General features: G+C 42.9%; 1 protein-coding gene across 1 annotated transcript; it reads right to left on the bottom strand.

The window, feature by feature from the left end:
- Nucleotides 1-26,927: 26,927 nt before the first annotated feature.
- Nucleotides 26,928-71,543, bottom strand: LOC121550615 (GPI inositol-deacylase-like). The gene is made up of 26 exons (XM_041862947.2): nucleotides 71,327-71,543; nucleotides 67,889-68,042; nucleotides 55,007-55,182; nucleotides 51,744-51,915; nucleotides 51,415-51,575; nucleotides 50,859-50,911; nucleotides 50,701-50,767; nucleotides 50,186-50,291; nucleotides 49,905-49,963; nucleotides 48,229-48,312; nucleotides 47,924-47,973; nucleotides 47,677-47,728; nucleotides 47,294-47,371; nucleotides 43,762-43,837; nucleotides 43,444-43,517; nucleotides 43,137-43,191; nucleotides 42,831-42,897; nucleotides 42,568-42,673; nucleotides 42,338-42,376; nucleotides 41,905-42,089; nucleotides 41,562-41,789; nucleotides 30,022-30,157; nucleotides 29,883-29,933; nucleotides 29,581-29,816; nucleotides 29,324-29,431; nucleotides 26,928-29,212 (listed from the first exon to the last, which is right to left on the bottom strand). The coding sequence occupies exons 1-26, from the start codon at nucleotides 71,456-71,458 to the stop codon at nucleotides 29,074-29,076; spliced, it is 2,844 nt and encodes a 947-aa protein (XP_041718881.1). The 5' UTR covers nucleotides 71,459-71,543; the 3' UTR covers nucleotides 26,928-29,073.
- Between the last annotated feature and the right edge of the window lie 546 nt (nucleotides 71,544-72,089).

The following is a 72,089-nucleotide window of genomic DNA, read 5'->3' as shown; positions in this document are numbered from 1 at the left end:
TGTCATGTTGAAACAGGAAAGGGCCTTCCCCAAACTGTTGCCACAAAGTTGGAAGCACAGAATCGTCTAGAATGTCATTGTATGTTGTAACGTTAAGATTTCCCTTCACTGGAACTAAGGGGCCTAGCCCGAACCATGAAAAACGACCCCAGACATTACTCCTCCTCCACTAAACTTTACAATTGGCACTACGCATTGGGGCAGGTAGCGTTTTCCTGGCGTCCGCCAAACCCAGATTAGTCCGTTGGTGAAGCGTGATTCATCACTCTAGAAAACACGTTTCCACCGCTCCAGCCTACGCTTGGCTTTGCACATGGTGATCTTAGGCTTGTGTGCGGCTGCTCGGCCATGGAAACCCATTTCATTAAGCTCCTGAAGAACAGTTATTGTGCTGATGTTGCTTCCAGAGGCAGTTTGGAACTCGGTAGTGAGTGTTGCAACCGAGGACAGACTATTTTTACGCACTTAAGCACTCTGCAGTCTCAATCTGTGAGCTTGTGTGGCCTACCACTTCGTGGCTGAGCCGTTGTTGCTCCTAAACGTTTCCAATTCACAATAACAGCACTTACAGTTGACCGGGGCAGCTCTAGCAGGGCAGAAATTTGACGAACTGACTTGTTGGAAAGGTGGCATCCTATGACGGTCCCACGTTGAAAGTCACTGAGCTCTTCAGTAAGGCCAATCTACTGCCAATGTTTCTCTATGGAGATTGCATGGCTGTGTGTTCGATTGTATACACCTGTCAGCAACGGGTGTGGCTGAAATAGCCAAATCCACTAATTTGAAGAGGTGTCCACATACTTTTGTTAATTTAGTGTATATTTGTATGCTTCTGTAAGATGCACCATGCTGCCTTGCTGACAACATGACCGAGCGGCGCATTTTACCATTATTACCACTTTTGACGCTCACGCCACAGGCCATAGACCGGTGCACCGTGGCTCAGGTTAATATAACTCCCTCATTGTGCTGGGGCAGTGTTTCCAAACTCCGGTACTCAAGTACCACCAACTGTACACATTTTCGTTGTAGCCCCGGACAAACACACCTCATTCAACTCATCAAGGGCTTGATGATTAGTTGACAAGTTGAATCAGGTGTGCTTTTCTGGGTCTACAATAAAAATGGGTTCTGTTGGGGGTACTCGAGCACTGGAATTGGGAAACACTGTGCTAGGGCAACAAGCGGATAAGGCAGTGACGTAGGAACGCCGGATGTCCCAACTCCGCTCTTTCCTCTATGCTAAACTGACGTTCTTTACGTACAGACACATAAGCCGGAACATTGGTACATTGTGGGAGGCAACCGATCTGTCTAGAAAGACTACCATCCAGGTATGTATTATTGATTGATGACTGTTGGTACTGGCTAACAAACAAAGTGCCAGTGGTTTTAATCTTGTAAAGTAAAGATATCCTTGTAATAAAATTATATATATTTCTTTATAAAGTGTTGTCTGGTCCATTGTAATGCTCAGAACTCATGATCCAACTCAATAGGTCACAAACTGTCTTCCTATGGTTGAGGTGTTCCCCCTCAGTAAACAGTAACCTCCGTAATCTGGTAGTTATGCAATTTTAGGTAACCCTATAGGCGGCGAGTGTTACATATTCATATGGCCAGTAATGTATTCTGTAAATATAATTACAATACAGAAATGTATTGCTCTTCAGTGAAGTTTCTGTCAATCTTATGTTGGAAACCGTATTCCCCTGTTTCTTGAACACCATTGCTTTTTTAGGACAAGAATGACTTTAAGACAATGTCTTCATCACAGGTCCCCAAGGATACAGTAAGGGTATATCATTAACTTAACTTGTGAAAGTTTAAATGTTCAGATTGGGCATGACAAATTAATGAACTAATGATATCAACATTGTGTTATTTACATTATACCTCACACAACCTTTTCATTATGACAGTGGCAAGGAAAAACTTGATATGCATTGAATTTAGGATTTTCACCCTTGTGAAGTAAGATGCATCTTTAAAAGTATTGACTCAAGCAACAACTATTGTTCAAGCAAATATGGTGTGAACAGTACTAGAGGGGCAGAGCAAGTAGGTGGGCTTCCTCCATTTATACGGTGGGGTCCAGCTGAGGCCACTATGAAGGAGATGGGAGACCATGTGGCACCTAGGGTGGAGACGGGGAGATTAATGGGAGGGAAAGAGAGAGGGGGGTATCTTTGAGTAGAGTGCTGTCAATATAAGGTCAAGTCAAAAGTGAGTGCGTCTCTGCCTGCCTGACAGTTGCTACTCAAAGAATAGTCTACCTCGTCAGCAGACTACACCGAGGGGTGAAGGACAGCAGAAGGATCTGATAGGTGTGCACTTCTACTGCAATAGGTGTTGAATGCAGAATAAAGCATCTCTCATGGTGATTGGATGTCAAATAAATCCTTACCAGGGATTTTTCTGCCATTGAAATCCTTGGGCGGGCCGCCTAAGCGTTTTTTCAGGACGTCTACGTTTTTTAAAATTTGTAACAAATTTTCAAGGTGGAAAAATGCTTTCAGTGAAAACTTAAACCACTAAAACCAGATATAAAGTATGTACAAAAGATAATGGACCTATATATATATTTTTTTATTATAGAATCTTTGACAACAACAAATCGCCTAAATAAAAGATAGACAGTGAATTTAGCAGCATTGTTTTTTATGTTTGAGCAAGAGAACACAGCATTAGCCATGGAAAAATGCATAGAATTGCTGGAAATTAGCTTTCAAAATGCTAAATGTTCTTTAAGCTCCGTGTTAAAATGGGTAGAATTGCAGAAAATGAGCTTTAAAACTGAAACAATTGTTCTCAGCTCCATGGAGAAAATGTGTAGAATTGCTGGAAATTTGCTTAAATATTAAAAACATTGGGGGCCACTCAAATATTCTTTAAAATCCAGCTGGGCCAACCGCCCCTATTGCCACTCCAACCACCTAAGCTCCTATTTGATCCAGAAAAAACCTGCTTGCCAATAGATGAGAAGAGCTGCAGTTGCTAGGCTAGTCCCAGATCTGTATGCCCACTCACCCACATCTACTAATCCTAGACCAGGGGGTCAATCTGAAGTTATAGAAAGGATGAGGGAGCGAAATAATTCACCATCAGAGTAGGAGTGCTGAAATAGGATCAAGTCCACTCTGTCCATATAATGCTAGCATTCATTCTGATCTTAACTTTTGCAAATTCTTAGTCTGGATTGTTCTCCCGGATCAAAGAGGACCCTGTACATTAATGAAATAATATTGGTACTGTAAATCCATATCTACAGTGCATTCGGAAAGTATTCAGACCTCTTGACTTTTTCCACATTTCGTTATGTTACAGCCTTATTCTAATATGGATTAAGAAATATTAATTCTCAATCTACACACAATCCCCATAATGACAAAGCGAAAACTGTTTTTTTTACTAAATGTACACTGCTCAAAAAAATAAAGGGAACACTTAAACAACACATCCTAGATCTGAATGAATGAAATAATCTTATTAAATACTTTTTTCTTTACATAGTTGAATATGCTGACAACAAAATCACACTAAAATTAAAAATGGAAATCAAATGTATCAACCCATGGAGGTCTGGATTTGGAGTCACCCTCAAAATTAAAGTGGAAAACCACACTACAGGCTGATCCAACTTTGATGTAATGTCCTTAAAACAAGTCAAAATGAGGCTCAGTAGTGTGTGTGGCCTCCACATGCTTGTATGACCTCCCTACAACGCCTGGGCATGCTCCTGATGAGGTGGCGGATGGTCTCCTGAGGGATCTCCTCCCAGACCTGGACTAAAGCATCCGCCAACTCCTGGACAGTCTGTGGTGCAACGTGGCGTTGGTGGATGGAGCGAGACATGATGTCCCAGATGTGCTCAATTGGATTCAGGTCTGGGGAACGGGCGGGCCAGTCCATAGCATCAATGCCTTCCTCTTGCAGGAACTGCTGACACACTCCAGCCACATGAGGTCTAGCATTGTCTTGCATTAGGAGGAACCCAGGGCCAACCGCACCAGCTTATGGTCTCACAAGGGGTCTGAGGATCTCATCTCGGTACCTAATGGCAGTCAGGCTACCTCTGGCGAGCACATGGAGGGCTGTGCGGCCTCCCAAAGAAATGCCACCCCACACCATGACTGACCTACCGCCAAACCGGTCATGCTGGAGGATGTTGCAGGCAGCAGAACGTTCTCCACGGCGTCTCCAGACTCTGTCACGTCTGTCACATGTGCTCAGTGTGAACCTGCTTTCATCTGTGAAGAGCACAGGGCGCCAGTGGCGAATTTGCCAATCTTGGTGTTCTCTGGCAAATGCCAAACGTCCTGCACGGTGTTGGGCTGTAAGCACAACCCCCACCTGTGGACGTCGGGCCCTCATACCACCCTCATGGAGTCTGTTTCTGACCATTTGAGCAGACACATGCACATTTGTGGCCTGCTGGAGGTCATTTTGCAGGGCTCTGGCAGTGCTCCTCCTACTCCTCCTTGCACAAAGGCGGAGGTAGCGGTCCTGCTGCTGGGTTGTTGCCCTCCTACGGCCTCCTCCAAGTCTCCTGATGTACTGGCCTGTCTCCTGGTAGCGCCTCCATGCTCTGGACACTACGCTGACAGACACAGCAAACCTTCTTGCCACAGCTCGCATTGATGTGCCATCCTGGATGAGCTGCACTAACTGAGCCACTTGTGTGGGTTGTAGACTCCGTCTCATGCTACCACTAGAGTGAAAGCACCGCCAGCATTCAAAAGTGACCAAAACATCAGCCAGGAAGCATAGGAACTGAGAAGTGGTCTGTGGTCACCACCTGCATAACCACTTCTTTATTGAGGATTTCTTGCTAATTGCCTATAATTTCCACCTGTTGTCTATTCCATTTGCACGACAGCATGTGAAATGTACTGTCAATCAGTGTTGCTTCCTAAGTGGACAGTTTGATTTCACAGAAGTGTGATTGACTTGGAGTTACATTGTGTTGTTTAAGTGTTCCCTTTATTTTTTTGAGCAGTGTATTCAAAATAATAAACAGAAATACCTTTTACATAAGTATTCAGACCACTTGCTATGAGACTCGAAATTGAGCTCAGGTGCATCCTGTTTGCATTGATCATCCTTCAAATGTTTCTACAACTTGATTGGAGTCCACCTGTGGTAAATTCAATTGATTGGACATAATTTGGAAAGGCACACAACTGTCTATATAAAGGTCCCACAGTTGACAGTGCATGTCAGAGCAAAAACCAAGCCAGGTCGAAGGAATTATCCATAGAGCTCAGAGACAGGATTGTGTCGAGGCACAGATCTGGGGAAGGGTACCAAAACACTTCTGCAGCATTGAAGGTCCCCAAGAACACAGTGGCCTCCATCATTCTTAAATGGAAGAAGTTTGGAACCACCAAAACTCTCACTCTTCCTAGAGTTTCTTCAAAACTCACTCTTCCTAGAGCTGGCCGCCCGGCCAAACTGAGCAATCGGGGGAGAAGGGCCTTGGTCTGGGAGGTGACCATGAACCCGATGGTCACTCTGACAGAGCTCCAGAGTTCCTCTAAGAAGATGGGAGAACATTCCAGAAGGACAACCATCTCTGCAGCTCTCCACTAATCAGGCCTTTATGGTAGAGCGGCCAGACGGAAGCCACTCCTCAGTAAAAAGGCACATGACAGCCCGCTTGGAGTTTGCCAAAATGCACCTAAAGGACTCTGAGAAACAAGATTCTCTGGTGTGATGAAACCAAGATTGAACACTTTGGCCTGAATGCCAAGCGTCATGTCTGGAGGAAACCTTCAGCGGCAGGGACTGGGAGACTAGTCAGGATCGAGGGAAAGATGAACGGCGCAAAGTACAGATAGATCCTTGATGAAAACCTGCAACAGAGCGCTCAGAACCTCAGACTGGGGCGAAGGTTCACCTTCCAACAGGACAACGACACTAAGCACACAGCCAAGACAACGCAGGAGTGGCTTCGGGACAAGTCTCTGAATGTCCTTGAGTGGCCCAGCCAGAGCCCGGACTTGAACCCGATCTAACATCTTTGGAGGGACCTGAAAATAGCTGTGCAGCGATGCTCCCCATCCAACCTGACAGAGCTTGAGAGGATCTGCAGAGAAGAATGGGAGAAACTCCCCAAATACAGGCGTGCCAAACTTGTAGCACCATACCCAAGAAGACTCGAGGCTGTAGTCACTGCCAAAGGGGCTTCAAAGTACTGAGTAAAGGGTCTGAATACTTATGTAAATGTGATATTTACGTTTTTAATTTTTAATATGTTTGCTAAAATTTCAAAAAATGTGTCATTATGGGGTATTGTGTGTAGATTGATGCGGGGGGGAAAAAAAACAATTTCATCAATTTTAAAATAAGGCTGTAACGTAACAAAATGTGGAAAAGGTCAAGTGTGTCTGAATACTTCCTGAATGCACTGTACGTGTACTAGCTAGCTAGCACTGCAGTAGTACCTAATATAGGATACTTGTATCAGCTGTTATAGATTAACTTTATGAAGATGAGCTCCTACAAGTGCTCCGGGGGGTCATGCCTTCCAGTGGCCACCACCATTCCTCCAACCACATCTGGAACTCCAAGACACAGACACACACAGTCTGAGGGCTGGGCAAGATAGACAAATGCTAAACAAATGTTACTATTCATAGCTTGCAACTCCGTCATAGGTTGCAACTGGGTCGCGTCATGCGCTCAAGCCGCCCTCTGCCGGCGGCATCATAGTGGTGCCCAACAGTCGTGATAGATGGAGGCTAACGACAGTTTAGTCTAAATAAAGATGACATTGCTAAAGTAGGCAAATGTTTATTAGAAATCAATCTGGCGACATCAAAATGATGACAAAAGGTTTTCCTACTAATTATTTGCCTCCTTTGGAATGTCATTGTATTTCCAAGCCACTGTAACGCACTTTTGATTAAATCAGCGGTCATTGACAATGTATTGAGCACAATGCTCGATCAGTCGGACATGCTTCTCAGATAGGGGCTTGCTTGTTCTTGAGAAGTCATAGCTAACCAGTGGCGGCTGGTGAAAAATATTCTCGGTGGGGCTGTGCCATACTTTTTTTTTCCTGTAACCATCGCGATATATTTTAACACAAACTGCAGGACAGCAGTGCTCAGTGAAACATTCAGTAATTATTTAATGCCAATATTAAAAAAGTTGAGGCATTCTTACACAAAAACATATTACACAAACCCAAGCCTTTCATTTGCATTTAAAGTGAACTTTTTACCATTGGTAGTAAACAGGCAACGCAACAGGCATGCTGTCAGAACAGAGTGGAAAGTGGACAATAACATGAAATTATTATAAAGTTTATAGGAAATCTTACACTGTATAAAAGGATGTATAATATAGAAATGGATATCAAGTGGATGAACTCAAACCTTTGACTGGAAGAATAGCATACAGTATTTTATGATCATACTAAATGTGACTAATTGTTAATGTGCTCCAGAACTGCAACAATTAATTGATACAAAACAACATATATACATTAATATTAGCAAAGACACTATTAAGACTTTCTAGAGTACCATATATAACTGGATTTTTTATGCTAAGGTCAACTATATACAAAGAAACATGCGGCCAGAGCTGCTCTGTGTGTGTGTCTGTCATCTTATTTGTACAGGAATTTTGCCCGTCTGTCCTTCTGAGTGGCAAACCTCTCAATGACCCTTTGATTAAAGTCAGGAATGTCCCTGACAAGTTTCTTCTCCATGGAGAGCATGGCCAGAGCGTTCAGGCGATCCTGTGTCATGCTGTTTCTCAGGAAGGTCTTGATCCTTTTCAGTGTAGAGAAGCACCTTTCTGACTCAGCAGTTGTCATGGGTGTGGTGATGAGGATCTTGAGGAGGCTGGCAGTCTCTGTGAAAGTGCTCTGAAGGTTGTTCTCCATGAAGAACTGGTACAGGGGCACTGCACCACTACAAGCCTTGAACTCACTGTTCTCATAGATGAGGGACAGTTCGGTTTTGAGCTTGGCCTTGTTCAACATGGGGTACGCCTCCACGGTTGTTTCAAGCGCTGTATCGGGAACTTCACACTGTGTTGTGGGAACAACTCTCCGTGCAATAGTGTTGCGCTGATGAGGTGCTGGGTGAAGGAGAACCTCTCTTTGGCATGACTCAGGATGGTATCACATACCTGTAAAGATACATCATCAGCTTTAATTTGCAATTAAGCTATTTTGATGCAAGTGATCCTGACTGACACATGCCTATGTCCAACTCAAGTATATGATTACCAAGGTGCTGATTGTTCAGGGTTTTGGCTACATACTACCAGGCCTGAAAAAAGTTCTATGGGGAAACACTGACAATTACATCACAACTTACCTCTATAGCCAACCTCTGTTGTTCTCCTGGTCCCAGCATCCTCCGTCGCTTGATGGGCTGTTGCTGCTCGTCAGATGCGCTGTCCCCACACAAAGAGGGAATTGAGGCCCTGGGTCCAAAAAATAAAGTTTAATTTGATAACTTGCAATCAGACTTCTTAGCTCACTGTAATTCCCCCTCAACACACAACCAGTGACTTATATATATATATATATAGACAGACAGACAGACAGACAGACAGACAGATAGTGTGTATATACACACAAACTATGTCTAGTAACTGCTTTTAACCTGTGATGTACATAATTAACTGATGTTATTACGTTTTAAAGCCTTTTTCTATTACATTTGTGAGAGGGATGCAACATAATTTTGTTCTGCTGTGCACTTAGCAATAAAGTTAATCTTCAATAACAACTAGGCCTCTTCTAGAAATTGACCTGGTGGACACCTGAATAATTATTACAAACTGTGTAGTACTTTCCTGCATTATTATCAACGTCTGATTGTGTCTTTTTGGACAAACACTTGTTCTCGTGGTCGAGTAACAACAACTGCGCTCCTTGAGTGACGGGGTGGTACTTGGTGAGAGAGGGAGAGAGACGACCCAAATTGCGGAGTAAACTAGAAAACGGACGTTACACATGGCGGAGTGGCATTACCACATTTAACAAACCAAACATTGAAATACCGTTATAGAAGGTAAAGTAAAAACCCAAACTGGTCTGTGCATCAATACCGGTATATAGTAATATATAGGCAACATACCGTATATCTGTATCAATTATGTATCAGTTTTACATGTGACCCATATCAAATTTGCGCATTCACACTGAAGGAGCACACAAATGCAATGCTCATTTGGCGTGATTGTCGTGGTAACACAGGTGAAAAAAATCCTGAATGGTATCCTAATGGCAGCCATTTTGGTTAGGGAGAAATACAAACAACTCTACTGCCATACATTCCAATTAGACTGAAGGCATACAGTTGTGTCCAAATATATTGGCACCCTTGGGCTTTTCTTAAATAATTCCCTATTTCTTCTAAAATCAGTTGAAATTTGAGAGGAAAAAATGGGTCTCCACACCTTTAATTATATTTCTGTAAACTTAAGTTTACAATTGTAATTTAGAAAATATAGACAAATGTCATGGACTAAATTATTGGCACCCTGGAGCTAGTACTTGGTTGCACAGCTTTTGGCCAAGATAGCTGCCAACATATGCTTATTGTAGACATCAATGAGCTTGCTGCACCTTTTCTGCTGGCAATTTGGCCCATTCTTCAGCAGCAAACTGCTGTAATTCTTCAATGTTTGAGGTTGCACTCCACCAACTTCTTTTTTCAGATCTTGCCAAAACTAATGTGGTCCCGTGTAGCTCAGTTGGTAGAGCATGGCGCTTGCAACGCCAGGGTTGTGGGTTCGTTTCCCACGGGGGCCAGTATGAAAAAAATTTATGCACTCTTAACTGTAAGTCGCTCTGGATAAGAGCGTCTGCTAAATGACTAAAATGTAATGTAAATGTCTTCTCTTTCCTTTTAAAATACTAAAACAAATATAATTGTGACGGCTCTATGATAATCACTCACTTTGATGACCAGACACATTTAGGCTTTTAAACTGTTGTAAGTGAACTATTCATCTTTCTAACAGCATCTTTATCAGCCAATAGTAAATATAGTTATTTACCTGATTGTTAGCATGCTTTCTGTGAACCTCTGGACAAGTGCTTTAATGAAGACAGGGTCGATGTTCCTCTTCTGCAGCTGGCTGAAAAGCATGTCCACATTTGGCATGATCTTGTGGAACAGTGCCAGGAAAAAACAGAAAGCCTCGTCTTCGAGCATCCTCACAAAGCCCCCGCCTCTCTGACAGTCGGGGCATCAAAGTTCCCAGAGTCTCTGATGGTCTGGAAACACGTTAGGAGGTCATCCCTGTACTCGTACACAGTGTTTACAGCGCGACTGTGGAAGTTCCACCGTGTTGTAGAGGCTCTGGGAGTCTATGCGCAACCACTTCGTCAAGCACGGTGGTTCGCTTGGGAGACCTGGAGAAGAAAGCAGAAAATCCTGCAAGGTCGGAAAAGAAAGTGCCGATCCTGGGGATGCGTGAAGTAGCCTGCTGCATGATGAGGTTCAGCTGATGTGCATAGCAGTGGACGTAGTGCGCATTTTCGTACACATCCACTATTTTACGCTGCACTCCGCCGGTGGCTCCCCTCATCACACTTGCTCCGTCGTAAGCCTGGGCAATAAGTTTGGCCTTTTGTCCATGTGAGAGTATGGTGCTGAGCCTCTCCAGCAGCGCTGTAGCGATGGTGTCGGCGGTTGCGTTCTCGATCAAAATGAACTCGAAAAGCGCTCTTGGACGTTACTTTTAGCATCGATGTAGCGTATCACAAGCACCAACTGGCAGTGGGTGGAAAGCGTCAGTCGTCTCGTCAGCTTGAATGGCGATAAAATCAGCACTCTTTACTTCCTCAGGATGTAATCCTTAAGCACTGACAACATACAGTCCAACAGCTCGTTCTGTATCGTCTTTGACGTGCCCTTAAAAACGGTAGCTGTCTTCAGGTGCTCCTCCAGCACACTGTCGAGGAGGCAACAAAATCCACTAAGCCCCGGAAAATGCCGGGGTTGTCCGAGGAGTCAGTCTCCTCGTGCCCACGCAAGGCCAACTCAAAAGCCCCACAGAACTTCACACAATCGATAATTTTGGATAGAATGTGCCTGTTTTTATCCACCTCCTCATTGTGTTTCCTCACCGCAATCCTGTGGCCGTCATCCAGCTGCGTAGCAATGTTCACCCTTCCTAATACAGCTAGCTTTACAGAGTTGTCCATGTGTGCCCTGGTGTTCTCATGTTTCTTTACCTTCTCTGACAGGTGCTTCATATCCCTCACTCCGGTACCTGTCCATGCTGAATCTGACCCCGTCGTTTTAAAAAGCAAGCACGGAAAGCAAAATAAAGCATTAGCATCAGTGCACCCAGCTAGCCAAGCCTTCCTGGTGTACCAGCTACGGGAGAAGCGCGCATATACTGCTTCCCTTTCTCGCTAGCCTGCTGTCTGATTGAGAGGTCAGGTTGATCTGGGCCCAGCTCTTTCACCCGAACTTTCTCTGACAAAGTTCTCCTCTCAAACGGATCTTGGAGGAGAGATTTCACCGAGTTAGGGTTGGGTCTTGGAGGAGTAACGCTTTGCGTTCGCCATTGTCGTCTAGTAAAAATGGCGCCACTGGAGCCCGGTCCTTATTTTATCAGGGGCGAGCTTGGGCGATAAAATAATCGCCCTCCTTGGATTCGAATTAAAATCGCTGATTAGCTACATTTTATGTCATACATTCATATCTTAAATTAGCAATTGGCTTAACTGCTACGTAGACCCGCCTCCTCGGGGCACTTTCTGTCGCCCAGAGCTGACGAGGCGTTTGACAGGCAGAGGAAAGGTTGCGAATATGATTTTCTATCATATCTTACACATATTACTGTGTGCATTCCATATTTCAAACACACAAATATTGACATACTGATGTTTTTATTATTATTATTATTATTATTAATTTTTTTTATAATTTTATTTAAGGGGCGGCGCCCTAGCGCCCTCTATCGGCCAGCCGCCACTGTAGCTAACTATCATAGTGATCCCCTCGAGAGTATCTCATTTCAGTGCATCATTCATATAGCTTGCTAGCTACCTAGTTGGCTGTCCTAGAAATGATATAATCATATGCTAGCTAATTGTTTCAATGCACCTTCCAAATGTCAAATTACAAGACAAAAAGGACACTTACCGAAGCTATTCCTCTATGTCCCCTTGGTTGTGAAGGTAAGGTAGCGTTAGCTAAACGAATCTCTTTCCCAGAGACTTCCGCCCAAATGGGCATCCCATGGGGGTCCATAATATGAAGTAAACGCCTGACTGTTTTGAGTCACCACATATCGCGCTTGGATGCATTTAAGATGCATTAGTTTGTATCCATGAAGCTTCACATCGACCCAGTTGATCAAGAAGGAATAACGCTATGTCAAGGAGGTCCGATTGTTTTTTCCGTTTTATAGCACCTTAAGAGAACTCATAATTCTCCGCAATGTATGTAAACTAATGACAACACCATCGATATTGCTCAATGACACTAATATCTCCCAATGACTCAAACCGAGGAGAAAGTAAATGTTGGTCAACTCAAACAAACCTGCCATAATGTCGACCTGTGCATGAAAGGAAGCCAAGCTTGCTGAGTAGCCTATGCTAATGTTTCAGTATAATAAAGGCTATTTCTCATAAGGTGCAACCGGATTATTTCGTAATAACGACATCTTTCTCGTTATAATGTGATCTCTTGTAAAAACTAGATAATGGATTATTTTATTTGTTGATCTTCTCGTAGTAATGATATATATAAAAAAAATCTTAGTGGCAGCAATACACCACTGTAATTTTCCTATTACATATTAAAACAAACAAAATGACTATTGGATTTCAGTGGTCTTTTAAGAAACCTATGGTTGAAGGTATAGCAATGCAATATTTGTTTCTTTAGAATATGCTTATAATTCAGAATGGAAAAGTAATGCATTCATGCAGCAAATGTTAGTGTATCGAATCGCATCGTATTGGACCGATTCGTTCCTCTAATCAAACCGAATCGCATCCTTCATAGTAAGACTTCATTCCTGTATCGTAGCCCTGTACAAAAATCCCTGTACAAATATCCCTGTACAAAAATGAACGAACGGCGGGGCACAACCCAATTGTGCATTACATGACACCTTCTGAGTATGTGTGTGCCTGGTATGTTATTTGTTGTTTACTGTGTACATTTTTACAAAAAGATATGTTCGAAATGGTATGCATTATGGTTAGTACATAGTATAGATTTTTTGTAAGTAGTAGGCAAGAACGATTTCAGACACAGCCAAAGTCTCAATTAACTCACTGCGACTTTGTCAGCACCACCAACAGAACAGTCAGTATTCAAGTTCTTAAGAAACTCTCTAGTGTATCTTTCCAGACAAAGGAAGGCAGTGAGTGAAGCCCTGATATCTGTCAACCGCTCTACAAGCAGTTTACTGGAACACTCTGACGCTTCTAGATTAGTGGATGCTTTTGTGAGAGAAGTAGAGTGTATTGTTCAGTCCATGCAGGCATAGGACTATAAAATCAACAAAAAAAAAAAGTGAGTACCCTCTCTGTCACCCGATTTATCTACCATAGATTTCGAGAAATACTGAGGATGTTTCTCAGTCCGTGCCAACAATCTGTATTGGTCATAGATGGTGTTACAATAGATGATGAGACTCCCCACAGGCTCCTAATTAGAGTTTACACCAGGGTTGGGGTCAATTCAGAATTTCATTCAATTCATGAAATTTGAAATTGGACACACCACACAGGAAGCAGAGTTTGAATTTGAATGAAAGGAAGTAGAATTTAATTAAAAGAAATTCAAAGAAATTCAACTGAGATGTGAAACGAGTCATTCCTTTGACAAATCTTTTATCAAAAGCATCTGTCACTTCATACTTAAAAATACAGATACCATTTAATGTATTAACTTGATTATTACTCATAATGTCAGTCTTTTTTTGTATTTCTGTCATGAGATGTTAGGTTGTTCCCATAAGTTGTTCCCTTCCATTATGGAGTGTTTAATTTGACCTAATGTATTGTGGGAAATGTTTTCTGATATTTAATAACATGCAGGTGAAATGAATTATTTTAGACAACCTACATAATTATCTTAGAATATTTCTAATTTTAGGAAAATTAGTTAAAATTAAATGATTCAACCATATGTTATACATAGTATTAGTTACTATACATGTCAAAATACATGTATGGTAACTAATACATGTGTCTACACACAAATAATAGCCATTTGAATAGCCAGTACACATTTGAATTTCATAAAAATAAATGTCTACTTTAATTCACATTCTGCTTCCTGTGGGGTGTGGTCAATTGAAATGGGGCAATTCACAACTCAATACAAATTTGACCCCAACCCTGGTGTATGTGTTAGCAATGCTTATTGAATCAAAATATAGGCACTGGCTATCTAGCGATGTTTGTTAGCCAACAAGTTAGCATTATCAGACTCCATTGGACCTGAAATATTTGATAGACTCGAGTTTGCTAGGATTCTTAGCTAGCTAACGTTAGCTGGTTCACTTATAGGATAATGAAACATATGCTAATTCGCTAGCTAGTGTCGCTAACAATGTAATGTTAACACCTAGAACCAAATCAGCTACTCGATTAGCCTCAACATTTAAATCATCTCTGGCTCTGTGCAATTTTAGTAATGCTTCTCAAAAGGAGTCCAAACTCAATGGTGAACGTGCATAAAGATGGCAGTTTACAGATAATGTCATGGTTCAATGTGCCCATAAATCAGCATTATCTACCTTTTCTGTTGTTTTCACTGGCGGCGTCTTGGAGCTAGAATTTGGATCATGTATACTGTGCCAATGCCGATATATGTATACAGTGCCAATGCAATCTGCAATACAGCGAACTTAGCAAACAAGGCATTTGTGGTAAGTGCATGGAGGCCGCCATCTTTATGCACGTCCACAATTGTAAATCCTTTAATTGACCTCATTCTCTAAATAAGACAAACAACAGGACAACAGTAGGCGTGTCATGCCCCCACACATACAGTTCAAAAGAGGAAGACACCTGTAGCTGCCATTGCATCTCACAATTTTATCTTAACAGCAATAGTGCTAACAAATTGCACAAATCTCGGTTATAATAACATTAGATAAAAAAATAATAACAATATAAAAAAGAACACTAAAGCAATCTCTTTTTTGTTGTGACAATGCTTAAACCTGAGAATTGAGTATGCAGGTTCTAGTCACTTGACCACACCTAGAAACCCAACCGCAAAAACAGACTCCCAACATCCCCTCAGGCAAGGTCCAATTTCAGTGAAATACTGAATTATATTTCTGTTTCAGCAAAGGTCAGGAAGAGACCATTTATACACAATGTGGACCAGTTAGAGATAGGAGGTATAGGTTTAAAGTCACCTGGGACAGAAACAGCAAGAGACTGCTTCAATAAGGTGAGTATGAAGCGTTTACCAACAGTTTAGTAACACTTAGATGTTCACTTTCCTATAGGGGCCGTTACATATGATTTCAATCACTTTCTGACATAATTAATTGATATAATTAGAAAACGTACAAACAGGGTTGTCAAACTTTTATTAATTATTGGAAAAAAAGTTGAATGAAGATTGTCCTTTACGCTTTAATGTCAACTATCTAAAAAGTAAACAGATTTTTTTCACGTTCATATATGTTGTAGCTTAGACCCTATTTTACATCATGAGGTGTTTGTGTTGTGCCTGCCATCGGTTAAGACACAGCATACTGATGAATAGAGGGTGGTGTCATGTTTTGACTGATAAGTGTACTAAAATCTGAATAAAGTAAAAAGGTCTACTTTCAATTGGTAGCAAAGATGGTTGGAATTCCACACAGAGAATGTTGACTTGAGTGGGAATATTCATTGTAATAAATTAAACTGTCACTCTTCCATAGGAAACCTATTGAAATATAGATAATATAATAGATATTCCCATTTAAGTTGACATTCAATGGTGGGTGAACCGGCGGACATCTTTCTGGTAGTAATTGGAAGTTAAAGTTTTAATTCAATTTAAATGTCAATGGTGGACCAGCTAAATTGCAGGGGTCTGAAGGGTTAGGTCCATTCTATGAATTATATTTCTATCATTGAAATACCACCCAACCTGTTTTCAAGAGTATCCTGTTTCTCAACCGATGACGGGCACAACAAACACTTCAGATGATGTAAAGTAGGGTCTAAGCTACAACGTTGTGAAAATTAGAAAATCATAGAATAGTTTGACAACCCTTTTGTTAGCTTTCAAATTCCTTGACTTTTATCACATTTTGTTACTTTACAGCCTTATTCTAAAATTGATTAAATTAACTTTTTTCCTTAATCTATACACAATACCCCATAATGGTAAAGCAAAAACAGGTTTTTAGAAATGACTGCAAATGTATTTAAAAAAAGACCCTTTGCTATGAGACTCGAAATTGAGCTCAGGTGAATCCTGTTTCCATTGATCATCCTTGAGATGGTTCTACAACTTGGAGTCCACCTGTGGTAAATTCAATTGATTGCACATAATTTGGAAAGGCACACAACCGTCTATTTAAGGTCCCACAGTTGACAGTGCATGTCAGAGCAAAAACCAAACCATGTGGTCGAAGGAATTGTCCGTAGAGCGCCGAGACACGATTGTGTCGAGGCACAGATCTGGGTAAGGGTACCAAAAAATGTCTGCAGCATTGAAGGTCCCCAAGAACACAGTAGCCTCCATCATTCTTAAATGGAAGAAGTTTGGAACCACCAAGACTCTTCCTAGAGCTGGCCGCCCGGCCAAACGGAGCAGTCGGGGGAGAAGGGCCTTGGTCAGGGAGGTGACCAAGAACCAGATGGTCACTCTGACAGAGGTCCAGAGTTCCTCTGTGGAGATGGGAGAACCTTCCAGAAGGCCAACCATCTCTGCAGCACTCCACCAATCAGCCCTTTATGGTAGAGTGGCCAGACGGAAGCCACACCTCAGTAAAAGGCACATGACAGTCCGCTTGGAGTTTACCAAAAGGCACTTAAAGGACTCTCAGACCATGAAAAACAAGATTCTCTGGTCTGATGAAAGCAAGATTGAACTCTTTTGCCTGAATGCCAAGCGTCACGTCTGGAGGAAACCTGGCACCATCCCTATTGTGAAGCATGGCGGTGGCAGCATCATGCTGTGGGGATGTTTTTCAGTGGCATGGACTGGGAGACTAGTCAGGATCGAGGGAAAGATGAATGGAGCAAAGTACAGAGATATCCTTGATGAAAACCTGCTCCAAAGCGCTCAGACTGGGGCCAAGGTTCACCTTCTCACAGGACAATGACCCTAACCACACAGCCAAGACAACGCACGAGTGGCTTCGGAACAAGTCTCTGAATGTCCTTGAGTGGCCCAGCCAGAGCCCGGACTTGAACTCGATCAAACATCTTTCGAGAGACCTGACAATAGCTGTGCAGCGACGCTCCCCATCCAACCTGACAGAGCTTGAGAGGATCTGCAGAGAAGAAATGGGAGAAACTCCCCAAATACAGGTGTGCCAAGCTTGTAGCGTCATAGCATCATACCCAAGAAGACTCAAGGCTGTAATCGCTGCCAAAGGTTCTTCAACAAAGTACTGAGTAAAGGGCCTGAATACTTCTGTAAATGTGATATTTCCGTTTTTATTTTTAATACATTTCTAAAAAACAGTTTTTGCTTTGTCATTATGGGGTATTGTGTGTAGATTGATGACGGGGAAAAAACAATTAAATCCATTTTAAAGTAAGGCTGTAACGTAACCAAATGTGGAAAAAGTCAAGGGGTCTGAATACTTTACGAATGCACTGTAAATCTCAACTGTTTATCTTTTTCGGTGATGAAGACAAGGCTCATGGTAAGGTGGGCTATGCAAAATGGGTAAAGTCCAAAAAGTCACTTTCTGACCACTTCCACCATGGACAAACAACCCATATGGAACGACCCATAGTTAACAAAATACATCAAAATGCAAGTGTTGAGCATTCAGTATTGAGCATTCCTCTGGACTTTTCAGTTGCTGAGTTAAATCAGCCACTCTGGTCAGGCTGACGACCACATGTGCTTGTCTACAGACATTAATTAAAATAATTCAGATGGAAAACTCACTTTAAAATAAACAACACTTTCTGTGAAAGATCCTCTTACTTTGGAGGACAGAAGGAGGGTCTTTGCAAAGAAGAAGAGTAACAGGCATAGTAATTGGCGTAAATCAAACAATGAAGTTTGAAGTTTGTCTCATTGCAACAGGAGACGGAGAACTTACGGAATGCACCTTTAAATCTTACTTGTTACTGAATGTGTTTTCACACTCAAATTCATAATATTGAATATGTATGCTGCAGTGGAGGCTGGTGGGAGGAGCTATAGGAGGACAGGCTCATTGTAATGGCGGAATGGAATAAAACATGTGGTTTCCATATGTTTGATGTGTTTGTTACCGTTCCATGTATTCCATTCCAGCCATTACAATGTGCCTGTCCTCCTATAGCTGTTCCCACCAGCCTCCACTGGTATGTTGGGACATTTACATATTTGTAAGTATTTTGCCATTTACTGTGAATCTGAGGAAGTACTGGGGTCGCTGTGGAGTCGAGGTCTAGCTAGTATCCTAGTTGCAACAGTACAGCTACAACAGCACGACGCAACAACGATTTACTTCATTTTGACACACAATATGTTACATTTGGTGACACTTTCCTTGAATCATCAGCTATATCCTTGTATAACCATTCATCATTCTACAAGCAGATACCATCTATATTATCCTGTTAATTTGATACATTTCAGGCAATCACAACATGAATTGTTATGACTGATTACAGTTATGTCTGCTTCTAATAATAACAAACAATTGTTATGACTACTTTAGAACCTTGCAAAGGCGTGAATTTTAAGCCCGAGCCATACCTGACGTTCAGGCCCTACCCAGCCCGATTGCTGCTGCCAAATGTAAAACCCGAAAAAACTTATTCCGTTAGTAAATCCATTAGCTGCTCCTCTCCATTTGTCACTTGCTCCCTGTGCACAGCTCACTCTGCTCGGCTGCTCTGAGTCTGAGAGTATCCATAGCAACGGCTCCGCTTGGGCTGCTCTGCTCAATGAAGAAACATGAGACCAGTTAGCTGTTAGCTACTTTGTCACTCTAAACTCAGACTAAACTCAAGGAACATTATTATCTTCTGTGAAATAATCCTCTCCAGTCTTATATTTGATGAAGTTGAAGCACTTCTGACACCATGTTATGATCTTAGTCAGATAAGACTGTACTGCACAGCAGAGCACAAGCAAATGGCTCAGCTTCAAAATGTTGGTGATCAATTTAGTGACACCTGAGCCCATAACCTAGCTTTTGATGAAAAAAAACAGGGTTCGGGTCAGGTAGCAGAGCTCTAGACTGCTTACAGTTGTAATGATTGATTTGAATAATAACAGTTTTTACTGTTTAGAGTTATGAATGCAAACAGGCTTTTCAGCAAAGGGTTCAAGGATAGTATTCTATATGCTTGTAGTAAAGCGAGAGCATCACTCTAGTTGGTAGAACATGAGGAGTCGCTGAGGTGTCAATCTCACTTCAGAAATCACGGCACGGTCACAGTGAACACCAATAAAAATCACAATTATCATATTCATAGAAAACATATGCCCATTTCTACTAGTTTTACCACAAAGTTTCAGCTAAATAAATCTGGTCACAATTCACATTTGGAATGAGGCAGAGTATATGCTTTTCAAAGCACTAAAACTGCACCACATAAGATACATACTGTAGTTTAGTACACACAAAAGCGTGCACACACACACGGGTGCAGGTACATTCACAGTGCAGGTGACACAGGGGTCGGGGAGAGTGTGTAGTATGCGTGTTAGACTGTGTGTGGTCCCAGGAGATGATAAAACCGCTCTTTAAATTGAAGCTAGCTAGGATGGACAGAGGCCTTTCATTCATAGCCTGTTTTGTTTAGAGCTTGACAAGCTAACACTATACAAGAACCAAGCTGCCTTTACACTGTCATTACATTACCATAACACAGCTGTGGCTTTGTCAAATCAACCTGTTACATTCCATGTACACGGAGTATACAAAACATTAAAGACACCTGCTCTTTCCATGACATAGACTGACCAGGTGAAAGCTATGATCCCTTATTGATGTCACTTGTTAAATCCACTTCAAATCAGTGTAGATGAAGGGGAGGAGACAGGTTAAAGAAGGATTTTTAAGCCTTTAGACAATTGAGACATGGATTGTGTATACAGAGGGTGAATGGGCAAGACAAAACATTTAAGCGCCTTTGACCGGAGTATGGTAGCAGATGCCATGCGCACCGGTTTGTGTCAAGAACTGCAATGCTGCTGTGTTTTTCACACTCAATAGTTTCCTGTGTGTATCAAGAATGGTCCACCACCCGAAGGACATCCAGCCAACTTGACACAACTGTGGGAAACATTGGAGTCAACATGGGCCAGCATTCCTGTGGAACGCTTTTAACATCTTGTAGAGTCCATGCCCCGACGAATTGATGCTGTTCTGAGGGCAAATGTTTGGTATTCATAGCACTTAACTCTGGATAAGAGCGTCTGCTAAATGACTAAAATGTAAACTTTTTCCACATCTTGTTGTGTTACAGCCTGAATTGAAAATTGATTAAATAGAGATTTATTTTGATACTGGCCTACACACAATACCCCATAATGTCAAAGAGGAACTATGTTTTTAGAAATGTTTTCAAATTAATAAAAAATGAAAAGCTGAAATGTCTCGAGTCAATAAGTATTCAACCCATTTGTTATGGCAAGCCTAAATAAGTTCAGCACAAAAATGTTTGCTTAACAAGTCACATAATAAGTTGGATGGATTCACTGTGTGCAATAATAGTGTTTAACATGATTTTTGAACGACTATCTCATCATCTCTGTACCCCATACATACACTAAAGTATGTGGACACCCTTCCAAATGAGTGGATTCGGCTATTTCAGCCACACCCATTGCTGACAGGTGTATAAAATCGGGCACAACGCCATGCAATCTCCATAGACAAACATTGGCAGTAGAATGGCCTTACTGAAGAGCTCAGTGACTTTCAAAATGGCACCGTCACAGGATGCCACCATTCCAACAAGTCAGTTCGTCAAAAATGTCTACCCTGCTAGAGTTGCCCCGGTCAACTGTAAGTGCTGTTATTGTGCAGTGGAAATGTCTAGGACAGGGATGTCAATCATACGGCCCGCGGGCCAGAACCGGCCCGCCAGATGGTTCAATCCGGCCCGCGAGACGACGTCCACTTTTTTTTTTTAAAGGAACAGATATTCCAAATTTGTCCAGCAGAGTTCGCACTGAAATAACGAGAGATCCTGAAATAAACAGCACGTGACAGCAACGCGCCCAGAATGCGCCATCTGCCGATCTTGCCTTATCGTTATTAAGCTCTTGTTGTCAAAATTACCCACATTACCAAAATGTCTTTGTCAAAAAGGAGAAAAGTTGACACAGAGTGCAGAGTTTTCCAAGAAAAATGGACTGATTCATATTTATTCACAGAAGTGAATGGGAAATCTGTGTGCTTGGTGTGTAATCAGCAAGTTTCAGTGCTCAAGGAATATAATATTCGGCGCCACTATGAGACTCATCATGGTGAAAAAATACAACCATTTGCGAGGACAACTGAGAATAGAGAAGATAAATGAATTGTTAGTGGGTCTGAAGAAACAGCAGTCTGTTTTTACCCGTAGCTGAGAGGTCAGTGATGCAGCGGTGAAAGCTAGCTACCTTATTGCTAATGAGATAGCGTTAGGATCCAAGCCATTTTCTGAGGGTGAGTTCGTGAAAACATGCATGCTAAAGGCTGCAGAAATCGTGTGCCCTGAAAAGCGACAGGCCTTTGCCAACATTAGCCTAACGAGAAACACTGTCGCAGATAGAATTTCAGATCTCTCGGCAGACTTGGAGAGCCAAATGAATCACAAAGTCAAGTCATTTGTTGCATTTTCGGTTGCAATTGATGAGAGCACTGATATTACAGATGTTGCTCAACTGGCCATATTCATTTGTGGTGTTGATGCGACTTTGACAGTCACCGAGGAGTTCCTTGGGTTGGTACCTATGACGGATACTACAACAGCGGATTACATTATGAGCTCTCTCGTTGGAGCGCTGGACAGAGTCGGAGTGGACTGGTCCCGTGCCGTCAGCCTGGCTACAGATGGTGCGCCATCAATGATTGGGAGAAAAGCAGGCGTTGTGACAAAATTCAGAGATAAAGTACAGGCCGCAAATGGTGGACAAGAGTTTTGGACATTTCACTGTATTTTGCACCAGGAAGCATTGTGTTGCAAATCATTAAAAATGGATCATGTCATGGAGGTGGTTGTCCGCACTGTTAATTTCATCCGAGCAAGAGGTTTGAATCACCGTGAGTTTGACAGTCTTCTCAGTGATAAAGACATTACGCATGGCTTGCCATACCACACTGAAGTACGGTGGTTAGGCCGAGGTGCCGTGCTGAAGCGTTTTTGAGCTACGAGAGCAAATTGAACAGTTCATGGAGAAAAAAGGCAAACCAGTGAAGGAACTTAAATGCCCAGAATGGGTGCAGGATCTTGCCTTTCTGGTGGATATTACAGAGCAGCTGAATAATCTTAACAAAATGTTGCAGGGCCGCAAAAAAGTTGTCACTCAGTATTATGACAGCATACGCGCATTCAAGTTGAAACTGTCACTCTGGGAGACACAACTATCTAGCGGTGACACCGCTCATTTCCCTTGTCTAAGAGATGTGCGTGCGACCGGACTTAATGCTGACATGGCTCAATACAAAGACAAGATTACAGGATTGCTGCGGGAGTTTGAGCGACGGTTTCAGGTCTTCGGTGAACTTGAGACAGAATTTGCCGTTTTTTGCTCGCCATTCACAGTCAAGGCTTCTGATCTGCCCGCTGACATCCAACTCGAAATAATTGACTTGCAGTGTGATTCAGGTATGAAGGACAAATTTGCCTCTGTGGGCTTGGACACATTTTATCAGTATCTCTTGCCAGGGTGCCCCAAATTAACAGCCCTGGCTGCAAAGGTTTTATGCATGTTTGGGACTACCTATCTTTGTGAACAGGTTTTCTCTGTAATGAACATCAATAAAACAAAGCTGCGCTCAAGGCTAACACACAAGCACTTAAATGACATTATGAAATTGGCTGCTACTCAGGATTTGACACCTGATATTGATGCAATCGTGAAGGCTAAAAGATGCCAAGTTTCAGGAGCAGCCGGTAGGCCACAGTGAGAGAAAGAGAGGGGAGGGGGTTAAACAGCGAGTAGGTCAAGTCTAATTGTAAGACTTGTAATGCTCTTTAAGAGACGTTTTGCACTCTGAAGAATAGTTATGTGAAAAAATAACATTTACTGTGGTAATGTAATATTTAAAGACCATGAACATTGTGATAACGTTCTTCATAGCTCCCACTTTAGTTTGTGCATAGTGTGGTGAGTCAGTTCAGGTGGTCAGAATGTATACTGTACATTAAAATAAGTTAAGTTAATAAGTTAATAAAACAAGTTGTTTTAATCAAAGTGAAATGCCATTTTTTCAGTTCCATAGGCCTATCTGTGAATAAATGTTTTGTGCCTTTGTAGATCCACTGTGATCTGTGAGTTATAATGCACATATGTAGGCTAAATTATAAATTAAGGCATAATATTGAAAAACAAAGGTAAAGATTTGGAGTTGACGTTATTTATAGGTTATTTTGCTATTATTTTACTGGCCCGGCCCACTTGAGATCAGATTGCGCTGTATGTGGCCCCTGAACCAAAATGAGTTTGACACCCCTGGTCTAGGAGCAACAACGGCTCAACCACAAAGTGATAGGCCACACAAGCCCACAGAACGGGACCGCAGAGTGCTGAAGAACGTAGTGCGTAAAAGTCTTCTCTCCTCAGTTGCAACACTCACTACCGAGTTCCAAACTGCCTCTGGAAGCAACATCAGCACAATAACTGTTCCTCGGGAGCTTCATGAAATGGGTTTCCATGGCCGAGCAGCCGCACACAAGCCTAAGATCACCATGCGCAATGCCAAGCATCGGCTGGAGTGGTGTAAAGCTCACCGCCATTGAACTCTGGAGCAGTGGAAACGCGTTTTCTGGAGTGATGAATCATACTTCACCATCTGGCAGTCCGACAGACGAATCTGGGCAATGTTCCAACATCTAGTGGAAAGCCTTCCAAGAAGAGTGGAGGATGTTATAGCAGCAAAGGGGGGGACCAACTCCATTTTAATGCCCATGATTTTGGAATGAGATGTTCGACAAGCATACTTTTGGCCATGAAGTGTACAATTATCTGTTAGGTCCCGCAGTCGAGCAGTGAATTTCAAACTCAGATTCAGGACCAAACACACATCACAACAAGAGAGACCTAAGACAACATAGCATGGCAGCAACACACGACAACACAGCAAGGTAGCAACCCAACATGAAAACAACATGGTAGCAACACAACATGGCAGCAGCACAAGACATGGTACAAACATTATTGGGCACAGACAACAGCACAAAGGGCAAGAAGGTAGAGACAACAATACATCACGCGAAGCAGCCACAACTGTCAGTAAGAGTGTCCATGTTTGAGTCTTTGAATGAAGAAATGGAGATAAAACTGTCTAGTTTGAGTGTTTTTTGCAGCTCATTCCAGTCGCTAGCTGCAGCGAACTGGAAAGAGGAGCAACCCAGGTATGTGTGTGCTTTGGGGACCTTTAACAGAATGTGCCTGACAGAATGAGTGGAGGATGAGGGCTGCAGTAGTTATCTCAGATAGGAGGGAGTGAGGCCTAAGAGGGTTTTGTAAATATACAGACATGACCAGTTTACAGAGGAGTATAGAGTGCAGTGATGTGTCCTATAAGGAGCATTGGTGGCAAAAAAAACAAGCATGTAGCTCAGTTGGTAGAGCATGCCGTTTGCAACGCCAGGGTTCTGGGTTCGATTCCCATAGGGGGTATGAAAAATACAAAAAATAATGTATGCACTCACTAACTGTATGTCGCTCTGGATAAGAGCGTCTGCTAAATGACTAAAATGTAAAATGTAAATCTGATGGCCGAATGGTAAAGAACATCTAGCCGCTCGAGAGCACCCTTACCTGCCAATCTATAAATTATGTCTCTGTAATCTAGCATGGTCATCTGAATCAGGGTTAGTTTGGCAGCTGCTGGTGAAAGAGGAGCGATAACGATAGAGGAAACCAAGTCTAGATTTAACCTTAGCCTGCAGCTTTGATATGTGCTGAGAAGGGCAGTGTTCTCTCTAGCCATACTCTCAAGTACTTGTATAAGGTGACTACCTCAAGCTCTAAACCCTGAGGTAGTAACCACACCGGTGGGTAGAGGGTCATTCTTCTTACCAAACCACATGACCTTTGGTTTGGAGGTGTTAAGAACAAGTTTAAGGGCAGAGAAAGCTTGTTGGACAATAAGAAAGCTTTGTTGTACAGCGTTTAACACAAAATCCGGGGAGGGGCCAGCTGAGTATAAGACTATCATCTGTATATAAATGGATGAGAGAGCTTCCTACTGCCTGAGCTATATTGTTGATGTAAATTGAGAAGAGCGTGGGGCCTAGGATCGAGCCTTGGGGTACTCCCTTGGTGAAAGGCAGTGGCTTAGATAGCAGATGTTCTGACTTTATACACTGCACTCTTTGAGAGAGGTAGTTAGCAAACCAGGCCAAAGACCCCTCAGAGACACCAATACTCCTTAGCCGGCCGACAAGGATGGAATGGTCTACCATATCAAAAGCTTTGGCCAAGTCAATAAAAATAGCAGCACATCATTGCTTAGAATCAAGGGCAATGGTTACATCATTTAGGACCTTTAAGGTTGCAGTGACACATCCATAACCTGAGTGGAAACCAGATTGCATACCAGAGAGAAAAATAAAAAGCTGACACTGAATATCCCTTTGAGCATGGTAAAGTTATTAATTAGACTTTGGATGGTGTATCAACACACCCAGTCCCTACAAAGATACAGGTGTCCTTCCTAACTCAGTTGCCGGAGAGGAAGGAAACCGCTCAGGGATATCACAATGAGGCCAATGGTGACTTTAAAACAGTTACCGAGTTTAATGGCTGTGATAGGAGAAAACTGAGGATGGATCATCAGCATTGTAGTTACTCCACAATACTAACCTAAATGACAGTGAAAAGAAGAATACCTGTACAGAATAAAAAATATTCCAAAACATGCGTCCTGTTTGCAACAAGGCACTAAAATAATACTGCAAAAAAATGTGGCAAAGCAATCAACTTTTTGTCCTGAATACAAAGTGTTATTTTTGGGGCAAATCCAATACAACACATTACTGAGTACCACTCTCCATATTTTCAAGCATAGTGGTGGCTGCATCAGGTTATGGGTATGCTTGTAATTGTTAAGGAATTGTTCGGGATAAGAAATAAACTGACTGTAGCTAAGCACAGGCAAAATCCTCACCTTTCAGCAGGACAATAACCTAAAACACAAGGCCAAATCTACACTGGAGTTGCTTCCCAAGACAGTGAATGTTCCTGAGTGGCCGAGTTACAGCTTTGACTTAAATCTACTTGAAAATCTATGGCATGACCTGAAAATGGTTGTCTAACAATGATCACCAACTAATCTGACAGAGCTTGAAGAGTTTTGAAAAGAATAATGGGTAAATGTTGCACAATCCAGGTGTGGAAAGCTCTTAGAGACTTACCCAGAACGACCCACAGCTGTAATCGCTGCCAAAGGTGCTTCTACAAATTAGTGAATCATGGGTGTGAATACTTACGTAAATGAGATATATTTCTGTATTTCATTTTCAATAAATTTGCAAACATTTCTAAAAACATGTTTTCACTGTCATTATGGGGTATTGTGTGTAGATGGGCAAGGACATTATTATTTTATCAATTTTGAATTCAGGCTTTAACAACAAAATGTGGAATAAGTCAAGGGTTATGAATACTTTCTGAAGGCACCGTAACCTTTGTTTATGACATCTGTCTGTCTTGCTAATGAAAGTGTTAAGACAGCTACAAGCAAAGGTTATGCTCACTACGGTTGTGCTGTTGCACTCAGATGACCACCGAGGCTGAGACGAGTCACATGTCAGAGATGCTGGTCTATGTGACAATCTTATGCCCTATACTCAAAGTGTCTTGATTGACAGGCAGATAGGAGTGAATGCGTGGAGGGGAACGGTCATATCGGCTGAAAGGCACTAGCTGCTTTGACCAAGGGTTGCCAACACAGCTGGTGATGAGGGGTGCTGGTGAGCATCAAAAGTGTACACACACACACACACACACACACACACACACACACACACACACACATTAGGGAACAGTAGAGGAAATACCAAGTGCTGATGTTTTCCAAGTAAGTAAAGACTCTTCCAGTGAATAATAGTGGCCATGGCCACTTAACGACATTAATCAAATATTTTCTAGCCAAATAGCCCTCCTTTTCAAGCTAGCTCTTCAAAATGGGAGGACATTTTGTTAGTCAGTAAGAGTAACACACAGTAGCTTGCAATAGAACGCCAAAGTCACATTCGTTTGCAAGGTAATATCAGATCTAAAATACTCTAGTATGGATGATGTCGACCTTGACTCCGTCCAAAGAGATGCATACAGTAGCAAAACTGCTCAGATAGTTATGTTACGACGTAGATACAACGTCACGTTATCCCCTAGTGCTATGATGTGGAATAGCATCTAACTCTGTATAACCTTCCTACAACATTGCACAACTGAATTAAGTTAAGTGTGCAGTGTCATCCCTTCCTCATGATATGGTAGGTAGTGAGGACCCTTTCACTTTAGATTGAGACTACCCAATAACATTCATAGCCATGGCCACATACTACATAATAATGACCATACTTGGCTAAGAACTGTTTATGTAGTTAAGAGCTCCACTTTCAATAACTAATCACCTGCGTTTTGAACTGGATGATTGCAACAGAAGGTAGAAACAGTTGTGGGTGTGTTATGAGAGAGATTACCGCAACAAAAGAAGAGAAAACAATTCATACACAGACTAAGCAATGACGGTTAGTTTACGCTAATTCTCCCTTGTAAACCTTTACACTGTCATTAGCATGACGGAACATGTCCTGTGCAGTTACAATAGCTAGCCAAGCAAGCGAGTTAGCCACAGTCATCTTGCGTACAGCTGCATGACGTCATTGCAACTAGGGTTGCAAAATTGAACAAGAAAACTAAACAGATTATTGGACACTTAAGGATTTTAGGTAATTTTCATAATATGTAAAAGATAGAAGAAAAAAAATTTAACATGAAAAATGTTAAATAGTAAATTACATGTAGTTTTGCAACCCTTATTGCAAAACTTGACAGCTCAAGACTGCTTACTTATGCATATTTTATGTCTTACTAGTGACAGAGTAAAGGAAAGGAAAGGGGGATACCTAGTCTGTTGTACAACTGAATGCATTCAACTGTGCTAAGTTCATGATAGTGGGTTTGATCAAAGTTAACAACAAGACAGGCCAGAATGTTTAGGGTCAATGGGGATGGGCAAACATTTGTCCATGTCTAATAAACAGACATCCAATAAACTGAGACACATCCCATCATACTCACATTACCACAATTATACTAAAATATATTAAATTACAGTTGTAGGAAATACAAATCACCAATATGTAAAACAATGAGAGCAATACCCTGTTGAGAACCACTAGTATCAGGAGTGTCTTTCGAGTGATTGCGTCATGCTCCTTGAAGGCAGAGCCATACATATACAGAGTAAGGCAAACATGGTTTAAGACTGGGAATTCCAATGGGAGCCATGTTTGCACTAAAAGCTCCATGACAATTATATTCTCCTAAGAATGGAATGCAAATGTTATTGTAATGGAATGCTTGGAGCCATCATGGTGGACAGTTTCACAAACTATGTATTTCTATGGCTCTGCTGCATAGGACCTCCAGGACCTGAAAGGGGAGCTCAACCCCAGGCCAGACTAGCTTCGACCAGTTTGGGGGCCTGACCCGGTTCTGTGAGTCTGCTGAGTGATAGGCCCAGCGCAGGTACCAGCAGAGCTCAGAAGAGAAAGGAAACAGCCAGTGGAACCAGGGCTGCAGACAGGAAGTAGGTTACTCGGTATAGATGGAGTGGGGAGAAGGTCACCATGGCAACAGAGAGAGGCAGCAGCAGGCGGGATGTGCTAGGCAGGGTTGTACTGAAATCCAAGCGTGTAATACAAGTTAAAACACACACGTATACACCTGGTGAAAGGACAGGACTGAGGACAGAAAGGTGTGTGACAAACTGAGCAGTATAGTAGAAGCACCTGTAGCTGAGAGTGAGTGTGTTACAGTTGATGAGCAGCACAGAGGCCATGAGGAGAGGCACGGTGTGTGGCCAGCAAGGGTCAGGATCCAATCGAGCAGCAGAATATCTGCAAAGAAGAGAAAAGGCAATTAAGGGGACTACGGAGAAAAATCACACAGTCCTACACACGGACACACACACACTAGAGTTAGGGAACAGTAAAGGATGGATATATGGCCGACAGGGTAAGGGCTACACACGAACACACTCCAGTACCTGAGGTTGCGGGTCCAGTGGATCAGTGATGGCGCACAGAGCATGACTGGAAGAGTGAGGAGAGCAGACAGGCTGAGGTGCAGCTGCAGATCATCTCTCACATCCTGCAGTACTGAGTCCGACAGCAGGGGGGCGCCGTTACATTCTTTAGGTTTGCTGTTCAGGGCCTCACTGTCCCCAGTGCTTTTCTCTTTGTTGCAAGTTCTGTTGTCTTGGTCTCTCTGTTTCTCAGGCGCCTGAAAGGGTAGTGAGGATAATTAATATATGAAGATTTTAGAGAGGGAAAAAATGCAGAATCTTACCAGGTTCAGCATATGACTCAGAGACCTCTCTGTCATCTGTAGCCTCAGAACCTGGACAGAAACATAGTCATACATTAGTAAACCACAGGGAAACCAAAAAGAACAAGGACTAAGTATTTAACAGGGGCCCCAGACTCACTCGGTAGAGATGGAGCAGGAAGGTGGCTGTGATTGACAGGGCTCCACAGGAAGCCCCACCCAACACGCTCAGACACAGGATGAGGAGGAGCTGAGTCCGTCTACGCAGGGTGCCGCAGTCCAGAGACACAGAGGGCCTGAGTGCACACACACACACAATTCAACTTGCTATAGACCACCAAGTGCCTATTCTTTGTTTTTTATTTTTACCCCTTTTTCGTGATATCCAATTGGTAGTTACAGTCTTGTCCCATTGCTCCAACTCCCGTAAGGACTCGGGAGAGGAGAAGGTCGAGAGCCATGCATCCTCTGAAACACGACCCTGCCAAGCTGCACTGCTTCTTGACACACTGCTTGCTTAACCCGGATGCCATCCACACCAATGTGTCGGAGGAAACACTGTACAACCGGCGACTGAAGTCAGCTTGCAGGCACCCGGCCCGCCACAAGGAGCCGATAGAGCGCGATGGGACAAGGATATCCCGGCTGGCCAAACCCTCCCCTAACCCGGGCGACGCTGGGCCAATTGTGCGCCGCCTCATGGGTCTCCCGGTCACGGCCGGCTATGACACAGCCTGGGATCGAACCCGGGGCTGTAGTGAGGAATATTTTTATTCTGTACAGGCTTCCTTTTCACTCTGTAATTTAGGTTAGTATTGTGGAGTAACTACAATGTTGATCCATCCTCCATTTTCTCCTATCACAGCCATTAAACTCTGTAACTGTTTTAAAGTCACCATTGGCCTCATGGTGAAATCTTTGAGCGGTTTCCTTCCTCTCCGGCAACTAAGTTAGGAAGGACGCCTGTTTATTTGTAGTGACTGGGTGTATTGATACACCATCCAAAGTCTAATTAATAACTTCACCATGCTCAAAGGGATATTCGATGTCTGCCTCTATTTTTTTTTACCCATCTACCATAAGCGCCCTTATTTGCGAGGCATTGGAAAACCTCCCTGGTCATTGTGGTTGACTATGTTTGAAATTCACTGCTCGACTGAGGGACCTTACAGATAATTGTATGTGTGGGGTACAGATGAGGTAGTCATTAAAAAAATCGTGTTAACCACTAATATTGAACACAGAATGAGTCCACGCAACTTATTGTGACTTGTTAAGCAAATGTTTACTCCTGAACTTATTTAGGCTTGCCATAACAAACGGGTTGAATACTTATTGACTCAAGACATTTAAGCTTTTCATTTTTTATTAACTTGTAAACATTTCTAAAAACATAATTCGACTTTGACATTACGGGGTATTGTGTGTAGGTAGGCCAGTGACACATAATCTCAATTTAATCCATTAAAAAATTCGGGCTGTAACAAAACAATTTGGATAAAGTCGAGGGGCACTGTATGCGATGTCAACAGAGGTATATTTTCTGGGTGACATACACTGAGTGTACAAAATATTAGGAACACCTCTTTCCATGACCAGGTGAATCAGTCACATTTGTTCTTTTAAACTATTGGACAGCACTGAGATCAAACTCACGGCGCTGAGAGCCAGAGCACGCTGCTTAGACCACTGCACCACAGCAGTTCACAATTCTCTAGCAAGCAGGGAAAGTACTTGATGATACTAAATAGTTTTTTTTTTTTTATGATTTTGTTTTATGCTTTCCCCAAACCATAGCCCTAACCTTAACCACTCGGAATGAATACCTAAACTTAACCCTTTGAGTTGTTTTTGTTTAAACCCTGTAACCATGCAGAATTAACCCTGTAACCATGCGGAATAAATGGGTCAAGAATTCAACTTTCTTCCACATTATGTCAAATCCCGACTTGAAACTATGAGATCAGGTTGCAGTGTAAAGTGGTTATCCGATAATTGTAAAGTGGTTATCCGACTTACAATAAGGTGAATGCACCAATTTGTAAGTCGCTCTGGATAAGAGCGTCTGCTAAATGACGTAAATGTAAATGTAAATGTGCCAACGAATTGAGGCTGTTCTGAGGGCAAAAGGGGATGCAACTCAATAATAGGAAGGTGTTCCTAATGTTTTGTACACTCAGTGTAAATATTGAATGGTTTTCATCAAGCTGTACACTCACGAAGAATCTTCAAAACTGTAACCAGTGCCTGAAATCTGGTTCAGGTCATCAGTCAACCTACCAGGGTATTTACAAACAGCACAGGAACAAAATCATCCACGTGTATTGATAACATCTTTACTAATGCTGCAGAAATATGTTCTAAAGCAGTATCCACACTTGTCGGATGTAGTGATCAAAATATAGTGCCCATATAAAAAATACAAAAAAGTTCCAAAGGCTGGGCCTAAAATGGTGTATAACAGATCATACAGTGCCTTGCAAAAGTATTCATCCCCATTGGCGTTTTTCCTATTTTGTTGCATTACAACCTGTAATTGAAATTGATTTTTATTTGGATTTCATGTAATGGACATACACAAAATAGTCCAAATTGGTGAAGTGGAATGAACAAAAATAACTTGTTGCAAAAAATTCTAAAAAATAAATAACGGAAAAGTGGTGCGTGCATATGTATTCACCCCCTTTGCTATGAAGCCCCTAAATAAGATCTGGTGCAACCAATTACCTTCAGAAGTCACATAATTAGTTAAATAAAGTCCACCTGTGTGCAATCTAAGTGTCACATGATCTCAATATATATACACCTGTTCTGAAAGGGCCCAGAGTCTGCAACACCACCAAGCAAGGGGCACCACCAAGCAAGCGGCACCATGAAGACCAAGGAGCTCTCCAAACAGGTCAGGGACAAAGTTGTGGAGAAGTACAGATCAGGGTTGGGTTATAAAACAATATCCGAAACTTTGAACATCCCACGGAGAACCATTAAATCCATTATAAAAAAATGGAAAGAATATGGCACCACAACAAACCTGCCAAAAGAGGGCCGCCCACCAAAACTCACGGACCAGGCAAGGAGGGCATTATTCATAGGCAACAAAGACACCAAAGATAACCCTGAAGGAGCTGCAAAGCTCCACAGTAGAGATTGGAGTATCTGTCCATAGGACCACTTTATGCCGTACACTCCACAGAGCTGGGCTTTACGGAAGAGTGGCCAGAAAAAAGCCATTGCTTAAAGAAAAAAAATAAGAAAACACGTTTGGTGTTCGCCAAAAGGCATGTGGGAGGCTCCACAAACATATGGAAGAAGGTACTCTGGTCAGATGAGACTAAAATTGAGCTTTTTGGCAATCAAGGAAAACGCTATGTCTGCCGCAAACCCAACACCTCTCATCACCATCCCTACAGTGAAGCATGGTGGTGGCAGCATCATGCTGTGGGGATGTTTTTCCATCGGCAGACACTGGGAAACTGGTCAGAATTGAAGGAATGATGGATGGCAGTAAATACAGGGAAATTCTTCAGGGAAACCTGTTTCAGTCTTCCAGAGATTTGAGACTGGGACGGAGGTTCACCTTCCAGCAGGACAATCACCCTAAGCATACTGCTAAAGCAACACTCGAGTGGTTTAACGGGAAACATTTAAATGTTTCGGGGGGGGTAGTTATGCACGCTCAAGTTCTGTTTTTTTTGTCTTATTTCTTGTTTGATTCACAATAAAAAATATTTTGCATCTTGCAAGTGGCAGGCATGTTGTGTAAATCAAATGATACAAACCCCACAAAAATCCATTTTAATTCCAGGTTGTAAGGCAACAAAATAGGAAAAATGCCAAGGGGGGTGAATACTTTCGCAAGCCACTGTACAAGAGGTTTTGTATAGATTCCCATGTTGAAGATATAATAATAGTAATAATAATATGCCATTTAGCAGACGCTTTTATCCAAAGCGACTTACAGTCATGCGTGCATACATTTTTGTGTATGGGTGGTCCAGGGGATCGAACCCACTACCTTGGCGTTACAAGCGCCGTGCTCTACCAGCTGAGCTACAGAGGACCAAATGATGTAAAGAATATTTGCTGGTCTGTTATGAGGAGCAACCAGACGCCGCACTTGACGCATTTATGAAAGTGCTTCTTCCAGTTTCTGATAAGCATGCACCCATTTAGAAACTGACTGTTGGGCCTCCCGAGTGGCGCAGCGGTCTAAGGCAGTGCTAGAGGCGTTACTACAGACCAGGGTTCATTCCAGGGCTGTGCCACACCGGCCGTGGCCGGGAGTCCCATAGGACGGCACACAATTGGCCCAGCATTGTCCGGGTTAGGGGAGGGTTTGGCTGGAGGGGCTTTACTTGGCTCATCGCGCTCTAGTGACTCCTTGTGGCGGGTTGGGTGCCTGCGGGCACATTTGTGCGGCTGGCTTCCGGGTGTTAAGGAGCGCGGTTAGGCGGGTCATGTTTCGGAGGACGCATGACTTTACCTTTGTCTCTCCCGAGTCCGTTGGGGAGTTGCAGCGATGAGACAAGATCGAAAAAGGGGGTAAAATACAAAAATAAATAAAAATTATAATAATAACTGACTATTAAAAAAACTGCTACATCCCTGTGGATTGAGGAGGAATTGAAAAACTATGGTTGAGAGGGTCGAGGCAAAAGGAACTGCAAATAAGTCTGGCTGCACAGCCGATGGGCAAACGTACTGTGAATTGAGAAGTCATGTGACGAAACTAAACAAAAATAATAAACTGTACTACAAAACAAAGATGAATGATATAAAGGATAATGGTAAAAACCTTTGGAGTACCTTCAATTACATTTTTGACAAAAAAGGCATACTCAACTCCATCCTTCATTGAAGCAGAAGGCTTATTCATCACTAAACCCTCTGATATTGCCCACTACTTTAATGACTTTACATTGGCAAGATTAGCAAATTTAGGCATGAATGCTATTTCACAGTAAACAAATTAACAACAGACTTTCAGCACGCTTATAGGGAAAGGCACTCAAGTACGGCACTGACACAAATTACTGATGATTGGCTGAAAAAAATTGATAATAAGAAGATTTTGGGAGCTGTTTCGTTACACTTCAGTGCAGCTTTGACATTATCGATCATAATCTGCTGCTGAAAAAAACGTATGTGTTATGGCTTTACATCCTCTGCTATATCATGGATTGACAGTTCCCTATCTAACAGAACACAGAGGGTTTTCTTTAATGGAAGCCTCTAACGTAAACCAGGTAGAGTGTGGTATACCTCAAGGCAGCAGTCTTGGTCCTTTACTGTTTTCAATTTTTACTAATGACTTGCCACTAGCAATGAGTAAAGCCTGTGTGTCTATGTACGCTTATGACTCGACATTATACACATCAGCTACCACAGCAAGTGAAATCACTGCAACCATTAAAGAGCTGCAGTCAGTTTTAGAATGGGTGGCTAGCAATAAGCTAGTCCTAAATACAGTGGGGGAAAAAAGTATTTAGTCAGCCACCAATTGTGCAAGTTCTCCCACTTAAAAAGATGAGAGAGGCCTGTAATTTTCATCATAGGTACACGTCAACTATGACAGACAAAATGAGAAAAAACATCCAGAAAATCACATTGTAGGATTTTTAATGAATTTATTTGCAAATTATGGTGGAAAACAAGTATTTGGTCAATAACAAAAGTTTCTCAATACTTTGTTATATACCCTTTGTTGGCAATGACACAGGTCAAACGTTTTCTGTATGTCTTCACAAGGTTTTCACACACTGTTGCTGGTATTTTGGCCCATTCCTCCATGCAGATCTCCTCTAGAGCAGTGATGTTTTGGGGCTGTCGCTGGGCAACACGGACTTTCAACTCCCTCCAAAGATTTTCTATGGGGTTGAGATCTGGAGACTGGATAGGCCACTCCAGGACCTTGAAATGCTTCTTACGAAGCCACTCCTTCGTTGCCCGGGCGGTGTGTTTGGGATCATTGTCATGCTGAAAGACCCAGCCACGTTTCATCTTCAATGCCCTTGCTGATGGAAGGAGGTTTTCACTCAAAATCTCACAATACATGGCCCCATTCATTCTTTCCTTTCCACGGATCAATCGTCCTGGTCCCTTTGCAGAAAAACAGCCCCAAAGCATGATGTTTCCACCCCCATGCTTCACAGTAGGTATGGTGTTCTTTGGATGCAACTCAGCATTCTTTGTCCTTCAAACACGACGAGTTGAGTTTTTACCAAAAAGTTATATTTTGGTTTCATCTGACCATATGACATTCTCCCGATCCTCTTCTGGATCATCCAAATGCACTCTAGCAAACTTCAGACGGGCCTGGACATGTACTGGCTTAAGCAGGGGGACACATCTTGCACTGCAGGATTTGAGTCCCTGGCGGCGTAGTGTGTTACTGATGGTAAGCTTTGTTACTTTGGTCCCAGCTCTCTGCAGGTCATTCACTAGGTCCCCCCGTGTGGTTCTGGGATTTTTGCTCACCGTTCTTGTGATCATGTTGACCCCACGGGGTGAGATCTTGCGTGGAGCCCCAGATCGAGGGAGATTATCAGTGGTCTTGTATGTCTTCCATTTCCTAATAATTGCTCCCACAGTTGATTTCTTCAAACCAAGCTGCTTACCTATTGCAGATTCAGTCTTCCCAGCCTGGTGCAGGTCTACAATTTTGTTTCTGGTGTCCTTTGACAGCTCTTTGGTCTTGGCCATAGTGGAGTTTGGAGTGTGACTGTTTGAGGTTGTGGACAGGTGTCTTTTATACTGATAACAAGTTCAAACAGGTGCCATTAATACAGGTTACGAGTGGAGGACAGAGGAGCCTCTTAAAGAAGAAGTTACAGGTCTGTGAGAGCCAGAAATCTTGCTTGTTTGTAGGTGACCAAATACTTATTTTCCTCCATAATTTGCAAATAAATTCATTAATAATCCTACAATGTGATTTTCTGGAGAAAAAAAATCTCAATTTGTCTGTCATAGTTGACGTGTACCTATGATGAAAATTACAGGCCTCTCTCATCTTTTTAAAGTGGGAGAACTTACACAATTGGTGGCTGACTAAATACATTTTTCCCCCACTGTATATCTAAAAACCCTAAACCTCATCTAAATCTTGTAATAAATAATGTGGCAATTGAGCAAGTTGAGGAGACTAATCTGCTTGGTTTAACACTAAATTGTAAACTGACATAGTCAAAACATAATGATGCAATGGTTGCTAAGATGGAGAGAGGTCTGTCCGTGATAAAGCGCTGCTCTGCTTTCACAATCAACAAAACAAGTCCTACAAGACCGTAGTTTTATCACACCTGGACTACTACCCAGTTATATGGTCAAGTGCTGCAAAGAAGGACATAGGCAAATTACACGGAGGGCTAATGTCAAATCTCTCCTGGTCGAAAGTAGAGATTGACTGCATCACTACTCGTCTTTGTGAGAGAAAGCACTGAACTGTCTGTTCAAACTGCTAACATACAGCTCAGACACCAATACATAGCCGACAAAACATGCAACTTGGAGGCTCTTCACAGTTTCTAAGGACAGAACAGAGGCTGGGAAACGCACAGTACTACATAGAGCAATGACTCCACTTCAGGTAACCCAAACTAGCAGTAAAATCAGATTTAAAAAACAGATAACACCTCGCGGCACAACGCGGACTGTGAAGACACACACAAACAACAATACAATATTATTGTGTGTGTGTGTGTGTGTGTGTGTGTGTGTGTGTAAAATTGTACATTTGTAATGGTGGTGCAGTGTGAATTTGTATAGGGCACAATGTCTTGTGTGATGTTTTGCCTTATTTATGATGTAGACCAGGGCTATTCAGCTAGTGGCCCGCACGCCATAACTGGCCCGTTTATCAATTTAGAATGGCCCTTTGATCAATTCTGAACATGAATAAGAAAAATAAGCAAAAAAAGATCTGCAAAAATCTGATGTTTAGTGCCAAAAGGATCCCTCGTTCAATATTCTCCAATGTGAGAATCTGTTTGCTGTAGTCCTGTCCATTAAGTGCTGTCAATCAATATCACCCATCATACCAGTTACAGCCAATCAGAGCTGCTAACAGGGGTACAGGGTCTGTCTGCCTGCCTATTGTCGCTTTCATAGCAGATGAGATCCCTACACTGCCTGATACACCAGAGCGTGCTTTGCGCTTAACTCAGTGGGGACTTAAGAAACACCATGGACTCAGTTATGGCTATCAAACTTTATCCGATCAACATCTAGCCTGCAACATTGCTTGTTTCGTAGTCTACTTTTACAAAGGGTTTGGTGGCTAAGCATGGGTAATAATGCTCTCAAGAGAGCAGCTTATGTGAGCTTAGGGAGGAGATACTGTAGTTGCTTTTTTCCGCAATTGCCGCCACAAGAAAGCCAACACACAGTGCATTTGTAAAGTATTCAGACCCCTTGACTTTTTCCACATTGTTACGTTACAGCCTTATTCTAAAATTGATTAAATTGTTTTACCCCATCACAAAGCAAAAACAGATTTTTAGAAACGTTTGCAAATTCATTACAAATTAAAAACGGAAATATCACATAAGTTTTCAAGACCCTTTACTCAGTACTTTGTTGAAGCACCTTTGGCAGCGATTACAGCCTTGAGTCTTCTTGGGTATGACGCTACAAGCTTGGCACACCTGTATTTGGGGAGTTTCTTCCATTCTTCTCTGCAGATCCTCTCAAGCTCTGTCAGGTTGGATGGGGAGCGTCGCTGCACAGCTATTTTCAGGTCTCTCCAGAGATGTTCGATCGGGTTCAAGTCTGGGCTCTGGCTGGGCCATTCAAGGACATTCAGAGACTTGTCCTGAAGCCACTCCTGCGTTGTCTTGGCTGTGTACTTAGGGTCATTGTCCTGTTGGAAGGTGAACCTTCGCCCCAGTCTGAGGTTCTGAGCGCTCTGTTGCAGGTTTTCATCAAGGATCTTTGTACTTTGCTCCGTTCATCTTTCCCTCGATCCTGACTAGTCTCCCTGCCATTGAAAAACATCCCCACAGCATGATGCTGCCACCACCATGCTTCACCGTAGGGATGGTGCCAGGTTTCCTCCAGATGTGACGCTTGGCATTCAGGCCAAAGAGTTCAATCTTGGTTTCATCAGACCAGAGAATCTTGTTTCTCATGGTCTGAGAGTCTTTGGGTGCCTTTTGGCAATCTCCAAGCGGGCTGTCATGTGCCTTTTTCTGAGGAGTGGCTTCCGTCTGGCCACTCTACCATAAAGGAATGATTGGTGGAGTGCTGCAGAGATGGGAGAACCTTCCAGAAGGACAACCATCTCCACAGAGGAACTCTTGAGCTCTGTCAGAGTGACCATCTGTTTCTTGGTCACCTCCCTGACCAAGGCCCTTCTCCCCCGATAGCTCAGTTTGGCCGGGCGGCCAGCTCTAGGAAGAGTCTTGGGGGTTCCAAACTTCTTCCATTTAAGAATGATGGAGGCCACTGTGTTCTTGGGGACCTTCAATGCTGCAGACATTTTTTGGTACTCTTCCCTAGATCTGTGCCTCGACACAATCCTGTCTCGGAGCTCTACGGACAATTCCTTCGACCTCATGGCTTTTGCCCTGACATGCACTGTCAACTGTGGGATCTTATATAGACAGGTGTGTGCCTTTCCAAATCATGTCCAATCAATTGAATTTACACAGGTGGACTCCAAGTTGTAGAAATATCTCAAGGATGATCAATGGAAACAGGATGCACCTGAGCTCAATTTCAAGTCTCATAACAAAGGGTCTGAATACTTATGTAAATAAAGTATCAGTTTTTAATTTGTAATCAATTTGCAAAAATTACACAAAAATAACTGTTTTGGCTTTGTCATTATATGTTTTTTAAATATTTGTTAAACCTATTTTATAATAAGGCTGTAACGTAACAAAATGTGGAAAAAGTTAAGGGGTCTGAATACTTTCCGAATGCACTGTATCTATAAGGTCTCTCAATCGAGTAGTGAATTTCAAGCACAGATTCAACCACAAGGACCAGGGAGGTTTTTCAATGCCTCGCAAATTAGGGCACCGATTGGTAGACGTGTAAAAATAAAAAAAGCAGACGCTGAATATGTCTTTGAGCATGGTGAAGTTATTAATTAGGCTTCGGATGATGTATCACTACACCCAGTCCCTACAAAGATACAGGCGTCCTAACTAACTCAGTTGCCAGAGAGGAAGGAAACTGCTCAGGGATTTCACCATGAGGCCGATGGTGATTTTAAAAGAGTTACAGAGTTTAATGGTTGTGATATGAGAAAACTGAGGATGATCAATAACATTGTAGTTACTTCACAATGCTAACCTAAATTACAGTGAAAAGAAGGAAGCCTGTACAGAATAAAAATATTCCAAAACATGCATCCTGTTGGCAACAAGGCACTTAGGTAATAATGCAAAAAATTTGCCAATGAAATTAACGTTTTGTCCTAAATACAAAGCAATATGTTTGGGGCAAATCCAATACAACACATCACTGAGTACCACTTTTTCAAGCATGGAGGTGGCTGCATCATGTTATGGGTATGCTTGTCATCGGCAAGGACTAGGGAGTTTGTTTTAGCATAAAAAGAAATGCAAGAAAGCTAAACGCAGGCAAAATCCTAGAGGAAAACCTGGTTCAGTCTGCTTTCCATCAGACACTGGGAGATTAATTCACCTGTCAGCAGGAAAATAACCTAAAACACGAGGCCAAATCTACACTGGAGTTGCTTACCAAGACGACGCTGAATGTTCCTGAGTGGCCTAGTTAGTTGACTTAAATCAGCTTAAATCTATGGCAAGACTTGAAAATGGGTTTCTAGCAATGATCACCAACCAACTTGACAGAGCTTGAAGAATCTTTAAAAGAATAATGTGCAAATATTGTACAATCCAGGTGTGCAAAAGCTCTTAGAGACTTACCCCAAAAAAACACAGCTGTCATTGCTGCCAAAGGTGATTTATAACATGTATTGTCTCAGGGGGGTGAATACTTATCTAATCAAGATACATTAGGGTTTTATTTTTCATCAATGTTTTATAAACGTTAGAATTTTTCTTCCACTTTGACATTAGAGTATTTTGTGTAGATCGTTGACCAAAAATTACAATTAAATCCATTTTAATCCCACTTTGTATAAACAAAATGTGGAAAGAGTCAAGGCACTGTATGTAAAACGGACAGGAAAGTAGAAATGAATTAATGTGATGTAGGTCAACTGTGTTATAAGTACAAATGTGTTCTATTATTTAAATAATTTGATGCACTGAATTAGGCTAATCTTAAAACAAATCAAATTAACTTTTAGCAATATTTAACTTTGATAAAAGTGCTTTATAAGATTATAATTGTGTTTGTGCATTGTTTTTGATACCGGTTTTAGGAAGTGTAATCCCATGTAGAAGATTTCTGGCCCCGCTGTAAATAACCTTTTTCAAATATGGCCCCTGTAAGAATATAGTTGAATAGCCCTGATGTAGATTATCGTTTTGTTGTGATGTGTTGTTTTTGGTCCCCAGGAAGAGTAGCGGTTACTTTGGCAGCTGCTAATGGGGATCTTAATAAAATGCTAAAAAACTCATTATAATTCAATTAAATGTATTAAAACACACACACACACACACACACACACACACACACACACACACACACACGCATACTAGATTCACCGAATTCCAATTGCATTCAATTTAGTTAAATATAATTCATGAGGGGGCGGGGCATTACCTGTGCAGGGGGGCTAATAACAACGAGAGCAGCTGTAGAGAGAGTCGGAGCAGCGCGCTGCCCCAGAAAGCCACAGCCGCTCCCAAAACATACAGCAGGGGGGACAGGAGGCGTGGCCAGTCTTCATTTGGGGGCACCCCCTCCTGTGTCGTACCATCTGGGGAGGTGGCAGGGAGAGCGTCTAAGGGTGGGAGATGAGTGGACCAACTATCCCGGAACCAGTTACACCTGGATACAAATAAAGGGATGGAGGAAGGAGGGACTTTGTGTGGTTTGATGTAATACGAGTGGTCTTTCACAGTGTGTGAGTGCACATGCATTTGTGTATGAATAATAGTTCTACCTGAGCAGCAGATGCAGCAGGTAGACGGGTAGGTCCACCTTGTGGGGCTGCAGGGCTCTGGCCACGGCCTGGCTCATCTGTAGGGGGTGCCCCGTCCTCACCACAGAGGACATCTGCCCCCCACAGGCCAGTAGGAGCGCTACAGCCGTGTACACAGGCAACACGGGCCCACAGAACCTCAGAACCTGGAAGGACAGCAGGGAAGAAAGTAAGGGCTGGATTCAATCCGTATCGCGGGAGATCCGCGTTATAGCTTGATTGAAATACGGATTGAATCCAGCCCTTTGTTAGTTAGCCAATTAGTAATATTGGTGTGTTTGAATTAAGCACATTTTCCTCTGTTAAACACAAAGCTAAATGACCCTGGACTACTACTACACTAGTAACTCTGTATGAAAGGTTGAGAGCTGAGGGTAGAGAGTATGGGTCTTACCTGTCCCAGCACTCTGGGAAATGATGTTCTCACAGATACCTGGGAGGGATGAGAAAGGGAGATTGAGACAATTTTTTGAGAAAATGGGAAGTTCAATAAAAATTGCTTTAAAAACCACTTGTTTCAGCATGAAGCCTTTATCGGGGTCCAATGCCTCACACTAATGGGCAATACCATGTAGAGATAACACACATTAACAAAAGTATCCTATCTAATTCTGTGGGCAGTACCTTATACTGGCAGTTGGGGGCAGTGTGGAGCTGCAGCAGGACACCAGAGGTGTTGTCAGGACGACTTGTATGGAGCATGCCCGATATCTCTGTTACCGAGGGAACACTGAAGAGACATGCAGAGGGATAGACCAAATAAAAAGTTTAAGTTTAATACGTTTTCCATTGAGTTACCAGTAAATATATTAAATATAAAAATAGCCAAATGCCATAGGAATGGACAGACAGACAGATAGATGGACGGACAGGGGGTAAGCTCTTACCTGGACGTGGTAACTGAGTCCTCCCTAAACCATGGCACCTTCATTCTGTAGACATTGGGCAGTCTGTCTATACATAGAGACAATGACATCACTAAATCCAACATTACTAGTATGTTTGCATTTTAAACCATTACCAAAATCATACACTATACCAAAATGACATCACTGAGCCTAATGCAAAACAACTATGGAATTTATTGAGGTGATTAAGAGCAGCTGTCAACCAAAACACTACTGTCAAAAACAAACACGCATCCTATCAGTTACTAAAAATGTGCTCCTGCAAAACTGTAGACCTCTGCTTACCTGCTTTGGTTACTTTGCAGTGGCTTACGACTGAGATTCTGAACGCCTGATAGACCTGATGATACAGAGGTCAGTAAGTATTACATTTTTACATTTTAGTCATTTAGCAGACGCTCTTATCCAGAGCGACTTACAGTTAGTGAGTGCATACGTTTTTTTTAAGACCAAATATCTTTGTCTTGTTCTGCCAGTACTGTATGTAGGTTGTTGTCGTTGTTCAGGCTCCTGATAGAATGTACTGACTGCAAGTAGTGGATAATTAATTGACCAACCTTATTATATAAACATATAATTCAGATAGGCTTACCTGGTGAAAATGCTGCAGTTCAATGGTGTGCAGAAGTCCGGTGGAGTTGAGAGTGACATCACTAACAGTCATGCCTGAACAAGAGAGGACCCACAGAGTTAAACCATAGGAAGCCAGTGTTGCCCACCGAATAAGAAATATCAACAGATGGATACAAATCTATACTACCCCTCAACAAATTCAGTACACTTAACAAACTAGTTCTTGCTAAATAAACCGACCAAAATACATATTTCCGACACACCAGACTTAGAGAATGATGATAAAGATGCAAAACTTACTTTTTACAGGGAGGAATTAGAGAAAAGGTGGACTCACCAAAGGACAGAACGTGTGGTACTTGCACAGAGATGGTCTGAGACTCCTGTCTCTGCCACTCACACTCCACTGTGAACTGTGGGACACAGAGTAGAAGAGATACACACGAATGGCACTACAAGAGTTTCTCTACCTCTCTTCCCATTTGTTAACCAGTGCTATGCATATGGATGGCGCTACCATTGAGAAAAATCTCTATATAAACACACACAGTATACAGTGGGGAGAACAAGTATTTGATACACTGCCGATTTTGCAGGTTTTCCTACTTACAAAGCATGTAGAGGTCTGTAATTTTTATCATAGGTACACTTCAACTGTGAGAGATGGAATCTAAAACAAAAATCCAGAAAATCACATTGTATGATTTTTAAGTAATTAATTTGCATTTTATTGCATGACATAAGTATTTGATCACCTACCAACCAGTAAGAATTCCGACTCTCACAGACCTGTTAGTTTTTCTTTAAGAAGCCCTCCTGTTCTCCACTCATTACCTCTATTAACTGCACCTGTTTGAACTCGTTACCTGTATAAAAGACACTTGTCCACACACTCAATCAAACAGACTCCAACCTCTCCACAATGGCCAAGACCAGAGAGCTGTGTAAGGACATCAGGGATACAATTGTAGACCTGCACAAGGCTGGGATGGGCTACAGGACAATAGGCAAGCAGCTTGGTGAGAAGGCAACAACTGTTGGCGCAATTATTAGAAAATGGAAGAAGTTCAAGATGACGGTCAATCACCCTCGGTCTGGGGCTCCATGCAAGATCTCACCTTGTGGGGCATCAATGATCATGAGGAAGGTGAGGGATCAGCCCAGAACTACACGGCAGGACCTGGTCAATGACCTGAAGAGAGCTGGGACCACAGTCTCAAAGACAACCATTAGTAACACACTACGCCGTCATGGATTAAAATCCTGCAGCGCACGCAAGGTCCCCCTGCTCAAGCCAGCGCATGTCCAGGCCCGTCTGAAGTTTGCCAATGACCATCTGGATGATCCAGAGGAGGAATGGGAGAAGGTCATGTGGTCTGATCAGACAAAAATATAGTTTTTTGGTCTAAACTCCACTCGCCGTGTTTGGAGGAAGAAGAAGGATGAGTACAACCCCAAGAACACCATCCCAACCGTGAAGCATGGAGGTGGAAACATCATTCTTTTGGGATGCTTTTCTGCAAAGAGGACAGGACGACTGCACCGTATTGAGGGGAGGATGGATGGGGCCATGTATCGCGAGATCTTGGCCATTAACCTCCTTCCCTCAGTAAGAGCATTGAAGATGGGTCGTGGCTGGGTCTTCAAGCATGACAACGACTCGAAACACACAGCCAGGGCAACTAAGGAGTGGCTCCGTAAGAAGCATCTCAAGGTCCTGGAGTGGCCTAGCCAGTCTCCAGACCTGAACCCAATAAAAAATCTTTGGAGGGAGCTGAAAGTCCGTATTGCCCAGCGACAGCCCCGAAACCTGAAGGATCTGGAGAAGGTCTGTACGGAGGAGTGGGCCAAAATCCCTGCTGCAGTGTGTGCAAACCTGGTCAAGACCTACAGGAAACGTATGATCTCTGTAATTGCAAACAAAGGTTTCTGTACCAAATATTAAGTTCTGCTTTTCTGATGTATCAAATACTTATGTCATGCAATAAAATGCAAATTAATTACTTAAAAATCATACAATGTGATTTTCTGGATTTTTGTTTTAGATTCCGTATCTCACAGTTGAAGTGTACCTATGATAAAAATTACAGACCTCTACATGCTTTGTAAGTAGGAAAACCTGCAAAATCGGCAGTGTATCAAATACTTGTTCTCCCCACTGTATATACACTGCTCAAAAAAATAAAGGGAACACTTAAACAACACAATGTAACTCCAAGTCAATCACACTTCTGTGAAATCAAACTGTCCACTTAGGAAGCAACACTGATTGACAATACATTTCACATGTTGTTGTGCAAATGGAATAGACAACAGGTGGAAATTATAGGCAATTACCAAGACACCCCCAATAAAGGAATGGTTCTGCAGGTGGTGACCACAGACCACTTCTCAGTTCCTATGCTTCCTGGCTGATGTTTTGGTCAATTTTGAATGCTGGTGGTGCTTTCACTCTAGTGGTAGCATGAGACAGAGTCTACAACCCACACAAGTGGCTCATGTAGTGCAGCTCATCCAGGATGGCACATCAATGCGAGCTGTGGCAAGAAGGTTTGCTGTGTCTGTCTGCGTAGTGTCCAGAGCATGGAGGCGCTACCAGGAGACAGGCCAGTACATCAGGAGACGTGGAGGAGGCCGTAGGAGGGCAACAACCCAGCAGCAGGACCGCTACCTCCGCCTTTGTGCAAGGAGGAGCAGGAGGAGCACTGCCAGAGCCCTGCAAAATGACCTCCAGCAGGCCACAAATGTGCATGTGTCTGCTCAAATGGTCAGAAACAGACTCCATGAGGGAGGTATGAGGGCCCGACGTCCACAGGTGGGGGTTGTGCTTACAGCCCAACACCGTGCAGGATGTTTGGCATTTGCCAGAGAACACCAAGATTGGCAAATTCGCCACTGGCGCCCTTGTGCTCTTCACAGATGAAAGCAGGTTCACACTGAGCACATGTGACAGACGTGACAGAATCTGGAGACGCCGTGGAGAACGTTCTGCTGCCTGCAACATCCTCCAGCATGACCGGTTTGGCGGTGGGTCAGTCATGGTGTGGGGTGGCATTTCTTTGGGGGGCCGCACAGCCCTCCATGTGCTCGCCAGAGGTAGCCTGACTGCCATTAGGTACCGAGATGAGATCCTCAGACCCCTTGTGAGACCATATGCTGGTGCGGTTGGCCCTGGGTTCCTCCTAATGCAAGACAATGCTAGACCTCATGTGGCTTGAGTGTGTCAGCAGTTCCTGCAAGAGGAAGGCATTGATGCTATGGACTGGCCCGCCCGTTCCCCAGACCTGAATCCAATTGAGCACATCTGGGACATCATGTCTCGCTCCATCCACCAACGCCACGTTGCACCACAGACTGTCCAGGAGTTGGTGGATGCTTTAGTCCAGGTCTGGGAGGAGATCCCTCAGGAGACCATCCGCCACCTCATCAGGAGCATGCCCAGGCGTTGTAGGGAGGTCATACAGGCACGTGGAGGCCAAACACACTACTGAGCCTCATTTTGACTTGTTTTAAGGACATTACATAAAAGTTGGATCAGCCTGTAGTGTGGTTTTCCACTTTAATTTTGAGTGTGACTCCAAATCCAAACCTCCATGGGTTGATACATTTGATTTCCATTGATAATTTTTGTGTGATTTTGTTGTCAGCACATTCAACTATGTAAAGAAAAAAGTATTTAATAAGATTATTTCATTCATTCAGATCTAGGATGTGTTGTTTAATTGTTCCCTTTATTTTTTTGAGCGGTGAATATATATATATATATATATATATATAAAGTGCTAACAAAATTGAAAGTGGTATTTAAATTGAAAGTGGTATTTAGGAATGAAACATTGCTTTGGGTTAAATGGGTGCACACAATGTACCTGTCTACCGTTGAGGTTAGAGGCAGCCACAACGAGGTGAGAGACAGAGGACAGCACTCTGAGCCTCAGAGTCAGAACCTGGGAGGAGAGGGAAATACTTATTTATTATTTACACTTATATATTATTTATTTTGTTTTGGTCTACACTGTTTGAGTGCAGTGTAAAGTCAAGTCACAATATATTTGAAGTGCATTTCACAAGACTCAACACACTTTACAGAGAAAATTACAATTAATAAAAAACAAGAAACAAATCAAAAACAGAGAAAAAGCAGACATACAGACAGTACATCAACACAGAAAACATGAAGCAAAAGTGGTTCAAAGAACTGACTAACCCATAATATGTTGAGATTGTGTAAATATGAGAAGTGAATGCTTACCTTGTAAGCTGGGAGAAGCTCTGTTCCCAAAGACAGATCCACTGCCTGCACACTGGGGGAAGGAGAGTACAGTCAGAGACAGCGACGGAAGGAGAAAAGATGAAGAGAAGGAGCATGGATAGAGAGCGAGAAAGAGGAAAAGAATGGTCTGTCAAATGTCAGAAAGAGCAAGCAATAAAAGCTGAAGCAGAGATAAAGAAGACAAAACAGGGGGAAAGAGTGCATGTCTGACATTGCCAGTACTCACCACATGGATCCCTTCATCTGTGTGCAACCATAAACCCAGCTAGTCATTTCCTGTTGGAGATCAGGGGACTGAAAACATTGGCTCGGTAGTCTCACAAATTACATAGTATTATGCTCGCAAGATTCACCTTATACATAAAAAGATGTGTGTTCATAAACTGTGTTCTTAACTTGCGGACTTCATCATTTGATAAGTTTTACTCATGGTGGCAGAAGCGGGATCCATAAACTGTGTTATCACAAGAGCACATATTGTATACTGGTATGAATGCCTTAAAAGCAGCAGAGCTGCCATCTTAGTCTCACCATGTTGTTGCTGCGACAGTAGAAGTGGCTGTAGGCTTTCCTGCGACTGGAGAGGGCAAACAGGAAATACTTGGCTTGTCCATCCTGCAGAGCAAAGGAATAATAACTCAGTCATATTTTCAGAAGGCACAGATCTCTAAATGATGTTATGGTCTATCAAGACCCAGCTCCATCTGGGGCCAGGGGCCGGTTGCACCAGTTGGTCGCAACTCTAAATCCTACCTAAAATGCGCTTTACACCAAACCTACAAAGTATACCCATTACACCACCCATTGCACCACCTAGTAGGGAGCAACCGTAGGGTGTTAAATTGGGACCATCTTCAGCATGATACCCATAGAAAATAATAGTAATCTACATTTTCAAAAGTATGTATGCGAGTCTCGTGTTCATACTTTCACAACCTCCGCAGGCTTTTTGGAGTTGCCTATGCGCAAGTCAATAGCAAAATAATACACTTGATTAATGCTACATTATAGCGAGCTAAATGTGTCTGATCAGTAATAGATCAGCAAACTAATAGATGAGCTACCACCTCCACTTATTTGTCCAGCCAGAGATCAAATAACCAAATATTACTAGCCTACAGAGAGATTCAGTGAAACAAAATCATATTGACTGATTATCAAACAAGTCTACGGCTTTTGGTCAGGATAATGGCTACTAAACGAGTGAAAAGCAATCCACTTGTTATACTAGGCTACATATAACATGCTAGCAAAATAGTCTTATCAGTGCGAATAGCCTAGATCAGCAAACTAGACTAAAGATTATAATCATGAGCACTCACTAACATTTTCCCAACATAATTGTAACCAAATAGGCTATCCAAACAGAGATTTAGTGAAAACTAAAATCTGACATTGATTGATTCATCAAGACGAGTCCCCACGCTTGTCTCAATCTAACCGTTGCTGAAATTATAGTTGACCACACGCGGCTATCGCTTTCAATTATTTAAAATGGTTGGATGACTTTGGGAGTTTCAGGAAGCAACAATTTCATACATGTCTTCAATGGCATTAGCCTACTTTATTCTAATAGTTCCATCATTCAGTGATATTAATTCCCACAGTAATTATTTACTGATCCATCCAGTTGTGGTTAAGAAAACATGCATCGCAAAGTTTGGAACTGCCACGAGGATGGTAACAGCCGAGTAATGTGCGCTGCCTAGCAACCATCATTATGATGAAGCATCAAATTTCATGAACGCGCATTGCTTAACCCGGACTTAGGTATGACTAGTCTTATTTTTGGTTGGTGCAACAGGTGTATATTCTGATCACAAAGTCAGACGTAGCTACGCCCAAACCTAGCATTTAAGACCCATTTTATTACGCCGAACTGGAGCAACCGACCCCAGAAGCTCAACTTAGCCTATTGGAAGGCTAGGTGACACAATGGAAGACTAGGTGGCACAATCATCGCATTGTTTACAACTATCCGGTCCTTTTAGGTCTGTGAAGACCAAAGTGATAGGAGCTAAGTGAAGGGTCTGTGGACCAAAATGGACCTCGCCCAGGACGTAATGGTGTACTTTGGGGGCACTGTACGCCAGACGGAGTGTGTTCACCTCACTCCACGCTTCAGGAGATCCTGGAGAATGTGTGGAAGAGGAGGAGAGCGATCACACACACATGTACTGTAAGTGACATACAGCTTAATGGCTTACTTTGGGGGCACTGTATGCCAGACGGAGTGTGTTCACCTCACTCCACGCTTCAGGAGATCCTGGAGAATGTGTGGAAGAGGAGGAGAACGGTCACACACGTACTGCTAGTGACATACAGCCTAAAAAGTGACATATAGTCCCACACAGTCCAGCGCTACTACAAAACACACGCACAAACACACAGTCCAGTCCTCACCCCAAAATAAACACAGGCCAGGCACAGACAGACAGGCTGACAGACATCCAGAGGATGAAATGGCCTAGCACTTTAACTCGCTGACCTGAGAGGGAGATGGGCATCTTTAGCTGCTCACCCAGCAGACGCACAGGGTGTCTGATAAAGTGATGGTTCAGGACAGCCATTCTCCTCTCTGGATCATCTGAAAACTGGTAAAAAAGGCACATCGATATACTTACCAACTTCAATAGACAGACAGGCAGTGTTCCAATTCTCTTACAGGGCCTCCTTTTCTTCACGGCCACTAAGACTTGATAGGGATTGGACAAGATTCTAGACTAATTCTTTCACGTATCAAACTCAGATCAATTAGGAAAGTAAGCTATACACTGTAGGATTTGTTGGAAAAGAGGATACGGCCACAATCCTGGTGTACATTTAGTCTACAAAGGGTTTCTCTCGGTCTCCTTTCCTTCATATGCACTGATGTGAAAGTACTGGATAGTTGGAAGCAAATGCCCAAATGGCATCCAAAATGTTGCCATCCCCTATCCTATGTTTTTGAGATCAGTCATGGAGGCCCTGGTTTCCAGTTTAGTGAGCCAGTGTGATACCTACCTGTCCTATTTCAGGTTCAATGAGGTCAAAGAAAGCCCGCACAGTGGCCAGAACCAGCTCTTTGCACCTGGAACACAAACACAATAAACAAATGACATGTTTACGTACGAAGGTCTTTAGATTACATCAACCAAGCAAAATCAAATTCCTCTACTTACCAAACAATGGACAGGTGGTCCGTGGACACCCAGGTCCTAGGAATAGCTGTAGCCTTCATAAACGAAAAACAGAAAAGTGTATTAACACTATCAGTTTGAAATTGTATACAAGGCTGAAGGACTTGGGGCTGTCTAAGGGCTAGATTCAATGCGTGGCGCGGAAGATCCGTGTTACAGCGTGATTGAAATGTAAAGGTAATTTCCGATTAGCCGACATATGCAGCGTTTACCATGAATGCAGCCTCCACATTCATGGGAAAATTACCTTTAGATTTAAATCGCGCTATAGCGCAGATCTTCCACCCTACAGATTGAATCTAGGCCTAAATGTATCTGGCCGATCAATGAAAATTATATTGTTATTTGGCCTGTGGCTAACTAATTTTGCTTTGAGGCACATTTAAAAATGATTACTTTTTTTGCTTGTGATAGAACAGTTACAGAGCCTATAGCAGTTCACAAGGCTCGACTTGACTAAAACGTCAACAAGATAAATGCACATACATAAAACCTGTAAAATGTGTATGCAGGAGTAACTGACTTAGTTGAGTCTTACCACCAGAGACAGCTTGCTGGGGTCGTCCTGGGGGCAGGGCAGGGCCGTGAGGCCGGAGCGCACCTGGTAGTCACGGTAACCACCCCCCACGGAGAGAAGTGTCACGTTGCGCAGGTCCTCTGCCCGATCCACCCAGCACTGTCTCACAGCAGCGTAGAACTCTACACACACAGAGAAGGAGAGAGAAGAAGAGTTTAATACAGACAGATCAGAGTGCTGGAGGTTACTATACTTTGTAGGCCCTAGTAGAGATACATAAATAATTCATAATAACTTTATAACAGGTACATAATTTGCTTAAACCAAATCAAGGTAAACATGCTCCATACCCAGTAGGTGTGTGTCGAGGGACAGAATGGGGGCCTGATGAGGGGAGGCCTGGGTGATGATGAGGCTGACCAGGCGAGGGCTGAAGCGGGGCAGGGTGAAGAGGGCTCGGGCCACCACTCCCCCCATGGAGTGACCCACCAACACCACACTACGAGGGGGGGCTTCATGGTCCTGTGGAGAAAGAGCGAGGTGTGGGGTTTGGTTTATCAGTCTAATGCCCAATCCCAAATGGATCCTTAGCCCCTACGTACTTTCAGGTATCTGAGAGGATTGGATAGTAAAAGCAATATAACTTCACCTGCCCTCTCAGACAAGTGACTAGGGGGTAGGAGTTGATTTAGAGTTGGGTGTAAATAAGTTGTTAGCCACTTTTGGTTAACACACACATATACATACACACATATATATAATGTGTGTATATATATATAATGTGTATATATATATATATATATATATATATATATATATATATACACATACACACACACACACACACACACACAGTGGGGAGAACAAGTATTTGATACACTGCCGATTTTCTAGGTTTTCCTACTTACAAAGCATGTAGAGGTCTGTCATTTTTATCATAGGTACACTTCAACTGTGAGAGACGGAATCTAAAACAAAAATCCAGAAAATCACATTGTATGATCTTTAAGTAATTCATTTGCATTTTATTGCATGACATAAGTATTTGATACATCAGAAAAGCAGAACTTAATATTTGGTACAGAAACCTTTGTTTGCAATTACAGAGATCATACGTTTCCTGTAGGTCTTGACCAGGTTTGCACACACTTCAGCAAGGATTTTGGCCCACTCCTCCATACAGACCTTCTCCAGATCCTTCAGGTTTCAGGGCTGTCGCTGGGCAATACGGACTTTCAGCTCCCTCCAAAGATTTTCTATTGGGTTCAGGTCTGGAGACTGGCTAGGCCACTCCAGGACCTTGAGATGCTTCTTACGGAGCCACTCCTTAGTTGCCCTGGCTGTGTGTTTCGAGTCGTTGTCATGCTGGAAGACCCAGCCACGACCCATCTTCAATGCTCTTACTGAGGGAAGGAGGTTGTTGGCCAAGATCTTGCGATACATGGCCCCATCCATCCTCCCCTCAATACGGTGCAGTCGTCCTGTCCCCTTTGCAGAAAAGCATCCCCAAAGAATGATGTTTTCCACCTCCATGCTTCACGGTTGGGATGGTGTTCTTGGGGTTGTACTCATCCTTCTTCTTCCTCCAAACACGGCGAGTGGAGTTTAGACCAAAAAGCTCTATTTTTGTCTCATCAGACCACATGACCTTCTCCCATTCCTCCTCTGGATCATCCAGATGGTCATTGGCAAACTTCAGATGGGCCTGGACATGCGCTGGCTTGAGCAGGGGGACTTGCATGCGCTGCAGGATTTTAATCGATGATGGCGTAGTGTGTTACTAATGGTTTTCTTTGAGACTGTGGTCCCAGCTCTCTTCAGGTCATTGACCAGGTCCTGCCGTGTAGTTCTGGGCTGATCCCTCACCTTCCTCATGATCATTGATGCCCCACAAAGTGAGATCTTGCATGGAGCCCCAGACCGAGGGTGATTGACCGTCATCTTGAACTTCTTCCATTTTCTAATAATTGCGCCAACAGTTGTTGCCTTCTCACCAAGCTGCTTGCCTATTGTCCTGTAGCCCATCCCAACCTTGTGTAGGTCTACAATTTTATCCCTGATGTACTTACACAGCTCTCTGGTCTTGGTCATTGTGGAGAGGTTGGAGTCTGTTTGATTGAGTGTGTGGACAGGTGTCTTTTATACAGGTAACGAGTTCAAACAGGTGCAGTTAATACAGGTAATGAGTAGAGAACAGGAGGGCTTCTTAAAGAAAAACTAACAGGTCTGTGAGTCCCGGAATTCTTACTGGTTGGTAGGTGATCAAATACTTATGTCATGCAATAAAATGCTAATTAATTACTTAAAAATCATACAATGTGATTTTCTGGATTATTGTTATAGATTCCATCTCTCACAGTTGAAGTGTACCTATGATAAAAATTACAGACCTCTACATGCTTTGTAAGTAGGAAAACCTGCAAAATTGGCAGTGTATCAAATACTTGTTCTCCCCACTGTGTGTGTGTGTGTGTATACACACACACACACACACACACACACACACACACACACACACACACACACACACACACACACACACACACACACACACACACACACACACACACACACACACACACACACACACACACACACACACACACACACACACACACACACACACACACACAGTACCAGCAGGTAGCTTAGTGGGTAAGAGCGTTGTGCCAGTAACCGAAAGGTCGCTGGTTCTAATCCCCGAGCCGACTAGGTGAAAAATCTGTCGATGTACCCTTAAGCAAGGCACTTAACCCTAATTGCTCCTGTAAGTCGCTCTGGATAAGAGCGTCTGCTAAATGACGTAAATGAAAAATGTAAATGTACCAGTCAAAAGTTTGGACACACCTACTAATTTCAGGGTTTTTCTTTATTTTTACTATTTTCTACATTGTAGAATAATGGTGAAGACATCAAAACTATGAAATAACACATATGGAATCATGTAGTAACCAAAAAGTAACAACAATATTTGAGATTCTTCAAAGTAGCCATCTTTTGCCTTGATGACAGCTTTGCACACTCTTGACTAGTCAGGATTGAGGGAAAGATGAACGGAGCAAAGTACAGAGAGATCCTTGATGAAAACCTGCTCTCAGGACCTCAGACTGGAGTAAAGGTTCATCTTCCAACAGTATAACGACCCTAAGCACACAGCCAAGACAACCCAGGAGTGGCTTCGGGACAAGTCTGAATGTCTATGAGTGGCCCAGCCAGAGCCCAGACTTCAACCCGATCGAACATCTCTGGAGAGACCTGAAAATAGCTGTGCAGCGACACTCCCCATCCAACCTGACAGAGCTTGAGAGGATCTGCAGAGAAGTATGGGAGAAACTCCCCAAATACAGGTGTGCCAAGCTTGTAGTGTCATACCCAAGAAGACTTGAGGCTGTAATCGCTGCCAAAAGTGCTTCAACAAAGTACTGAGTAAAGGGTCTGAATACTTATGTAAATGTAATATTTCCGTTTTTTTTATAAACCTGTTTTTGCTTTGTCATTATGGGGTAGTGTGTGTATATTGATGAGAATTATTATTATTATTATTATTAAAATAGATTTTAGAATAAGGCTGTAAAAAGTCAAGGGGTCTGAATACTTTCTGAATGCACTGTACCTTGTAGAGGCGCAGGATGGCCTTGATGCTCTCGTGCAAGAATTGGGTCTGCCGGTGCAGGCTGCCTCCATACAGGGCCACCAGCTCCTCGTTGAAGTCGATGGTAAACACATTGAGGTGGACCCCACCCTCCAGGGCCTCAGCTTTCCGCAGGGCCACCGAACCCAAGGAGCGGGCTGGTGAGATGACATGAGGTCATAGACAGGTTATAGAGACACATAGGTCATAAACAGATTATTAGAAAGCTGAAGTTGGGCAAGGACGGAGACATGCTGTAGGTCAGGGCTATTCAGTTACAGCCCTTGAGGGATTTTGGACTGGAAATAATTAATAGCTTAACTATTCATAGAGGTGTGTAACTAGTGTCACTAAATGGTCATGCTAGCTAGCTACCAAAGTATAGTTGGCTTATGTTAGCTACCCAACGTTGGTGGAAGAACGGATAGATTGGTAGCAGCTATTCTTACAAGCCTAGTAAAATAAAGCAAAGGAGACAAGCGGCTATTGACAACAACAAATAAAATTTATTTAATTAGTTTGTGGGACCAGTGGGCCCGCCAGGAGCCGCTTCATGCGAGGGAACGACGCATCACCAAACGAGAGCATGGATTTCCAACAACTCATGGCCAGGCTGAATCAGATGCCGGACTACCACACGGTGGCTGATATGAACGAAAGGCTGACAAGTAGCTCAACTATTCCAACAACAGCAGCAGCTACAGCAGAGCACTCCTCCAGCGCCTGCACCGGAACTGGCGTTCTTCGAGGAAGACGGAATGAGCTATCTGTAAGTTGTATGATGGTTATCTTAGCATTCTCAAATATGTTACATGAAATAGAGGTGTGAATATCATCCATAAACTTAAATGTCACGCATGTCTCAGGAAGAACAGTCCGAACAACACCTGTATACTGGGTCTGCTGGTACGTCAACTGAGATTAAGGCACACAGATGGAGAGTAGCGCATGGCAGATTTTGAAGGTGAGTAGTCTCCTAAAGACATGGACTGACTAACATAATTCTACATTTTACAATTTTCTCAAGGATTTTGATGCATATAACCATTGCTAATAAACCACACCGACTCCTCAGATGCAGCTGCAAATTGGTATTGGATTGAATGAGGCATACGTCGTTGGACACCCCAGACAGAGCAAAGGAACGGACATCAAAAAGCGACGGCGGTGTCGCCAGAGACGGGTTAGTTTATAAATGTAAACCAATTCATACATTTTAAATGCCAGTACTGAATTTTGAAAAGTTGAGGCTTGTTCCACAGCTTTTGGTGTGTGTGTGCTTCTTTAGCTTTTTTTTATTCCAGTGTTCAAGACCGTTTGTTTATTGGGCAGAATAACTTAGTCTCCTGTAATTTCACAGGCTCTGGCCCGTTGGTCAAAATAATTCTCTGCTGAAGAAAAGCAGCTATTTGCGGGGGAAACTGAAGACATGATGTCTGATGTGGAGACAGACCCAGAGGACCCCGATGCATTTTTAATAACTGATTGCATCAGTAGACCGGAGAAGAAGGGTCAAGTGTACTTATGGGGAGAAAAGGCTCCGTCAGAACGAAAACCAGAGCAACCATTAATGTCCACTGCAGCCCTACCCAGAACATCTGATTGCAGGTGATTGTCTGTGGTCAATTGCACAAAGTTCCTCAGCGGCCACATCACTAAGGAATTAACATGGTCCACACACACCTACACAGTTGTGAAGAGGGCACAACAGCACCTCTTCCCCATTACGAGGCTGAAAAGATTTGGCATGGGTCCTCAAAGTTCTACAGCTGCACCATTGAGAGCAGTTTGACTGGCTGCACCATCGCTTGGTATGGCAACTGCAAGGCACCCAACCGCAAGGCGCTAAAGGGGGTGGTGAGTACGGCCCAGTACATCACTTGGGTCAAGCTCCCTGCCATCCAGGACCTCTATACCAGGCGGTGTCAGAGGAAGGCCCAAAACATTGTCAGAATCCAACCACCCAAGCCATAGACTGTTTTCTCTGCTACTGCACGGCAAGCGGTACCAGTGTCTGGAACCAACAGGACACTGAACAGCTTCTACCCCGAAGCCATAAGACTGCTAAACAAGACTGCTAAATAGCTAATGAAATGGCTACCCGGATTACCTGCATTGACCCTTTTTTGCACTAACTCTCTTGCACCGACTATGCACACACGTTGGACTCCATCCACACATACTTACACTGACACCAACACACACGCTTTCACCACATACGCTGCTGCTACTGTCTATTATCTATCCTGTAGCCTAGTCACTTTACCCCTACTACATGTACATAGCTACCTCAATTACGTCGTACCCCTGCACACCGACTAGGTACTGGTACTACCTGTATATTATATAGCCATGTGTTTTTCCTCATTACTATTATTCACTGTGTATTTATTCCTCGTCACTATTTCATTTTTTTTTTATCTTTAACTCTGCATTGTTGGAAAAGGACCTGTAAGTAAGCATTTCACTGTTAGTCTACACCTGTTGTTTGTGAAGCATGTGACAAATAGTATTTTATTTGACCAGAACTCTTCACACCTGCTTCTAAAATTTCTGCACTGACTCCCACTCACTTACCCACCGTTACATATACAGCTCTGGAAAAAAAAATAAGAGACCACTGCAAGATTATCAGTTTCTCTGGTTTTACTATTTATAGGTATGTGTTTGGGTAAAAATAAAAAAAATGTTTTATTCTATAAACTACTGACAACATTTCACCCAAATTCCAAATAAAAATATTGTCATTTAGAGCATTTATTTGCAGAAAATGACAACTTGTCAAAATAACAAAAAAGATGCAGTGTTGTCAGACCTCGAATAATGCAAAGAAAATAAGTTCATGTTCATTTTAAACAACACAATACTAATGTTTTAACTTAGGAAGAGTTCAGAAATCAATATTTGGTGGAATAACCCTGATTTTCAATCACAGCTTTCATGCGTCTTGGCATGCGCTCCACCAGTCTTTCACATTGATGTTGGGTGACTTTATGCCACTCCTGGCGCAAAAATTAAATCAGCTCGGCTTTGTTTGATGGCTTGTGACCATCCATCTTCCTCTTGATCACATTCCAGAAGTTTTCAATGGGGTTCAGGTCTGGAGATTGGGCTGGCCATGACAGGGTCTTGATCTGGTGGTCCTCCATCCACACCTTGATTGACCTGGCTGTGTGGCATGGTGCATTGTCCTGCTGGGAAAACCAATCCTCAGAGTTGGGGAACAATGTCAGAGCAAAAGGAAGCAACTTTTCTTCCAGGACAACCTTGTACGTGGCTTGATTCATGCGTCCTTCACAAAGACAAATCTACCCGATTCCAGCCTTGCTGAAGCACCCCCAGATCATCACCGATCCTCCACCAAATTTCACAGTGGGTGCGAGACACTGTGGCTTGTAGGCCTCTCCAGGTCTCCGTCTAACCATTAGACGACCAGGTGTTGGGCAAAGCTGAAAATTGGACTCATCAGAGAAGATGACCTTACTCCAGTCCTCTATGGTCCAATCCTTATGGTCTTTTGCAAACCTCAGCCTGGCTCTTCTTTGCTTCTCATTGATGAAGGGCTTTTTTCTAGCTTTGCGCTACTTTAGCCCTGCCCCTAGGAGCCTGTTTCGAACCGTCCTCGCCGTGCACTTCACCCCAGCTGAGGCCCAGCTGCCATTTTGCCACAACTTTGGAAGTATGCTTGGGGTCATTGTCCATTTGGAAGAACCATTTGCGACCAAGCTTTAACTTCCTGACTGATGTCTTGAGATGTTGCTTCAATATATCCACATAATTTTCTTTGCTCATGATGCCATCTATTTTGTGAAGTGCACCAGTCCCTCCTGCAGCAATGCACCCCAACAGCATGATGCTGCCACCCCCGTGCTTCACGGTTGGGATGGTGTTCTTCGGCTTGCAAGCAACCCCCTTTTTCCTCCAAACATAACGATGGTCATTATGGCCAAACAGTTCTATTTTTGTTTCATCAGACCAGAGGACATTTCTCCAAAAAGTACGATCTTTGTCCCCATGTGCAGTTGCAAACTGTAGTCTGGCTTTTTTGGAGCAGTGGCTTCTTCCTTGCTGAGCGGCCTTTCAGGTTATGTCGATATAGGACTCGTTTTACTGTGGATATATATACACGTTTCCTCCAGCATCTTCACAAGGTCCTTTGCTGTTGTTCTGGGATTGATTTGCACTTTTCGCACCAAAGTACGTTCATCTCTAGGAGACAGAACGTGTCTCCTTCCTGAGCGGTATGACAGCTGCATGATCCCATGGTGTTTATACTTGCATACTATTGTTTGTACAGATGAACGTGGTACCTTCAGGCGTTTGGAAATTGCTCCCAAGGATGAGGTCTTGGCTGATTTCTTTTCATTTTCCCATGATGTCAATTAAATAGGTGCTGAGTTTGAAGGTAGGCCTTGAAATACATCCACAGGTACATCTCCAATTGACTCAAATGATGTAAATTAGCCTATCAGAAGCTTCTAAAGCCATGACATCATTTTATGGAATTTTCCAAGCTGTTTAAAGGCACAGTCAACTTAGTGTATGTAAACTTCTGACCAACTGGAATTGTGATACAGTGAATTATAAATGAAATAATCTGTCTGTAAACAATTGTTGGAAAAATTCCTTGTCATGCACAAAGTAGAGTTCCTAACCGACTTGCCAAAACTATAGTTTGTTAACAAGAAATTTGTGGAGTGGTTGAAAAACAAGTTTTAATGACTCCAACCTAAGTGTATGTAAACTTCAGACTTCAACTGTATGTTGAAGTCTGAACAAACAAACAAAAAATAAGACAATAAAACATTAAAATAATAAATTACAAAACAAATGCAATGATAGAAAAAATAGAAAAAGGAACAAAATATATATATATATATATTTTTTTTTTATCACTACATTTGTTTGTGTTAATTTATATATATATAAATAAATAAAACAAATACAAATTAAAAATATACTCTAGAAATAAAAAAATTAAACAAAGAAAATAAATAAATAAATTGTAAAGTGGTTGTCCCACTGGCTACCATAAGGTGAATGCACCAATTTGTAAGTCGCTTTGGATAAGAGCGTCTGCTAAATGATGTAAATGTAAATGTAAATTTGGCAGTACGTCCAACCGGCCTCACAACCGCAGACCACGTGTAACCACGCCAGCCCAGGACCTCCACATCCGGCTTATTCACCTGCGGGATCATCTGAGACCAGCCACCTGGACAGCTGATGAAACTGAGGAGTATTTCTGTCTGTAATAAATCCCTTTTGTGGAGAAAAACGTATTCTGATTGGCTGGGCCTGGCTCCCCAGTGGGTGGGCCTGGCTGAGCCTAATTTATTTATTTCAATTGACTGATTTCCTTAAATGGACTGTAACTCAGTAAAATCTTTGAAATTGTTGCATGTTGCGTTTATATTTTTGTTCAGTATCCAGTGCTTAATTTGAGCCAGATCCTGCCGGAACAGGATCCGGCACCTCTCCGTTTTGGACTGTTTTGTTCCGGAACCTATCTGTCCGGATCCGGTACCTCTCGTGGCATGAAAATTCTAACAAAAGAGATCAACATTTATTTGAGTTGCCTCTTCATTAATTAGTCGGCAACCACAAAAAAACTACGTGAAAAAGTAGATTTTCAGCATGGGCCTAATATTCTAAGAGTTGATTTGGGTTGGGCCGGCCAGGGTTTATGGTTTGCGCAACATTGTAACCTATATTTGAGACCAACACCTGGCCGTGGCTGTGTGAGAAGCGCGCCAGTATCTCTCACATAACTAGAATGAGATTCACTTTATATGATCTCGCTCCCTCTCTGCTGATAGACATGAGCCTGCAATTATCATCTCACCAGCGCAGCACTTCATCATTTATTTCCTTATAGAAACGCCCTGATTAATTTAAATACATTTGCCAAAGTTATATAATTACTGCTGTCTGTTCAGAAATAAATGAAATAATTCAGAATAGCCTACTACACCATGAGAAGGCCTATAATTTAGCCACACAGGATCAATAGCTTATTTTAAAAAATGGCCTAGCTGTGGATTGTAGCCCAAAACAAGGAATAGTCTACAGTCGGAAACGCGTGGCAAATCTGTCAGTGAAAAAACAGCATGCAGACAAAACAGGCCTTTCAAATATTTCAAATAGTTACAATGGAGAGGAGGGGGGATGAATGAGCCATTTGGAAGCTGGGGATGATTAGGTGGCCATGATGGTACGAGGGCCAGATTGAGAATTTAGACAGGACACCGGGGTTAACACCCCTACTCTTACAATAAATGCCTTGGGATCTTTTAGTGACGACAGACAGTCAGGACATCCGTTTAACGTCCCATTGGAAAGACGGCACCCGACACAGGGCAATGTCCCCAATCACTACCCTGGGGCATTCAGTGCATTAGGAAAGTATTCAGACCCCTTGACTTTTTCCACATTTTGTTACGTTACAGCCTTATTCTAAAATTGATTGAAAAAAAGTAATTTATTATCAATCTACACACAATATCACATAATGAGAAAGCGAACAGGTTTTAAAATGTATTTGCAAATTTAGTAAAAATAAATCAACAGAAATACCTTATTTACATAGTGCTTTGCAAAAGTATTCATCCCCCTTGGCATTTTTCCTATTTTGTCGCATTACAACCTGTAATTTAAATGGATTTTTATTTGGATTTCATGTAATGGACATACACAAAATAGTACAAATTGGTGAAGTGAAATGAAAAAAATAACTTCTAAAAAATAAATAACGGAAAAGTGGTGCGTGCTTATGTATTCACCCCCTTTGCTATGAAGCCCCTAAATAAGATCTGGTGCAACCAATTACCTTCAGAAGTCACATACAGTTGAAGTCTGAAGTTTACATACACTTAGGTTGGAGTCATTAAAACTTGTTTTTCAACCACTCCACAAATTTCTTGTTAACAAACTATAGTTTTGGCAAGTCGGTTAGGAACTCTACTTTGTGCATGCCACGGAATTTTTCCAACAATTGTTTACAGACAGATTATTTCATTTATAATTCACTGTATCACAATTCCAGTTGGTCAGAAGTTTACATACACTAAGTTGACTGTGCCTTTAAACAGCTTGGAAAATTCCATAAAATGATGTCATGGCTTTAGAAGCTTCTGATAGGCTAATTTACATCATTTGAGTCAATTGGAGATGTACCTGTGGATGTATTTCAAGGCCTACCTTCAAACTCAGCGCCTATTTAATTGACATCATGGGAAAATGAAAAGAAATCAGCCAAGACCTCATCCTTGGGAGCAATTTCCAAAAGCCTGAAGGTACCACGTTCATCTGTACAAACAATAGTATGCAAGTATAAACACCATGGGTCCATGCAGCTGTCATACCGCTCAGGAAGGAGACACGTTCTGTCTCCTAGAGATGAACGTACTTTGGTGCGAAAAGTGCAAATCAATCCCAGAACAACAGCAAAGGACCTTGTGAAGATGCTGGAGGAAACGTATATATATCCACAGTAAAACGAGTCCTATATCGACATAACCTGAAAGGCCGCTCAGCAAGGAAGAAGCCACTGCTCCAAAACCGCCATAAAAAAGCCAGACTACAGTTTGCAACTGCACATGGGGACAAAGATCGTACTTTTGGAGAAATGTCCTCTGGTCTGATGAAACAAAAATAGAACTGTTTGGCCATAATGACCATCGTTATGTTTGGAGGAAAAAGGGGGTTGCTTGCAAGCCGAAGAACACCATCCCAACCGTGAAGCACGGGGGTGGCAGCATCATGCTGTTGGGGTGCATTGCTGCAGGAGGGACTGGTGCACTTCACAAAATAGATGGCATCATGAGCAAGGAAAATTATGTGGATATATTGAAGCAACATCTCAAGACATCAGTCAGGAAGTTAAAGCTTGGTCGCAAATGGGTCTTCCAAATGGACAATGACCCCAAGCATACTTCCAAAGCTGTGGCAAAATGGCTTAAGGACAACAAAGTCAAGGTATTGGAGTGGCCATCACAAAGCCCTGACCTCAATCCTATAGAACATTTGTGGGCAGAACTGAAAAAGTGTGTGCGAGCAAGGAGGCCTACAAACCTGACTCAGTTACACCAGCTCTGTCAGGAGGAATGGGCCAAAATTCACCCAACTTATTGTGGGAAGCTTGTGGAAGGCTACCCGAAACGTTTGACCCAAGTTAAACAATTTAAAAGGCAATGCTACCAAATACTAATTGAGTGTATGTAAACTTCTGAACCACTTGGAATGTGATGAAAGAAATAAAAGCTGAAATAAATCATTCTCTCTACAATTATTCTGACATTTCACATTCTTAAAATAAAGTGGTGATCCTAACTGACCTAAAACAGGGAATTTTTACTTGGATTAAATGTCAGGAATTGTGAAAAACAGAGTTTAAATGTATTTGGCTAAGGTGTATGTAATTAGTTAAATAAAGTCCACCTGTGTGCAATCTAAGTGTCACATGATCTCAGTATACAGCGAGGGAAAAAAGTATTTGATCCCCTGCTGATTTTGTACGTTTGCCCACTGACAAAGACATGATCAGTCTATAATTGTAATGGTAGGTTTATTTGAACAGTGAGACAGAATAACAACAAAAAAATCCAGAAAAATGCATGTAAAAAATGTTATAAATTGATTTGCATTTTAATGTAGCGTCATACCCAAGAAGGCTCGAGACTGTAATCGCTGCCAAAGGTGCTTCAACAAAGTACTGAGTAAAGGGTCTGAATACTTATGTAAATGTAATTTGAGTTTTTAACTTTTAATACATTTGCAAACATTTATAAAAACCTGTTTTTGCTTTGTCATTATGGGGTATTCTGTGTTGATTGATGAGGGGAAAAAGCTATTTAATCCATTTTAGAATAAGGCTGTAACGTAACAAAATGTGGAAAAAGTCAAGGGGTCGGAATACTTTCCGAATGCACTGTATATAATTTTTTTGACCAGAGGAAAAAAAAAAAAGAGTGCCTTCTACTGGTCCTCCAATACCACTTCCAACAGCATTTGGTCTCCCATCCAGGGACCAACCAGGACCTACCCTGCTTAGCTTCAGAGGCAAGCCAGCAGTGTGATGCAGTGTGGTATGGTTCTGGCAGAAGTGGCTAGAGTATTCAGAGGTGTAAGGATAATTAGGAGTCTGAAACTAGGGTCTTTGGTGCAGTTCATGAGATTGGGTTAAACCTACAGAACACCCTACGTCCGTCCTTTTCAGCTTGGCTAGCTAACGATGAGCTCAACCTTAATCTATATTTTGAGCTTGTGTGGCCATCATCTCTGACATTCATCCACCATATCCCTGAACAGTGGCTGTCCCCCACGTGTGAGGATTAGGGTTGACCAAGCTCATGGATATCAACACAAGCTAACCTCTGAATAGACCAGAATTAAAATAAAATAAAACTTTATTTGTCACATGCGCCGAATACAACAGGTGTAGACCTTACCGTGAAATCCTTACTTACAAGCCCTTAACCAACAATGCTGTTCAAGAAAGAGTTAAGAAAATATTTACCAAATAAACTAAAGTAAAAAATAATAAAAAGTAACACAAAATAACAATAACAAGGTTATATACAGGGGGTACCGGTTCCGAGTCAATGTTCAGGGGGTACTGGTTAGTCGAGGTAATTTGTACATGCAGGTAGGGGTAAAGTGACTATGCATAGATAATAGACAGCGGGTAGCAGCTGTGTAAAAACAAATGCGGGGGTCAATGTAAATAGTCCGGGTGGCCATTTGATTAATTGTTCAGCAGTCTTATGGCTTGGTGGTAGGAGCTGTTAAGGAGCCTTTTGGACCTAGACTTGGCGCTCCGGTACCGCTTGCCATGTGGTAGCAGAGAGAACAGTCTATGACTTGGGTGACTGGAGTCTTTGACAATTCTTTGGGCTTTCCTCTGACAATGCCTAGTATATAGGTCCTGGATGGCAGGAAGCTTGGCCTCAGTGATATACTGGGCCGTACGCACTACCCTCTGTAGAGCCTTACGGTCAGATGCCGAGCAGTTGCCATACCAGGCAGTGATGCAACTGGTCAGAATGCTCTCGATGGTGCAGCTGTATAATGTTTTGAGGATCTGAGGACCCATGCCAAATGTTTTCAGTCTCCTGAGGGGGAAAAGGTGTTGTCGTGCCCTCTTCATGACAGTCTTGGTGTGTTTGGACCATGATAGTTTGTTGGTGATGTGAACACCAAGGAACTTGAAACTCTCGGCCTGCTCCACTACAGCCCCATCGATGTTAATGGGGGCCTGTTCGGCCGGCCTTTTCCTGTAGTCCACGATCAGCTTCTTTGTCTTGCTCACATTGAGGGAGAGGTTGTTGTCCTGGCACCACACTGCCAGGTCTCTGACCTCCTCCCTATAGGCTGTCTCATCATTGTCGGGGATCAGGCCTACCACTGTTGTGTCATCAGCAAACTTAATGATGGTGTTGGAGTCGTGTTTGGCCACGCAGTCGTAGGTAAACAGGGAGTACAGGAGGGGACTAAGCACTCACCCCTGAGGGGCCCCAGTGTTGAGGATCAGCGTGGCAGACATGTTGTTGCCTACCCTTACCACATGGGGGCGGCCCATCAGGAAGTCCAGCATCCAGTTGCAGAGGGAGGTGTTTAGTCCCAGGGTCCTTGGCTTAGTGATGAGCTTTGTGGGTACTATGGTGTTGAACGCTGAGCTGTAGTCAATGAACAGCATTCTCACATAGGTGTTCCTTTTGTCCAGGTGGGAAAGGGTAGTGTGGAGTGCGATTGAGATTGCGTCATCTGTGGATCTGTTGGGGTGGTATGCGAATTGGAGTGGGTCTATGGTATCAGGGATGATGCCGTTGATGTGAGCCATGACCAGCCTTTCAAAGCACTTCATGGCTACCGACGTGAGTGCTATGGGGCGGTAATCATTTAGGCAGGTTACCTTCGCTTTCTTCGGTACAGGGTCTATGGTGGTCTGCTTGAAACATGTAGGTATTACAAACTCGGTCAGGGAGAGGTTGAACATTTCAGTGAAGACACTTGCCAGTTGGTCCGCGCATGACCTGAGTACACGTCCTCGTAATCAGTCTGGCCCCGCGGCTTTGTGAATGTTGACCTGTTTAAAGGTCTTGCTCACATCGGCTACCGAGAGCGTTTTCACACAGTCGTCCAGAACAGCTGGTGCTCTCATGCATGTTTCAGTGTTGCTTGCCTCGAAGCGAGCATAAAAGGCATTTATCTCGTCTGGTAGGCTCGCGTCACTGGGCAGCTCACGTCTGGGTTTCCCGTAATAGTTTTCAAGCCCTGCCACATCTAACCAGCGTCAGAGCCGGTGTAGTACGATTCAATCTTAATCCTGCATTGACACTTTGCCTGTTTGATGGTTCGTCTGAGGGCGTAGCGGGATTTCTTATAAGCGTCCGGATTAGTGTCCCGCTCCTTGAAAGTGGCAGCTCTAGCATTTAGCTCGATGCGGATGTTGCCTGTAATCCATGGTTTCTGGTTGGGATATGTACATACGGCCACTGTGGGGACGACATCGTCGATGCACTTATTGCTGAAGCCGGTGGTATACTCCTCAATGCCATTGGATGAATCCAGGAAAATTATCCAGCCTGTGCTAGCAAAACAGTCCTGTAGCATAGCATCTGCGTCATCTGACCACTTCCATATAGAGCGAGTCACTGGTACTTCCTGCTTTAGTTTTTGCTTGTAAGCAGGAATCAGGAGGATAGAATTGTGGTCAGATTTGCCAAATGGAGGGCGAGGGAGAGCTTTGTATGCGTCTCTGTGTGTAGAGTAAAGGTGGTCTAGAGTAGTTTTTCCACTGGTTGCACGTGACATGCTGGTAGAAATGAGGTAAAACGGATTTAAATGTGCCTGCATTAAAGTCCCCGGCCACTAGGAGCGCTATTTCTGGATGAGCATTTTCTTGCTTATGGCCTTATACAGCTCGTTGAGTGCGGTCTTAGTGGCAGCATCGGTTTGTGGTGGTAAATAGAATAGGCTATGAATAATATAGATGAGAACTCATGGGAGTTAAATTACCATGGGAGTTAAGTAATCTGATTAGCAAAATAGAGGGCAGTGTGTGGATTATGGATTTAAGCATCACTTAAATAGACCTGTGAACCTGGACTGCATTTACATTTTACATTTACATTTTAGTCATTTAGCAGACACTCTTATCCAGAGCGACTTACAGTTAGTGAGTGCATACATAATTTTTTTATTTTTCATACTGGCCCCCCGTTTCACCTCCCTATCAACAGTAGCACTCCCGTTATCAGGTTGTTAACAGTTTAAGTCAACTCTGACTAAGTCTGTTTAATGTAAAACCAGGTATTAGGCTTTACAGGCTTTAATGTAGCCCAACCATAGCCTACTTAGTGCTAATGTTGAATATAAAACAACGTAAGATCATGCCTGGTTTGCGGTTTGCTTGGTTTGTGGTTGTGATGGCAACTATGGCATGTAAAATAGGCTAATGCAACAGAACCCATAGTGGAAGACACGGAATACCATGCATGAAATGGTAAAAGAGCAATCTATGTGCAGTGCATGTTGCGTGTGTGTGGGCGTATGCATGTGAGAGTGAGAGAAAGAGAGAGTGGGTGTTCTACTCCCACCAGCAGCCACTAGCAAAACCAAACCAGAAGAGGATAGATCTGCATTAGTGGGCATAGGACCTTTCTCAAATAGAAGACTTTCACCTGCCTACATACAATATGTAACCAAAGCAGATATTGTACATCTTAGAGCTACTTAGCTTCCATTGTTAGAGCAATGGAGAGAGCAAGCTTGCGATATTCCCTAACCTGAGCTGAGTGGGTAAGATTGGTTAGGGTAAGTTTGATTAGTGGATGTGTTTGGTTAGTGGTGATAGAAGCTCACCTTGTTTGTAGCTGCCTGCATTTCCAGGTAGGAAGAGAACAGGGGCGCCAGTCAGTTTGAGTCTGCGGGTGTCCTGAGCGTACTGGCCCTCTCCGTACAGGTAGAGTCCATACGCTGGGTACAGGCGGGCCACGCGTCGGGGCAGGGCCACACGCTGTCAACACACACATACAGAAAGTGAGGACACACACCTCCCTACACTCCGGGCCATAAACCAGTGCGACACACTAAGGGCACACACACCTCCCTTGAGGTAGAGCCATATGCTGGGTACAGCTAAGCCACATTTCTCGGCAGAAGAACACATCAGGGCGGAAAAAAAACAGTGCAGTGTGAGAAATGCGCACACACACGGGAGAGGTGTGGCACCATGTGACCGACACTGACTCTTGATTGAGTAAATCAGATCAGAGTAAATTTTTGGGTAATAAATAATAGCTCATTTTTATAGATTGGGCTAATCTTTTCTCAGCACCATCCATCACCATGGTGAGTGCAGACAGTGCCATATGATTGTGCCAGGCACTCAGTGGCTGGAATAATCACCTTATCGTATAGCACTTATCATGGATCAAATGCAGCTTCTTACAACACAAAGTGTGATCTCGTGAGCCCTGATGTAGCATGCAATGATGACACCACACACCCACTCAGCAACCTCAACATACAGTAGCTGTCTAACTACCATGCCACCTCTCCATTTTGTGATAGTGGAGATAATATCAAATTCCATGGTGAAATATGAAACGAAACGGAGGTGTGCATGACACAGTCCGTTGACATCCTCAACGTGGACATAGCCCTGTGTAGCCTTGTCACTCTGAAAATCATGTGCAAGATGCGCGACGTGCAATGTTGAAATTGGAAGCATGTTGCAAGTGCTAAACAACAACAGGTACTGGTAACTGCCAAAATAAAGGAAACACCAACATAAAGTGTCTTAAAAGGGTGTTGAGCCACCATGAATCAGAACAGCTTCAATGCACCTTGGCATAGATTATACTACAAATGTCTATGGAGGGATGCCACACCATTCTTCCACAATAAATTCCATAATTTTGTGTTTTGTTCATGGTGGTGGAAAACGCTGTCACAGGCGCCGCTTCAGAATCTCCCATAAGTGTTCAATTGGGTTGAGATCTGGTGACAGACGGCAATGGCTTCATGCACAGAACTGCCAGGACCTAGGATCAATGGAGACACTACAGTTTTTTTCACAAAAAATAGTCATGGCCTCTAAACCTTCCAGCTGCCTACTGGACCATATTCCAACTAAACTACTGAAAGAGCTACTTCCTGTGCTTGGTCCTCCTTATAAACTGCTCCCTATCCCCCGGATGGTACAAAACTCACTAAAAGTGGCAGTAATAAAGCCTCTCCTGAAAAAGCCAAACCTTGACCCAGATTTTTTTTTTTTACTATCGCCCTATATCAAATCTCCCAATCCTCTCAAAATTTTTTGAAAAAGCTCTTACGCAGCAACTCACTGCCTTCCTGAACACAAATAATGTATACGAAACGCTCCAAGTTCTTGCCTGGTTTAGATCCTATCTGTCGGAAAGATATCAGTTTGTCTCTGTGGATGGTGTGTCCTCTGACTCATCAATGGTATGTTTCAGTGTGCCTCAAGGTTCTGCTTTAGGACCACTATTGTTTTCACTATATATTCTACCTCTTGGTGATGTCATTCGGAAACACAGTGTCAAAGGCCCAAAATTGCCTATCCTGGAAGCCTGTGTTTCAGACACAAGGAAGTGGATGGCGGCAAATGTTTTACTTTTAAACTCGTCCCAAAAAACTAAGATCTGCTGTTTGATCTGACAATCTTGATGGTTGTACAGTGGTCTCAAATAAAACTGTGAAGGACCTCGGCGTTACTCTGGACCCTGATCTCTTGACGAACATATCAAGAATAATTCAAGGGCAGCCTTTTTCCATCTTGTTAACATTGCAAAAAATCTGAAACCTTTTATCAAAAAATTATGCAGAAAAGCTAATTGATGCTTTTGTCACTTCTAGATTAGACTACTGCAATGCTCTACTCTCCGGCTACCCGTATAAAGCACTAAATAAACTTCAGTTAGTGTTGAATACAGCTGCTAGAATCTTGACTAGAACCAAAAAAAAATGCTCATATTACTCCAGTGCTAGCCTCCTGTTAAGTCTAGGGCTGATTTCAAGGTTTTACTGCTAACCTACAAAGCATTACATGGGCTTGCTCCTACCCATCTCTCTGATTTGGTCCTGCCGTACATACCTACAGGTACCTTACGGTCACAAGACGCAGGCTTCCTTATTGTCCCTAGAATTTCTAAGCAAACAGCTGGAGGCAGGGCTTTCTTCTATAGAACTCACATTTGATGGAATGGTCTGCCTATCCATCTGAGAGATGCAGACTCGGTCTCAACCTTTAAGTCTTTACAGAAGACTCATCTCTTCAGTAGGTCCTATGATTGAGTGTAGTCTGGCCCAGGGGTGTGAAGGTGAATGGCAAGGCAGTGGAGTGATGAATCGCCCTTGCTGTTTCTGCCTGGCCGGCTCCCCTCTCTCCACTGGGATTCTCTGCCTCAGACCCTACTACGCAGGCTGAATCACTGGCTTACTAGTGCTCTTCCATGGCGTCCCTAGGAGGGGTGTGTCACGTTATGACTGGCTTTTTTCGCTAGACTCGACATGAGTGGGTTAATCACTGACATGATCTTCCTGTCCGGTTTTGCACCCCCTTGGGCTCGTGCGGTGGTGATCTTTCGTGGGCTATACTCAGCCTTGTCTCAGGGTAGTAAGTTGGTTGGCTGTATCTATGCTGCAATAGTCTATGTGCCGGGGGGGGCTAGGGTCAGTCTGTCCTGTCTGGTGAAATTGTCCTTTATGAACTTAAGTATGCGCCCTCTAATTCTCCCATCTCTCTCTCTCTCCTAAGGAGAAAAATGATGCCTTTGCAGCCTGAATGGAGGATGCATTATGTACGATTCAGTCCACCGGGGGCAGGAGTGTATTTGCGGAAATGCACATCAAGCCTAGACGATAGTGCAGATCCTTAGGCCACTATCGGCTGCCTAGGCTAGGTAGGGGCATTGTCATCGTGTGGGGCATTGCCATGGTAGCCAAAATAATGGGCTGCCAAGCATTTTTATACATGACCCTAAATATGATGGAACGTTATTACTTAATTAACTCAGGGACCACACCTGTGTGGAAGCACCTGCTTTCAATTGTATCCTTCATTTACTCAAACGTTTCCATTATATTGGCAGTTACCTGTAGCTTGAGCTTCACAGTTTCATATATCGACCAAGGGCTTAGCCATATCCAAATTATGGCTATCCAAAATGACAGCTAGAACATTAACTAGCTAGCAAGTTGACATTGACGAATTATTACTCCGAATCGCGCGTGGTGCCATTTCATTTAGGTCAATAGGCAAGCTAACTTACTCACCCGGTACTGGGGATGCTCGAACATATAGGTCATGTTACACCTATTCTCTTCGAATCCCAACAACAATTCTCGCAGGCCCATTGCCAGAAGACCCAGAGCACACCCGTAAAAGGCCGCAGTGGCGCCTCTCATGTCTACTGTCGTTAGACTTGTCTATTTACAGCTGTACGGTGCCCATGTTTAAATTTTTCCTTTTGCAAATACTCTCTCTGCCAAACCTAATTTACTGGAGGCATACATAAAGTACCACCACAGATTTTTTTAGACCCAGAGTCGCCACATCGCGAGACTTCCGGGAACGCATGAGAAACAGACCAAGCAGACCAGGCTGGGGTCAATGAGAGAAGTGAAAGATTCTTCCTTAATTGTTAATTTTCTCGAAATCTAAAGGTACAACCTAGATGTCTTAAGTAGTTGAACATGTTATTACTCCAACCTCGTGAAAATGACAAACTGACACGTTTTCATTTTCGTCAAAGACAACTTTATATAGGAGTGCCTTTGACGGCCTGCACATGCGCAGTTCGGCGTGAGCCGACCTTCAGACCCGATTACGGGTTTTTACGCATGAGCTTTGCTAGCCAACGTCGCCATGACATCGCCTACAAGTGTGGTCGGGGATTTATTTTCGAGAAGCAGTTTTAGCTTATCTTCATACTGTACTGTCTTTGATACTATCACCACCCCATCTGAGGAAACGTCACTGATTGACAGATTTATTGGCCAATGAGAAAGGAAACATCGGGGAGACCGACCAATGACA

This window comes from Coregonus clupeaformis, chromosome 4, assembly GCF_020615455.1.
Source record: "Coregonus clupeaformis isolate EN_2021a chromosome 4, ASM2061545v1, whole genome shotgun sequence".
Classification (NCBI taxonomy): Eukaryota; Metazoa; Chordata; class Actinopteri; order Salmoniformes; family Salmonidae; genus Coregonus; species Coregonus clupeaformis.
The sequence above is the reverse complement of the archived record's forward strand: the minus strand, read 5'-3'. Positions and strand labels throughout refer to the sequence as shown.

Excerpts from the sequence above, each read along its gene's own strand:
- LOC121550615 (XM_041862947.2), bottom strand. The coding sequence starts at position 71,458 with ATGAGAGGCGCCACTGCGGCCTTTTACGGGTGTGCTCTGGGTCTTCTG. Across the intron at positions 43,838-47,293 it reads CTAACCTCAACGGTAGACAG|TTCACAGTGGAGTGTGAGTG; the intron begins GTACATTGTGTG and ends TGTGTCCCACAG. Across the intron at positions 29,934-30,021 it reads TCCTGCTCCATCTCTACCGA|GTTCTGAGGCTACAGATGAC; the intron begins GTGAGTCTGGGG and ends GTTTCTGTCCAG.